The following is a 60,948-nucleotide window of genomic DNA, read 5'->3' as shown; positions in this document are numbered from 1 at the left end:
CACATTAAATGCAGTTTGATTGTCACAGGCTGTTTTATTAGTTTTAATAACAATTTGAAAGGTCAAACAGCATCAAGTTCAGTCCTGTTTAAATGACTAATGTTGATTTGCAAAACACAAACATGCTTTTTGTACTTAGAAGGTGCAGCTCAGTCCACCTGCAGCTCAAACTCAACTTATATTTAGCGTCTAGTAGTGTCCTGCTAGACGAGTGCACAAATATTACCCCACATCTGTGAATGCGGAAACAGCTTCGGTATGTTGATGGGCTACCTGTGGCTTCATCCAAACCTGGATGAAGTAGGTGAGGGCTGGAGGAGTGTGTGTGTGTGTGTGTGTGTGTGTGTGTGTGTGTGTGTGTGTGTGTGTGTGTGTGTGTGTGTGTGTGTGTGTGTGTGTGTGTGTGTGTGTGTGTGGAGGGGGGGGGAGCTCCGTCGGAAACACAAGTGACCGCTAGCTTCGTAGCTTCATGTGAGCCGCACACACGGTCCTGAAGCAGCCGGAGCGGAAACCTCTCAGAGGGACAGAGAGTGAGGGGGGGGGCTGCTGGATATTTCATTTCTTCGCGTTTGGGTCGGTCGGACCATTACAGCGATTTATCTGTTTGGATATCCGCTGTGGGAAGGTTAACTGTTAGCCAGCCACCGCCATCTCTTCTCAGCCGGAGCGACCGCCGTGTCTTCCGCACCATGGGGAACGCTGCCACCGCCAAAAAGGGCAACGAGCTGGAGAGCGGTGAGTACTCGGCCTCGGCGGTGGTTTCGTGGTGGACTGAGACGGGGGACACTCCGCAAAGCTTCCTCAAAGTAGCTAGCTAGCCTCGGATAACACTTGAGAGTCCGTGCTTGCAGCTCGGGGGAGTGCCGTCCGTCATCCGCTGCACGGTGACCCCCCCAGCAGCGCCCTTTAGTTAGCAAAACACGACAGTGCAGGTGATAGTTCGTGTGTTTTTATTTTTGCACATAATAGGAGTTAAAGGGCTAGCTTAGGTGGCTAACAGCAGCAGCAGCAGCAGCAGCAACACCCCGTGGATGTTGTATCGTTCGTGTTGAAGGGGGGGGGGCACTGTCAGTGTTAACAGGCTGTTAATGGGAGCTTGTTATTGAGCTCAGGGTGTTTTATCGATAAGCACCACACACACTGCTAATTTGACATGTTTAAATGTTGGTTGCACGCCAGCTGGAGCACACGAAGGCTCAAGCTCGATGACCAGCTAGCCTGCTAACTTTAGCTATGTGAGTAGGGGGGGGGGGGGGGGGATTAGCCCTCAGAAGGCCCCTGTCATTTCATTGCTTCTTGGTGGTGGTAGCTGTTCAGGCCTGTGCACACACACACACACACACACACACACACACACACAGTTAGCAGTTTCCTGTCGATACTGGCTTAAAAAAAACTCCATGCTAGCATCATCTCATCATGTCTTCTGTGGTGTCACCCTCAGGTTGATAACAATCCTGATGTGTCTCTTAGATTATGTTTGTCTGCAGCCTTTTGTCATCACAGCTAACTGTATCAAGACAGAAACTTTGTGCTGTGTAGATCTTAAATCTACACCAATAAACAACAAACTCATAAGTCATTGTAATAAATAGGCAGTGAAGGCAGTGTGGGACTGCTTCTGACTGAGGCTTCACTACCATTTTTTATTCTTGGCTACATAAACAAAGCTTTCTCTCTGTACCGCACTGTGACCAAATATGGTGAAGAAATGACAAATGCCCTCTTTCCATTCATAAAACTGGGACCTACTACTGTCATCTCTGCATACGCACACACACACACACACACACACACACTCACGCAAACACACTCGAACTGTGTCACTTGTGTTTATTCGCAGCCCCCTTTTTTCCCCCCCTAATCAAACTGTGGTAAAGGTCCACCAAGGCTCACTTCTCACACTCAGCTTGTCATTGACTGGAGCAGCTTGTCATCAGACCTTCGTCAGAGGATAAGGGGTATTACAAGCTTTGAAAGGTTTGACGTAACTCGGCCTAGGCCAGTGGTACTTTGCGCTCATATACTTTGATGTGTGCAGCTGGTCATCGCTGAGCATCCCATGCAATAAATCACGAGTGTTTCCCTATCCCTGGTTGTAAACAAAAAAAGCTTTTGGTTTAAATTATTAATTTTTTTTGCAGCTAGTCAAATTTATTTGGGCAAAAATCATTTAAAGCCACTTAGGCTTTGATTTGTCAATTACTTTTACACGTTTTAAAGCTTGCAAATACTTGGACTTTTACACTGGGTCTGTGTTTATTTAAATAGTTTGTTGAAAGAAACGTCATTTTATGATGCAGTGAAAATGTTCTTCAAAGATTTATTGACCTGAGAGCGAGACAGAGCAGGCAGGCACAGTACACAGTGCCAACCAGAGACACTTCACAAGACAGAGATGATCAGATCAGTAATAGTTTCATTACTGCCAAGCATTTCTTTTGAGTGCACCTATGATCCCTAGATCCTGTGCCATGGCTAACTGTTAAACCTGTTTAAGCTGACACTTCGGCCTGAGCTGCAGATTTGTCTGGAGTGTAGCCGCTCTGACAAGACGACCTGGTTACCTACAATGCTGTTTAAATACACTAGGCTACCTGTGTTTACACCATAAAGCTGACATTAGCTGCATCATTTGGAACAGCACCAAAAGGGGGGAGATTAAACAGCTGCCATCATGACACCTATTTTATTTCACCGTGCCTTTGGATTGCGTTTCACACTGTAGTGTAACAGGACAGATCGACATAACTAAACCATGTTATGCTTGTCTGGATTTGTCAGGAAGGGTTGGCCAAGTGCGCTGCCTTTCAACTATGTATTTTTCCCCTCAGGGTACAAAGATATACTGTATTTGTCTGTATAAGTATGCCTTCTGTTTTTTTTCTGCAGTTTTACCCCTAGTTATGATCTAGATCAACAAATGTGATTAATTATTATCAATTAATCTGTAGGATATTTTCTTGATTGTTTTGTTTACAATGTGTTTGACTAGATTAATTGATCAGTCAGTCTTAAGGAAATTAATCGGTGCTTTCTGGACTCATAAATTAAGAGTAGCAAATCTTCACATTTGAGAAGCATGAACTGGGCACTTTACACTTTTTTTTCTTTTTAATTAGTGGTGCAATAGTGTTTATCATTATTTCAGATGTCAGATGTAGGTCTAGAGTTCTCAGTTTAAAGTGACAGTTTATAAAAACGCAAATGCATTGTTGTACACCTAGTACACTTTTAATATTTTACTCTAGTATGGATTTTCTTTTTAAATCTGATATAATGCAACTGTTCTACACCTGTTCTTTGAATACCAAGTAGACAGACTCTGTTTAAATTCCTCTGGTGAACTGTGTCAACTATGTTTTCGTCCTGTTGCTTTGATTCACTTCGACATATGCTTCATGTTTGTTGATGTGTAGAGCTGTTTTTTATGTACATGAACTCTGTATTTCTCTCTATCTTCTCTTCTGTATCATCCCATCCATGTGCGTGGTTGTTCCTGCCAAACCATGGTGATCAATAGAGACTTTTGGTATGCTTATTCCTCTGGAAGATGACCAGAATGGCAGAACAGCATTGGTCTCGTTGTGGAAACTTGCTAGATGTGCTTGTTTTTAACTGTGTGCTTTGATAATAAGTCAGTGTTTTGTTTATCCACATTCTCTCAATCTGGATATCTGCTGTCTGCTGTGTTTCCCATACATTGGTTTGTCTTTGCTTACCATTTTTGCTGTGTTTAATAGCCTTGCCCCAAATTGTATTAAGTGATGAACAGGATGCTCAGAGAAACCTACCCTGTAAATTTTCAGTGTTGTGGTCCCCTCCCGTTTTGAAAGGCTACTAAATAACAGAAAATATTCAGCATTTCTTGGCATGCATCATTAGTCTGCCTGTCCTGAATGTTGGTGTCTTGTGTTTCTGTTTTGTCCTAAGTTTAGAGCAGAGTCTGTGATACTTTTAATATCCTATTTAATTTATATCCAGATGAGAGTTGTCTTTGATGTTTTCTTCTCCTTCTCCTTTTCCCTTTTTTCCGTTTAATTTCTGCTTCCCACATTTTCCCCTACAGTAGTAGTACAGTAGCATTAGATTTTTCTTTTCATTTGCCAGATCAATATAAACCTGAATCTGTCTGGCTAACTGTATCTTACTGCGCTCTTTTTCTTCTTTTTAGTGAAAGAGTTTCTAGCAAAAGCCAAAGAAGATTTCTTACGCAAATGGGAATGTCCACCACAGGTCAGGCTGATGGAAAAATTTTAACATTTTCAGCAGCTTCGTTGACAGTGAAGGCTAACAGGTTATTATTTCCACAGAGCACAACGTGCCTAGATGATTTTGAAAGATTAAAGACTCTTGGTACCGGCTCATTTGGAAGAGTCATGCTGGTGAAACACAAAGGAACAGAGCAATACTTTGCCATGAAAATACTGGACAAGCAGAAGGTCAGTGGAAAAGTGCATCAGCCCTCATGGGACATTTTGCAGGGACAAAAGAAATTTGGTGACAGAAACTTAACACAATCAAAAATTTGCAGCTAATTTTCCAAAAAGTATGATCTGTTCTTGTTGCATTGCTAGGGAACGCTAAAAGCTGTCATTCCTCTCACTGCATGCTAACTCTGTTGCAATGAGACTTTCCTGACAAGGTCGTCTTATCTCTTTTTATCTGTCAGGTCGTGAAACTCAAGCAAATAGAACACACATTAAATGAAAAGAGGATATTACAGGCTGTGAGCTTCCCTTTTCTCGTCAAACTTGAGTACGCTTTTAAGGTACAGTGTGCTTGTTTTAATTTGGTAACTAAAATTCCTTTGGTCTGTTTTGAACATGTTATGGAGCATTTTGACTTTGCATTGTTTTAGGACAACTCCAATTTGTACATGGTGATGGAGTATGTTCCAGGAGGGGAGATGTTCTCACACCTAAGACGAATTGGAAGATTCAGGTGAGTAGTAGTCTGCAATACAAAGTGTCTCTGGAAAACACAAGTTTCGTGTTGTGCAACACTCTCTGATGTTATCTTTATTTACTGCCGGTTTCATATGTCTTACATACTGATGATTTTATGAGATTTCTCATAAATTAATCTCTTCTACTTCCTTTCCAGTGAACCACATGCACGATTTTATGCCGCTCAGATAGTTCTGACGTTTGAGTATCTCCATTCACTAGATCTTATATACAGAGATCTGAAACCTGAGAACCTTCTCATTGACCACCATGGCTACATTCAGGTGAGCCAAAACGCAACAAGTGCGTAAGCCATGTTGCAGTACTTTATATGTCTGCACTTAACACGTGTGTTTAACATACCCCCCTGACTTTTAGGTGACAGATTTTGGATTTGCCAAGAGGGTAAAAGGCAGGACCTGGACGTTGTGTGGGACTCCAGAGTACTTGGCACCAGAAATCATTCTCAGCAAAGTATGGATGTAGCATGCTTGTTTTTTTTTTTAATCTAACTGTGTTTTTATATTTTTATTGTGTGTCTGTGTTTGTCTTACTGGTTAATAATTGTACCTCCCAGTACAGTTCCAGTTTATGAATACAAGTTGCACTACATTGTGGTTGTAGTTAAGAAAATACTACACCAGAATTTTTGGGGGTGGAGGTGGGTCATAACAAGAAAGTAATCTTCAAAGTAAGGAGTTGCAACAGGAATTAAGTCATTTAACTTCTTTTAACCACATAAGATATTAAAATGCCACTTGAAAGGTAGCGGTAGATTTTCATACTTTGCTGATTTTTATACAAAAAGTTAAAATATATATTTAATATATTTGCCAAAGCAAAAAACGGCTCCACACATTGTGTTTTCAGTTGGTTCAGTCTGGAATGAACAAAGCGTATTAACCATGACTTTTTTTTAGGGCTATAACAAAGCCGTGGACTGGTGGGCCCTCGGTGTTCTCATCTATGAAATGGCAGCTGGCTACCCTCCATTCTTTGCAGATCAACCTATCCAGATCTATGAGAAGATTGTGTCAGGAAAGGTTAGAAGATCATTGTTGTGGAAATGTCTTCATGAAGGAAAAATTTTATTCAATATGTGTTTTGCCAGTAGTGAGTTTTAGTTGTGCATGTACAAAATTACCAAAACGTTTTTTGTTTTTTTTGTCTTCTTTAGGTACGATTCCCCTCACACTTCAGCTCTGACTTGAAAGATCTGTTGAGAAACCTTCTGCAGGTGGATCTGACCAAACGTTACGGCAATCTGAAGAATGGCGTCAACGACATCAAAGGTCACAAATGGTTTGCCACAACAGACTGGATCGCAATCTATGAGAGAAAGGTAAGACACCAAATACATTTTTTTAATGAACCATGATAGAAAAAACAAGTTAATTATATATAGATTTAGATAATAAACAGTATTATTTTATGTTGGATCATTATATGGAGTTCAAAATGGAAAAGTGCAGTAAAAAGCCTTTCTGTGAACTTCTTATAAACAAGACAAAGGAGAACTGATCCATGATGTGTCTATGGTGCAAAGTATGTTTTCATTGAATGTTAGCAGTGGTTTCACAACATGCCAATACGTATAAGTGTGTTTTTTTTTTTTCCTCTTGGAAATCATCAAGTCCACTGCTAAATGTGAGGTATCACTGCTACATGTCATTATGGAGAGAGGACCTTGATAATGAAGGGTTCCAATTTATCAAAGTAGATACTGATCACATACTTGAATCTTATTGATTTATTGATTGTCTTTAACGTCATTTCCTCCTTTTGCCTACTGGTACACAATATCGCGCTATGCTTTTGTAAACATTTAACTGGTAGCTCTTTGTTGTCAACAGCTTTTTTAAACTTCAGTCTGCCTAATTATATTTGCAATTTGTATTGTTCACTTTAGCATTTCCCCTATATACTCCCCTATACAATAGTTATTAGCTGCAAAATCACTACTGATTGAAACAAACCATAGTGACATTCTTCACAACATGCACATCACTGTGTGCATAGTCTTCTAGGCTTGTGCATCCTTGACACCATGGCAGTGGCAGGTGTAATGTTGCCTGGAAAACAGAAATTATATATATATATATATATATATATATATATATATATATATATATATATATATATATATATATATATATATATATATATATATATATATATATATATATATTTCAAAAGTACCCACAGTAAAGTTCAGTCACAGAAGAGGGGCCCATATGCTCCTTTGCTGCTAATTACTGGTTTTACATTGGTTAACACAGTAACAAAATGTTCTTGGTTCAAACCCCGTCTTCATCACAAGGTGTGTTTTTGAGCAAGACACTCTATGCTAGCTCCCTAGGCACTGCTCCCCCTGGCGGGATGTGTTAAATGATGAGGACAAATTTCATTGGAGCGTGTAAATATGACAAAATGAGACTGCTTCCACTTTTAATGTTGTTATAAATAAGATGCAGACACAAAATATTAACTGCAAAAAGTGCATCTTAATGGAAGGAGCTAAAAATGTGATTATAAAAACTATGGTAATGAACCTTCATCTCAGTCTAATATAATCCATAATATTAGGGAACATTTTTTAAGGCTGGGTTATGCTTGAGATGAACTAGTCGGTGCCAAATCTGACCTGACCATGTCTGAAGGTACTAGTGTTTATACTGGAGCTGCTCTGGATGGCAACCCTGGGGTGAAAGGTGAGATGAAAGGCCTGCTATCAAATTGAGAGAAGACCCGATTATACATTCTCTGCTCAGAGAGATATGTGGTGATGCAATTGTTTGGAAAGTGATGAAGGTAGTAGTGCGAATAATGAGAGAGAGAGAAATTCAAACACAGCATACTGTCTCACCTCTGCACATCTGATGAATTGTGGCATGAAAATCGATTGTCGATTGTTTGGGAATGTTATGAAAACCTTTTCAGTCCCGTTGTTAGAAAGGTGTTGAGGTGTGTTGACTCCATGATGTTTCTGACAGTTTCTCTGCAGGACAGGCTGCTGTTTCTCATGGAAATAATAACTTTCTACTCTGGGCTCTGACTGCCAGTGCAGAAAGACATAAATCCTGCCTGTTAAAATATGTATTTCTCTTATTTTTGCAGGTGGAAGCCCCATTCATACCAAAGTGCAGAGGCCCGGGGGACACCAGCAACTTCGATGACTACGAGGAGGAGGAAATCCGTGTTTCTTTAACAGAAAAATGTGCAAAGGAGTTTGCAGAGTTTTAGGACGCAAGAACATGGATATATCAGGGAAAAAAAGGGGATCTTTGCACTCTTCTAAAGACTTGGGATGGAGCAGAGACCATCGTTTTTCAGATCTACTACATAGTCTCTTCATTCCACAAGGCTGAACGAGGTTGCCAGGATCCGTGGGTGCCGATAACCTCTCACTGTCACATACACCTGCATATTAAAGCAGAAGCAACACCTTTTTTTTTTCTTTTTCTTTTTTTTGTATCTGTTTTGTTTTGTTTTTGTTTGTTTTTTTTTTTTACTTTCGAGCAGTTAGTTTTGGATGTTGTTATCCCCTTTTAAAATGTGTTTTCTGTTTTTTCTCTTTTCAGTTTTTGAGGAAAAACTGAGACAAAGGCCAATCATCGTCCACACGTAACTGACTTGTCACAAGTTACACACACTTGTGTAGCTTGTGGGGTATTCACTCTAGTTTTTAACAGTGTATATTTAATGGTCTGTTACAGGTCCAGAAGTTTTGGCCAGCTTTCAGAGGTAGTATTCGTCCTATGTGCATACTGTATCTGTCAGTTTTGTAAGACATTTGAAAATGTAGGATGTTCAAAGCATGACCAAATAGAAAACACTGGGTGACATAAGAAGAGAGGTCCTTTCCTTTCTTTGCTTTTTGCCTTAGAAAGCCAAGTTCTCAGACCCCCATAAAAGCTCTCACTGTCTCTTGGTGTTCTGACCCAGGCACAGCAAGCCATCACGGAAAATGACAAACCCTGTTACATTAGTAAAAAGCAAGGCCAGTTGTTTTTTGATCCTTTGGGATCTGTTAGTTACAGTTTGTCGTTTGGCGTCTTATTTTTTTTATTGTCGCTGTGTCTAACATAGTCATATTGTCCCTAGATTTCAGGTCTGCTTAGAAAGATCCTTGGTTACAAGTCCGTGGAACAATATGACTACAGTTAATGGTAAAGATTGAAGTGAGATCCTTTTCAGGATTTTAATTGAGTGTAGTGTGAAGTTGAGAAGGTTATTGTGAATAACGTTGCGGACTTGTGCCTCTACATTGTTAGTAAAACCTTCAAAACATCCAGAATTTATAACGTATTAAATTAAAGATGTTTTATGAAAAAGGATTTTAAAAAAATGGCAATTTACCATATTCTCCCTGGTAGTGCCCCTAAACAGATTTCTTTTTCATTCTTGTGAAAGAATGTAGATTTGCAAATTATGGGTATGCATATTTGAAAGCTTGATTTCAAGGTACAGTTTTCCTCACAATACACTGGCTAAAAATCATGACTGCTCCTTTGTATCACATGTAACCCTGTTATTGTTAAGCTCATTACATTACACATATATGCGTTGTTTCATATATGTTTTTATTTATACACATTAGAGATGCTAATAAATTTTATTTTTAAAAGTGTTGAAGTTGTGCAGCTCCCCTTGCATTGCCACACACATTGGACACTCAATTTAACCACATGGTTATCTAGAAAACTTTGTGAAGACTCAGGCTTTAACTCTTAAGTTACAAAGAGGTGACATTTTATTTTTTCTACTTTTTTAAATTCGGAACAAATAAATGTATATACAGGTAGCATGGTATACAGAGGTATAGGTGATAACATAAAAACACAAAGTTTTATTAACGGTTAAAACAAAAAAAAAACAAAAAAAAGAAGTGCTACACACATACAAACCAAGGGACCAAATAAAAGTTTGCTTAACCATCAGAAGTGATACTTGACAATAAAAAGTAAAACCTTTTTGAACAATATAGCAAATTAGGTTACTTAATGTGGTTATAAAGTAATTACAGGAAATGTTAAATGACATTTTATCTCGTTGTTTGATTTTAGATTAATAGGTTTAAGGGTTCAATTTAAACAGTAGCAATTAACATAAACTGTATAATAGGTGCAGTACAGTTGTTAGAAACTCCGACTGATAATGCAAAGTTTGTATTTTTGGACACTTGGCTTTGCCGTAGTCCACCCGGTCCGTGGTGGTTTATGGGTAGCGTAGTTCAGCGGCGAACACGTGGGGGGGATTGCGTCGCTCTTCGTTCGAAGTTTGCGGAAACATGGCGGGTCTGGAGCTGCTGTCGGACCAGGGTTATCGTTTAGATGGAAGGAAAGCCAGCGAGCTGCGGAAAGTCCAGGCCCGGATGGGAGTGTTTGCTCAGGCGGACGGTTCTGCGTATTTAGAGCAGGGGAACACGAAAGCTCTGGCGGTGGTGTACGGTCCACATGAAGTAAGTAACCGGGTGGATGCAGGGATGGATTAGCCAGCAGCTGATAACAACACACAGAAATAGAAAGAAGGTTTTTCAATTAGCATCACGGCTTCTGTAATGCACTGTAATTAAAATATGCTGTATATATATATATATATATATCTATATATATATATATATATATATATATATATATATCTGTGATTATTAGTATTGTGGTGGTAGGTTTGGAAGAGGGTTTATTTGGATGTGTGATTATTGTCCATGATGCAAATGTCATTCAAAAAATAAAGATCAGGTTATATTCTCGATATGTTGGATAATCTGGAAAAAAAGGAAATTAAAAACTGAGTTGGAGAATAGCAAAGATTAAAAAGTAAATCAGAATAGTCTCTAAATCTAATGAGCTCTTTTAGTATTTTATAAAGCACATTACTGCATGGGTGCAAATACTATTATACAGCTATTGTTTTACTTTGATAAATATGTCACTTTTGAGATATAAATACAATGTGTTATAAAAAAATAGCCCTTGTTGTTTTGGGTGTTTTATATGTTGTATTGGTATTATGGTTACTTGCCATCCCCAGTCCAAACATAGCGTGTCTTACTCACATGAGTTCCAATACATATACATTTATAGTAGCTTTCCTGTCTCATTTTGCTTAATTGATTATTTTTCTTGGGTTGGATCTGCACACTTTCCCCAATGTTTGCTTGGAATAGGAGCAAATCCCTTTAGCCAAGTTCCCAAATCTTGTGGAAAGCTTTCCTAGAAGAGCTGACGCTGTTACAGCCGTGTATTAGTGACCATACATGATCTATGAGTACATGTGACCACGCACTATATGGGAATATCTATTAATTATTTAAGTACAGTACATAAATAATAAAAACCCTAAGAGTTGGTTGCATTTCTCATCGCAGATACGAGGTTCGCGCAGCCGGGCTCTTCACGATCGGGCCGTTATCAACTGTCAGTACAGCATGGCCACGTTCAGCACAGCAGAGAGGAAGAGGAGACCACACGGGGACCGCAAGTCCACTGAGATGAGCCTCCACTTGAAGCAGACATTTGAAGCTGCAGTGATGACGCAGCTCTACCCGCGTTCTCAGATAGACATCTATGTCAAGGTCTGTAATGAAACTGTTGAACAGGGAGAGATACATTTAATACAGTTTATGTTTACTTGATCAGCGTGAATTGATTTTTGTCCATAACCTCTTTACTTCACAACAGATTCTGCAGTCAGATGGAGGGAACTACAGCGTGTGTGTGAATGCTGCCACTCTGGCAGTGATTGATGCCGGCATCCCCATGAGGGACTATGTGTGTGCCTGCACTGTTGGGTTTGTGGATGAGACACCCCTCGCTGATCTTTGCTATGCAGAGGAAAGTGGAGGAGTGAGCTCTCTGGCTTTAGCGCTGCTGCCCCGGGGCGGACAGATTGCTCTGCTGCAGATGGATGCCAGATTACATCAGGATCACCTAGAGACTCTGATTGAAGCTGCAATGACAGCATGTAAAGGTGTAAGCAAGGTGCTGGATGAGGTGGTGCGGCAACATCTCCAAGAAGTGTCAGTGCTCACTGGAGAGTGATGCGGGGAGGAGGGGGAACATCTGGACTGGGTTTTTCGGGAGCAACCTAAAAGTGTTTTTGCACTTTGAACAGAGAGGAATCAAGGGGACTCGTATATGTATTTTTATTCATAGCAATTACTGTTATATGTTGTCAACCTAACAATAAACATGTGGACACTGCATCTTTTCTTTGTTGTTATTTTGTTCTGTGTACCTCAGGTAGTAAGTAGCTAAGTATGTTTACTCAAGTAGTTCGAGCATCTCAATTTCTCCATTTTATTACTTAGTTTTACTCCACTTTAACACTCAGGGAACTATTTTACTTTTTACTCTAATACATTGATGTGACAACTTACTTACTGGTTACTTTTTACACATGTAGATTAGAAATGTAAAATATTACAAACTAATTTTGATGTATTGAAATCAGGTTCTCCTTTACCAGCTGTGCTTTTTTAAGTGCACATAATGTCTCTATAGTAACAATTTATCCTTATTTTTATTAATAACTATACATTTTCTTTGCCATTAGTTTTAGCTTCAGGGGTTTGTCAAAGGAATTGAGAGTTTTATTTTATTTGGTCAACAGCAAGTACAATACTTTTTAAAATATTTTTTTCTTATTTCAGTACTTTAAGTAAATTGCACACCATGTACTGGAGTAAAATGCAGATACTTTAGGCAAGTATTTGCACTAACATCAAGCATTTGAGTACTACTACCACATCTGGAGACTGAACTTAGAAATAGAAAAATCAGAACGGCCTTTGTAGTCATCAAAAATTAAGGCAATTTCTAACCAATTTTGTCAAATAAATTGGATAATAACATAAAGAAATAATTAAATTTAACAGTACAAGTTATTAGATCCGCTGTTAAAACTAAATTTTTAATGTACTGTGATGATGTTTACACCAGCACCGTTAGATTATAGTAGTGAAATCGGTAGAAACTCAAGTTCTTAATGTAAAAAAAATATATTATATATTATATATTATATATTATATATTCACCAGATGTGTGAAAAATACGGAATTAGAATTTGAATATAATGTAATGTAATGCAGCCAGTAGTTTAAAGCTGTTTTAAGCTAAGATAAAAAAATCTATTTGACACTCTTTAACTATCTTTTTATTATATTTTAAATTATTTTATCATTTTCGATTTATTTTATTTTGTTTGCGCTTTCCGGACCGGAAATGGGTCCGCAGCATTAATGTTCCCGCAGGAACAAGGAAATAGAAAACATTTACCGACGGCTACCCCATCTCTGCAGGTGGATGTGACCAGTTGTACACTGGAAAGAGGTAGGATTTATACATATTTCGGGAAATATTCATAAGTCAACCACGTAGCTATAAATTGTTCTTCACAGAGAACGGTAATGTAAAACATTGTAGCATATTACTATGTCAATTTGCTAGCTACCAGCTTTAGCTAGCAGCAAGCTAACTTCATTTGTCAATAGATGGTTTGACAATGGGTGGCAGAGAAAACATTTCTCATCTCGGATGGAGAACATTATGGAAACCCATAAAATAGCATTAGTGTAATATAGACCCTTTCATATACATCTCGTTATAATCTCGAGATTCTTGTTGCTCTCTTAAGTGATATGCTTTCATAGATTTTAGCGTTAAGTAGATAGTTGACAGTGGGATAGTCACAGTAACTGTGTGTGTGCTGCGTTCAGGGTCCAGTGTATCCAGACCTCGGGACTGTGTTTCAACAGAAAGAACATGGGACTGCTATCTGACCCAAACAGAAGACAGGCATTGATCAGCCTGCTCACTCGTCTCAATGCCCCAATTTGGTAAGTTTTTAGCATTATCTAATGACCCTGGTAGTCTATGGCCTTTATTTACTGTGAGATCGAAATGATTTTACTTACTGAAAGCTTAATGTGCCATCACTGAACTCTCAAAAGCACCATTGATTCTCGTGTCTAAACTAAAATGATTTCTATCATTTCCATCTTTTTTTGTGTTAGTATGGTCTGCTACATGGCAGGCGTGGCCTGGTTCATGGGATTAGCTTTTGAGCCATTCACATTGAGGACCTACATGTCAGAGAATGCTATGGGGTCTACCATGGTGGAGGAGCGGTTTCCAGCAGGGGAGAGGGCGCTGGCCACAGGCAGGGAGTTTGCAGCTCATAAAAAGAAGGCAGAGTAAGTAGCATGCAGCTCAAATGGAAAAAAGACTGTAAACATGCATTAGGAGGTAGCACCATAGTGAGTCATGTAGTTTTTGTTATTTTGCCTCAATTCAGTGCTGTAATATGACCAGATTTTTTTCTGTGCAGTGGGATGCCTGTGGATTGGTTAGTGAAGACCATGCAGGCTCGGGGGCTAGAAGTGTTTACTCAGAGCTTCACTCGTAAGCTGCCCTTTCCTGATGAAAACAAAGAGAGATATGTGAGTTTCTGATGAAAGACACTAAATTGTCTTAAGGCCATTTTTTAGATTATTTGATGTTATTTTTAATGAGTCTCCTGTTGCTCTTCTTTATTTCACACCAATTTCTTTCCTTTCAGTTGGTAAAAGGCACAAATGTATATGGGATTCTTCGGGCCCCTAGAGCGCCGCGGACTGAAGCCTTGGTGCTGAGTGCCCCCTGCAGCCCAGGCGATAACAACAACCAGGCTGTGGGGTTGCTGCTTGGCTTGGCACAGTACTTCAGAAGTGAGTACCGCACCCACTGCCCTCTGCTTTTCATATAATTTAACAACATCTGAATGACATGAATTTATGGGACCATCAACTACATTTTCCTCAATAGATCAGATTTTTTGGGCCAAAGACATCATCTTCCTGGTGAATGAGCATGATCTGATTGGCATGCAGGCGTGGCTGGAGGGCTACCATCACACCAATACTACAGGTGATCATCTGCTTTCAAGATCATTCTACTTACAAACCAAAGCAATTTGTCATTAAATTTTGGAGTCAACAACATTCAAGGGCTTTTTTTTTTTTGCAGTGGTTTCTCAATTCAATTTTTTCGGTTATACAAATGGTAATGGTTTGTCTAGGAATGGACTGGTCTCCGCTGCAGGGCCGTGGAGGATCAATACAGGCTGCTCTGTCCCTGGAGCTCAGCAGTGATGTGATCACCAGTTTGGACCTGGTACTGGAAGGACTCAATGGCCAGTTACCCAACTTGGATTTAGCTAACCTCTTCTATGCCTTCTGCCAGAAGATAGGAGTTCTTTGTACCATCCAGGGCAAGGTAAAGGCACATTTTCTCTTCTGCCATGTTTAGTGAACCTGAAACATACTTGAGGTTGCTGAGGATATTTATTATTTTATTTCTCTTTTCTTTCTGTAGCTGCAGAGGAATGACTGGGACAGTGTGTCAGGCTACAGCCATGCAGTCCAGACCATGATGCTGATGGTGATGAAGCAAGCCAGTGGGCGACCCTGGGGGGACCACGGCCTGTTCCTGCGCTATCACATCGAGGCTGCCACCATCAAGGGCATCAACAGCTTCCGCCAGTTCAAGACTGACACTACCACCATTGGCAGGTCAGAGCAAGTGTTCTTGCATTTTATTCTAATGGCTTTAGAGGTAGATTTGATTCTTACAGGCCGGTTCTTTCTTTTGTCTTGATCCTTTAGGCTTCTGGAAGGAATGTATCGTAAGCTGAATAACCTCCTGGAGCGTCTGCACCAGTCCTACTTCTTCTACCTCATGCCATCACTCTCTCACTTTGTTTCCATTGGCTACTACATGCCAGCCTTTGGACTGCTCGCCGTCATCCTGCTGCTTCGTGTATCCTTTCACCGTTATGTGACTTTGTTTGACTATTACTCAAACCTTTTCTGTACAGTCTCAAAATATTCCCTTTGTGCACATTTTACTGCATTGTGGAGTATCTAGCCCCCTAATTCTTAATTCAGAAGCCGCTACAGCTCTATTTTTGGATAAGTCTTTCCAACGTTCCCACACCTTGGTTTAGGCAGTTTATCCAATTCCTCCTGGCAGATCCTCTCAACATCCATCAGAAGCCTCATCAGAAACTCACTTTTTAATGTTTGTTCGTTGCTATTGCTATGTAATTGATTGTTGTAGTTTACCTTGACTATACCACAGGCCTTAGACCTTTGGGTTCAACTTGTGACTCCACCACAAAGGACAGAAGATGGAGTCGCTGATATTGAGCAGGTAAAATGCATCTTAAGAATATAGGAGCAATGTAAGTATCTAGGTTAAGTGGGTCACCCTTTGAATACAATCTGCTTCCTTCCAGCAGTCCAGTCCAGAGGTGCTGCCTGTGCTGACTCCACTGGTGATCAGTCATCTCACTGGAGTAGCTCTGTATATCCTGCCCATCCGTTTTCAGGACATGGCTGTTGAACACTTCCCAGTATCTGAGACTGAGGCTGTGGTTCTGACAGCTATAGCCATTTACACGGCAGGTTTGGCCTTACCTCATAACACACATAGGTAGGTACCAACACCTATATGTACAACATATTTCTATTTTTATACAGTATATGTTAACGTGAGCCGTATTCCAAGCTGATCGTGCACAGTGATGTGCATAGAAAACTCACTTTGGGACATTTTTCTGAGATATCACTCGATATTATGTACAAATGATCTTTTGTGAGCACTTGTCTCTTACTCAGCAAACAAAGTTTCCAAATGTGACCATATAGTACACATGCATGTATTCAAAAGCAGAAAAAAACAAGACACATCAGTGGGAAGCAGGGATGCTACCGAGTTAGCCGTTTGTCATCTTCTTACAGACTCCTGGCAGGTGAGGGGACGGAGCAGGGCTGGAAAGTGCTGAAGCTGGTTGCGGTGCTATATCTGGCCGTGCTGCTCGGCTGCACCGCCCTCATCAACTTCTCCCTGGGCTTCATCCTGGCTCTCACTCTGGTGCCTGTGGCTGCCTTCGTCACGCCCCACGTACCCAAGTAAGAACCAAACCGGTGCTTCGTCTGTTGTAGCTTGTCATATGGAGGTAATACTTAACTCTCTACTTCTTCTCTTAGAGTCCTGTCTGCCTTCATCTTGGTCATCCTCAGCCCGGCCTGCACACTCCTATTTTCTGTGTTTTTCTTCCAAGAGCTGCAGGAAATGCCTGTCAGCTTCCAAGAAGGTTGGCTGCTCTACCTGTCAGTCATCTCACAGGGCATCCTGGACCACTCCTTGTACGGCTCACTGGTTTACCCACTTATAGCCCTGCTGGTCTACCCATGTTGGCTGCTTTTTTGGAACATCCTTTTCTGGAAATAAATGCCAGTCATACAGGATCATCGAATTGTTTCAGTGGGAGAAAAACCCCCTGAGGTGTTCTCAGGTTTGTGTTTACTGCAGAAATGTGACAAGTGAAGAGGAATATTTATAGCGGACTTTGAAAGAGTACGGTTCTGTTGATATTTCAACATCAACTTCAAGTATTTCGTTCTTCAAACTCTGGAGAAGAAACTGATTCTCTTTTTAAACTAAGCAGAATTGACTTTTTACTATACATCTCATTCACAGATGGTTAAGCTGAGAGGGGACGATCTTTTCACAAGTAACTATCACGTCATGCCTTAGTTGCATTCTGTAATAAAGATTGGAATTAATGATTTTTTTGAATGTCTAATGATATTATGGCAGTTTTTTATTTTTTTTTTTTTTTCAATCTGTCAGTTAGGTAATGGTGGAGGAAGTTTAGACAGCACCAACATGGTTTGTTCTGAAGGTGAACAGTCTTAAAACCAGTTGGTTGGTTTTAAGACCTTACACCTGCTTCTGTTGAACAAGCTGTTACTACATGTAAATTTCTTTTATACTTGTTTTGAAATGTTTATTTCCTATTTATGAATGCCAAAATAAAAAGAATAGATCTGTTTGGTTTGGATATTTTAAAGCATGAATCTCTGTTGATTCAGTAATTCAAAATGTACTATTTACTACTACGCTTCATCATTTGGGTCATGGATTACAAAAGACAAAATAAGACTCCAAACAGATGTACTGTGAGCAAAAAGAGAAACAAGTCCTGCATCAAGTGACTGATACATTTAAGGTTTAAAGCTCTGCTTGAGACTCAGTGAGACTGTTTGGCACAGTGGTACTTTGGGCTCATTAAATCCTGATTATGTTAACCTCAGCTTTGTGCTAGTATAATTTGAATAAATCATCTGGAAGCTGGGAAGATATCCTGCACATCTACTGAGTGGATTAAACATTTGAGATCTGTATAAATGCTAACTTGCGTAACGAAAGAGTAAAAGTTAGATCCCCAAAGTTGTTAATTGTTGTTAAATTCAGGGTATCACAGATGTGAGATTAAATTTAACTTTAATCCAAACCTATTGTAGAATTTCATCCGTGAATCTTAGTGGATCCACAGGATAAACAAACAGGATCTATCTAGTTCCGTAATGTTTATTGAGCTAATGCAAGTTTTTACAGTATTATGTCCTGAAAACAGATCAATACGTTTCTCTCACAGCTCAGAGGAAATAGATCAACTGCTAAAATGTACATCAGTTACTCAAGGCTTATTGTTAAAAATAATACACATAATATGTTATAAAAAATAAAAGCACTTGACAACCCTGTAAACTTGACATTCCTTTTCTTTTCAGCTGTAGCTTTTTTTTTTTTTTTTGCTTTTTCCTTTTTAAAAACCTTTCAATATAATTTTGGCACCAACAGATGATACAGTTAAACTGAACAGTTTGTTGCACGAGGCTTCACTTTTCCTCTCACTTCACAGTTGGTAGAAACTGAAAGTAGAACATTCCCTCATCTTTAGCTGCAACACAGAGGACTTCACATCTCTCTCCCATAAAATAAATATTAGGTCGTCTGTTGTTTGCACCACATACACACACCCTGTAAAATAAATTAAAATAAAGAAAAAGATCAGGCCAAATTAAGATGTAGGGGATGCTTATGTCCATATCAAGGGTCAAAGCTGACGCTCTCTGTCTGCGGGTCTTTGTCTGAGCCTCTGTGTCATGCTACAGCGATTCCAACGCTCCAGTCTTCAGCTGTGAGCTGTCAGAGGACTCTCAGTGCATTTGACAGTCTTTATATGAGTATTTTGTAAATATGTAGGTGGCGGACTTGGCATCCTCACTCTCGGTGTGTGTGTGTGTGTATGTGTGTGTGAGACTGAGTGAGAAATGGCAACCGCACATTGATGATGGGCAGTCAGCTGCTGCTCAAGCCAGACTCCCCTCGGTCGTCTTTCCTTTCTTTTTCCTTTGTGAGGGATTAAAAAAAAAAAAAAAAAAAGAAACAGCAACTGTCACTGAGGGGAAATGTTAAGAGGAGTAGTACAAAGGTAGTGACTGTGGGGTGTTGAGCAGTACCTGCTGGATGTGTGTGTCAGGTCTGGCTGTAGCACAGATTTCGCAGCCTGGTCGCGACGGCTTGTTGATGAAAGTGCATGAGGGACAAGCCCACTCTGTCTGCTGAGAAGACAAGAAGTGACACAGATTTCAGCTGAACTGACACTATGAAAACAGACCAGTTATTAGGTTCTAGGTATAACAGACAAAACTTTAGGTGCTTCACAGTGTGAACTGCTGACATACCTGTGTTTTACTGGCTTTGTTGGTGTGATCATTCAGCTGCAGATTCTCAATGTCAAGGACGTCTTTGATGTCACCTGGTCTATCACTTGTTCCACCTGTGCTGCCAGAAGTTGACAAAAATAATAATAACATTCACAGGTTTTCAGTGTTTCACAAATCACACAACAAAACTCGACTTAGAAACAATACATATACTGTAATATAACAAAGGAGTCTTATCCCTTTTACTGTTAACAACTGAAGTAATCTTGTGTAACATTAGTAATATGACTGACTACAGACATCTGCTGTGGTAATGTTCTGCTGGGCCTCACATCTCGCTTGCTTCTGGGATTTTTTGCCTCTGGTCTGGCTGTCAGCGAGCTGATCACATGATCAGATGGGTTGAGGCCAGATGACTAATTTGGCCAACACAAAGCACTGCAGTGTTTGGTCTGCTTGATCTTAAAATGTTTTACTTGCTGCTCTGGCTGTATGTTTAGAGTCACTGTCCTACTGTGTTGTCTGGGGACCTATGAATAAAAAGGGCTGAGTCCTACACTCCTGAGACATTATGGATGTAAGCAGATTCAAAAAACATGTAGAACTCAAAGGCTGAACTTTTAACCTCATATTCAAAATTCACCAGAGTCAAAACCAAAATGACAAAACATCACTGTGCTAATGATGTCTGTAGAAACTGTGACATAAAGAGAACTGACCCTGGTTGTTGTGGGGCAGCCTTGAGGGCAGAGTGCTGTAACCCCTCCAATCCTGCGAGGTTGGCCCGTTGCCTGGGGGGAGAGGTGGGGCAAGGAGGGCGCTCTCTAGGTCCTGCTGGAACAGCTGCCGGGTTATGCGGGCCTGTCGCGCAGAGATCAGGTAGAGGTATGCTGTATCACCATCCTTCTGCACCCCATAGGAGGCCAAAGACCTGGGCTCAGTGCACAAACACTGACCGATCACCCAGCGCTGCACGCGAGGATGGAAACCGTACTCAAGAAACACCTGGAGAAGAACAAGAGCGGAGGGAGTCAATGGAGTTACGGCAGCTACGGTGCGATTTGTTCATTTCATTGCTGGTTAAATGACCGCTTCCTAACCTGTTGCTTGAGTGCAGCCACAGTCATGTAGGGGAACACTTTCACTGTGACACAACAGGATGATGACACATCCTCCACCACTACAGTTAAACTGCAACACAGATAGGGAACTATAAGTGACAAACACATATAATCAGACACACCAGCCATGATGACCAGGACTAAGTCTCTTCAGCCGCACACTTCTCACTTCTCACCTGATCTCTCCGTCTGCGTAGTTTTTTTCTGATGGCTGAATCGTCAGCACGGCTTTCTGTCGAGCCAGAGCGGACGCGTGCTGTGAAGCTGCTTGAGTGTCACCTGCTTCAATCGCCCTGGCAAGCTCCAAGCATACCTCTTCTAAAAAAAAAAACAAGAGTGGCAGCTATTAAGAATGACATTTTGAGAACATGTTTTGGGTAAAGAAAAAGGAAAAAACACGTCGGTAAATAGAAATACCCACCAGTGAGTGGCAGTGAGGCTGAGCTCCACTGCTCCATAGCTGCTGGCGTGTGGTTCTGTCTGCCATCTGAGTCATACGTGTTAATATTTGCAACTGTCAGGAGAGAAACACAAGTGCTTGAAATGTGGTTGTCTAACACAATCCAAAATCAACTCATCTCAGTGTTTATTCAGGCTACACTTTACTGATAAAAGCCCAAAATATGCATCAGCAACATGTTAATAGTGGGTGTATTAAGGTCACCAATCCTTTTTTTTTAACTTTAGAGACATTATAATTAAGCTAATAAAGTCTCAATGCAGTGTCTCTGTGCTCTTCTGTAATTAAATGTTTTACTGACTCTACCTTGACAGATCCTTGCAGGAGCTTTCTTACCTCGTCCAGGCAGCACACTTAATGCTGATTTTGCTCACACAGCTTTGACCTGCACCACCCATAGAAGCACCTGAAGTACTGGTTCTTTTATTTTAAACACTGGCAATAATAGTGTGTTTCTGAACTATGTACCCATTTATCAAGGTATAATGCAACAAATCTCTTTATGTCTGAGGACAACAGTATTTTATTTCTCTCAATATTACCTCAGTTTGAGGGGGAAGAAGTGGCACCTCTTGAAACCTTTCGCATATATTTTATCCCATTTATTTTAAGGCCACAGAAAGATAGACATATAAATATCAACCAATATGAATAGTCTAATCTCAAGGTATCATACTGCTATGTTGTTAGAATAAGTGACATCATCTATAAATCTATAAGATACAGCTATTTTCTGTTTGTGTTAATAACTAGTACTTTAATACATATTTGTTAACCACATTATCCAGCTTCATATCTAAAATTTGATATTTTTAATTAGAAAACAAACCAAAAACCTATGGGTCATAGTAAATGCAGCTTAAAGGAAAAAAAGGAAGTCTTGTCAAACTGACCTCTATGTGCCTCTCTTAGTGATGACATCACCACTGTGGCCCACTCCTCAGCTTCACGATCGCAGCGGAAGTTAAAGCGGATGCAGTCGTGGGGTGGAGCAGAAAGACGCATCTCATGGCAACGAGGAGACTTGACCTCATAGTGCACCGAACGCAAGTCAAACTCTGCAATAAACTGGGAGTAAAGGAAAATGTCCATATGTAGGAGGTTATAATGTGGCACGTGTCATCTTCAAATTGATTGTTTTGTGAAGTCCACAATCCAAAAAGAATTTCCACAATTACATTCCTCCAGTCCTTGGTAAATAAAGGAGGTATTAAAAATAAGCAAATACAGTGATTAGAAGATTAAATTTAGCATGATCATGAATACAGTACAATATGTTGGTGCAAAATGCAGTAAACTTTGAAAGACTTATTGTAGAGAAAGGAAATAATTTAAGTGAAATCCTAAGTCACACAGGGGAACATAAATGAGAGTGTTTGGCAGCACCAAGATTTTAAGCACGTAATTTGTCCTCAGAAATTCTCTGTGGTAATGAAGAGAACATAGACAGCAAAGAGGGATTTGCCTGCAGCAAGAGAGTACATATATATGTATATACATACAGAGTAGCAAGAACAAGTATGTGAACCTGGAACATTGAAATTTTGTTTTGGAATCCTGATCTTTCATGTCTTCATTGATAACAACCATAAAAAACTCACAGTGCAAGTGGAAACAGTATGTGAACACTTATGACCTCAAAACAACTGCCAAAAGAGAAGAATTGATGATTTACATAAAGCTGGAAAAAGGTTACAAAGTCATGTCAAAGCAAAAATGTTTTGTGGACTGATGAAACTATATTGAACTATTTGAAAAAAACACACAGCACTACATCTGGTGTAAAAAAAAAAGTCACTGTGTATCATGATGAAAACATCATCCCAGTCGTATGATGAAGGAAACATCATGATTTGGGCCTGCTTTGCTGCATCAGGGCCTGGCCAGCTTGCAGTGATTGTGGGGAAGATGAATTAAGTGTATCAAAAGATTTTTCAGGATAATATGAGAATGTTTGTACGTCAGCTGAAACTCTGTATTAGTGTGAATGTATGTGTGTGTATATATTCAAAAATTGACGAGGAAGCATGGGGTGTGTCAACAGGTCGATGGAATGCATATATTGGGTGGAGCCCTAATAAGCCTGGCAGGTGTCTGGTGCGGGTACTTCAGAGGCAAGTAACTAACTTCAACAAAACAATTCAATATTTAAATAGAGTATACGGATGAATTAATAAAAACAATAGGAGCTGAAAAACAATGTGTGTGTTCGGCTCACTACTGCTCTATTTAGTTATTTATGACACATTATAAATTAAACTAAACATGCAGTGGTTATGGGAAAGCTAAAACACAAGGGACACTGAAAACCCTTATAGTTAAAGTATACAGTATTTGGAAGTCAAATAGCTGTGAGGCTTATTAAAGCATGTAGGGTACACTGTAAGATTATAACCACTGATCTACAGATATGGTATGGAATTAGGACATCAAGAAGGAAAGACATTTTTCTAAATCTAATTACACATATGTCTTGGGTGGAGGTGCAGCCACTTGTAATCATTTAGATATGAATTAACACAGATCTAATGTGACTCTATCCTCAAATCTTAATGTTTGGAGCTGCACATCTCTGGGCGACTGCTCCATAAAATGGCGTGTACAGGCCCAGGTTGATATAAAACATCTGTATGATCCGGTAAGGTGCCTCATCACCAACATCTATGAGCGGATAACGACAGCACTTCTTATAAACACACAGGTGGATGTGTGAAGTCTCACCACACTGCGGTTTCCGCTCGTATCTCTCAGTGCCAGTCGGAACTCTCCGGCCCGGCTCGGGTCCATGCTCAGCTGAAGCCGGAGAGCCTCGCTGCCTGCTCCCGGTAGACACAGGGGCCTGATCCCGGAATGACACACCGAAACACGGACTGACATTAATACAGTACTGCAGCAAGCCGTTGGCGCAGGCCCGCCGCATGAAGCCTGTTGGGACGAGGCAGTGGCCGGGGCTGGAGGAACCCAGCCGCCCGAGCTGAGAGCCATGTCGCGGGCACCAGAGGCGGAATGAGGGTATCTGGAGCCCCGCAGCAGGTGCTACTGCTGCCCGCTGCTTCTGTGTGGTTTATACGGTCCACCGGTAAAGGAGGAGAGTGCGTTTCTTCACGAGAAGGATATGGTTTTCTACTAGCCTCGCAAATTCTTCCATATCTACCCAACCCAAGCACACACGGAACGAAAGAAAAAGAAAACAGGAAGTAGAGGGGTACGTCTCTTATTTATCTCCGTGGAGAAACATCGGACCTGATAGAAATGTCCCGAAACGCATCTCACCAACAGAAAAATCGTAGATAAATATTACATATATCTGTTTCTATTTTTTTTTAAATTGAGTTTTTTACAAAAACACAATTCTGTGGTGGGATTCGTTGCTGATATCCCTGTCAAATAGCATAAATTATATGTAAGTACCGCAGTGTATTGTAAAGGTGAAGATTTTTTTTCAAACTTTATTTATAACAACAGTTGACAAACATAACAATTGACTAAAACTACATAAAATTACTGTTTACATTTTTTGATAGTGCTAAAGAAGTATAAAAGCATTAAAAAATATGATTAACACAACATAACAGAAAAGAGTGTTTAAGGAAAACAAAAACTTTATTAGATGTTAAAATATTTCTTATGTGTTTATTGTAACATTTGGAGTGTAAAATGTCCAGTCTGCTCATCTTCAGCTCTGCAGTATTTCTTACCTCTGAGTGTTTTGATATGCTGTTTTAAAAAAGGGACAGGAGTTGGGCTGTGGTGCCTATAAATACATTTATGGGGAGAAAGGTTGTAGCCAGTTTTTCCAGGGCATGTTTATGAAACTTTTACTAATTTAATGTGTAATGTATAACATGTAAAATCATAGCTTAATAAGAAATAGAGGCCACCACATTTATGGAACACTAGTTTGGGGATAATAAACCAAGGAACTGTGTCGCCCGCCTGTAGAAGTGACTGTTTAATCCAGTTGACTTTGAACATCTGATTAAGAGTTCTGAAGTCTATAGCATTGAAACCACCCTCTGAGTAGTTTCTTACCAGCATGTCTCTTTTGACATATACTATTGTATTTTCCCCAAATAAATTTAAATAAAAGTGAATTCATTGTTTTTTTGTTAACATAAAGAGATAAAGCAGGATACACCACTGTTAAAATTCATTTTACCCGTAGCCGTATGCAGTATAATATGTAGATATTTTCATAGAACAACAAACATGTAATAGTTCTAAAATATCCTAAGACTAACAGGGAGTCAGGGTGAGGATTATTGAAGCCATGGTAGCTGGTTGTTTTTTAATAGTTCAAACTTTAGCAGGCAGCAACTGTTATTGATTTATTGACTTTGTGAAGACTTGGGGGGCGATGCACTTCAGTAGTTGATGAGGGAGACAAACGGTCAGGCCGTTTGTTTTTTCATGCCAAGGTTCCAGTTTTATCTAACTTGTCAGTAACTCCCAAATGTTTTGCCTTTATACATATAGATATATATATTACTAAACTTTTCACTAATTCAAATTCCTGTCAGGACGTGAATATAATGTTTTGTAGAACAGCGCAGACTGAGAGAAGCCATGTCATGCACCATGAGGACTAAATGTTAATGTTCAACGAAGGTGTTTATTTTTGCACTGCTGGTGTTTCATAAATACGTTGTAGAACAGGATAATGTGATACCATGCCAGTAGCACATTAACCTCACTAACATAATGGTTAATAAGGCACATATTACCACATTTCATTCATGTGTATTTTTAACTTGTAAATCCATTTCCATGCAAATATTTGAACTTGCAACATGTTTAATAGCAGACACAATTCAGCACAGGTCAGTGCAACACAGCTGCTGATCTGATTGAAAGGTAAAAAAAAAAAATACCTTGGACAGATGTCCACTCTGCAGGAGAAAGTGTGCCCACATGTGAGGAACATGAAGCAGTCAGGCTTTGGAGTTCTCTTGGGGCGAGCAAGACAAATCAAAGAAGAGCTCAAACAGGTAAAGACAAAATGCACAGTAACATTTCAATATTTGAATACTACAGTAAAACGTCCCATGGGTTTTGATATGTGGGACGTGACATGTCCACAGGGAGAAAGAAAACCATATACAGAAGTGATAGATGTCTCCTCGGGTGATCTTCACAGCGCAGGTTTAAAACCTTTGTCATTCGTCAGACAGGTGATCTAAACCCTTCAAAGATATTATACTGCACATGAAAACCTGTGATTTTCTTGCTCATCTGAGCTGGATTATATGAGTGGCTCCACTGTGTGTCTTCATTTTATGCAGGTTCTTGCAGCATGCCTTTACCCTGAGCTTATGAGCAGCAACAGACTGCCTGTGGATGTCAAGCAGAGGGCTCGGAGGTTGCTTGGGGCATGTTCTGGAGAGAGTGTAGGTAGGGGCGATTGTGATATGAAGATGAAAATGTAAAACCTAAATTATAAATAACACAGTAAATATAAATTTTCATTTTTTTTTTTTTTGGGGGGGGGGGGTTATCTCCTTCCCTGCATGTCATTTCCACACAATGGAGGTGAATGGAGTCATGTATGATGAGCTCAGAGTGGTGGAAAAATGACATTTACAGATACAATATCCCTATGTATGCCAAAGTAATATTTATATACATAATACCGAAATGTTACACATAATAGAAATAAAGAAAAAAAAAAAGAAAAGCTCAATTATAATTTTATCTGTCTGCTTTGTAAGTGTTAACCAGAATCTATCTTATATCTACAGGTTCTTACACTGCTGCTTCAGGTATACCTGATATAGTGCACAAGCTCTCTGAATTCATAACAAGACGAGATGGTGGAGTTTTATCTCATCCTCAAAACATCTATATTAGCCCAGGCTCCCAGTGGTCAATCACGGTAATGGTCAATATTGCAGGCATATTGTATAAATGTTATAATTGTTCCTCCTGCAAATCACCACATTCAAATTACCACAGTGTTTTCCTGTGTGCACTAGAACCTTCTTAAACTCTTGGTGAACAACAGCGCCTCACCCAGAACAGGTGTGCTGATTCCTGTGCCATGTCACGCCACTACCATTATGTCCTTAATGCAAGTAGGAGCAGCTATTGTTCCCTATTACCTCAATGAGGAACAGGGCTGGAAGCTGCAGGTTGAGGAGCTGCATAGAGCTCTGGAATCTGCAAAGGGGATCTGTAACCCTGTGGCTCTGTACGTCATCAACCCCGGCAACCCATCAGGTAGTGAAATCCCATTAGGATACTGTATAAGAGTGTTTTTGTATCAAAGAGTAATGTATCAAGCGGTTGTTGCTCCTTTGCCTTTAGGTCATGTTCAAAGCAGGGAGTCAATACAAGAGGTTATTCAGTTTGTTTCCGAGCAGAGGCTCTTCCTTCTGGCTGATGAGGTAGCTTTCTTAACGTTTCATCCTCTGGCCAAGCATAATGGGACTAAATGTGTAAATTGATATGTGGTTCCTTGCTGTCCTCCACAGGTCTATCAGGAATATATTTATGGGGAAAAGGAATTTTTCTCCTACAAGAGGGTTCTGGGAGAGATGGGTCCTCCTCTTTCAGATACAGTGGAGTTGGCGTCTTTCTACTCAGCATCCAAAGGCTTCTTGGGAGAGTAAGCTCTTCATCCTGATGACTTTTGAATTTTGAATTTGGCTAAAACTGGCTGGAGAGTTCTTTCTTGATTTTGGAAAGTCTCGTGGTGAAATTGTTTTACCAGATAACACTTGTAAAGAGTGAACTCTCTTTTTTTTTTTGTGGTAAATTTATTTGGTCAGTGTCCATAAGTGACTGCAAGCTTTTGTGTCTCCCATGAGGTGTGGTCTGCGAGGTGGATATGTAGAACTGGTAAATCTGGACCCTGCTGTTATGAAGCATGTCTACACACTGTTTTCCAAAGACAGCTGTGCACCTGTCTTGGCTCAGATTGCCCTGGATTTGATGGTGGACCCGCCGCAACCAGGAGATCCCTCACATCCCCTTTATAATATGGTAGGAAGTGCAAATCTGCGCCCTGCGTTTCTTACTCAAGCCCAGAGTTTGATCATTTGTTGTCTTTAACTCTCTCTTCTGAAGGAGACACAGCACATTAAAACCACACTGCTTCATAATGCAAGAGCCTTTGAGGTTGTAAACAGTCTGCCAGGTTTCAGCTGCCATCCAGTGGAAGGAGGAGCATTTGTGTTTCCAAGACTGCACCTTCCACCTAAGGCCATTCAGAAAGCCAAGGTTACAGTTTAACACTGGCATCTCTGGAATTATCAGTTCAATTGTTTCATGTGAATTAAAATGTGGTCTGAATTTTACACCGGGTTTTGCTTTTGCTTATTTTTAGAAGGCAGGAATGCAGCCGGACATGTTCTACTGTAGCAGACTGCTGGAAGAGGGTGGCGTGTTAACCAAACCGGGTAGTGAGTACGGACAGAAGGAGGGCACTTATCACATCAGGTATAATTCTGCACATAATTTAACCATCATCATCATCATCATTATTAGCCTAAATACCAGACTTTACTGACAGTAGTCTGAAGTGAAGTCTAACCCTAACCTTAGTAAGTAAACAATGGTTTGATAAAGATTAAGCTTTATTTCATATTTCACAAGGACACTGGTTGTAATCATAGTCATACGGAGCTAATAGACACCTTAAATCAGTAACTCAGCTTTGTCTTTTTAGATTTTGCATCTTGCCAACTGTGGACATCATGGAGGAATTACTGAAACGCCTGACCAGCTTTCACATGCAGTTTATGAAGGATTTTTCATAAACAAAAGGAACAAAACTTTCTGCGGTTCTGTGATTTAGTGCAGTGAAAAAAACAAAAACAAAAAACAACTAATCACTTCCCTTGCACTGGCATGTAAATATTTATTACAATAAATATGACATTTACAACATGCAGTCTGTGTCATTGACCTTTACCCAGTCTTCTGTTGTCCTTACTCATTAGAGTAAAATTCAACTTCTGCTTTTCAGAAAGCAAATATTAATAAACCATCATCCGTAATCCACTGAAATCTCTTCTCTGAAACCTCTCATCACTTATCTCAAAAAGCAGTAGATAACAGTGCACTGTGGATTTGTGTTCTGTCCTGTTGGGTGCAGTGTTAAATACTCAAAATGTCAACAAAAACAGAAAAAAAGGCCCAATAATCTTTTGGGTTTGTCTGTACCACCCAGCAGCTCCAACTTGCTTATGTAAAAAATGCTCATGGTCATCAGTCCACCTCACCGTCACTGTTGAGATCCTGAGCAAAAGGGTTTGCGTCTGTATTATTGAGCAACTCCACAAGTAGGGAGATGAGTCTTCCATCTTGAGAGGAGTTGATGTCTGCGTTGTTGGGGTTACAGAGGTTTCGGTACAGCATGGTCTGAATGGAGGTGCGTAACTCCCACAGCAGCTCCCACGTTTCAACGGACAGCTCGCAGCGCACCAGAGAGCGTCCAGGAAATGACACTTGAACTCTGTCTCTATTTACTGGGATATTAGAAAAACAACGTTTTAGTGGAATTTGGAGGATTTAAGTCTAGAAATAAAGGACTATAAATAATAAAATACTATACTTAGAGATGCACCTGCAGCATTTTGTATAATCAATTATGAATTAGGCTTTCCGTTTTTAGAATTGCGTGCTACAAACAGGATTATGATTTCTTCCTTAAGAAAATCAGTGATAAAAGCCAGCATTGTACATTTACATATAATTATATGACTTAAAGAATTAGCATATAGGACCAGATAAGCCTTGATGCAGACCTCAAATGTTTAGGCAACTTAACAATAGGTCTGGTGTTGTGATCACTGATTGCTTAAAAGAGATTTATAGGGCAGGCTGTCGTATGAACAGCAGTAAACATGCTACCTGTCTCTGTGATATCACAGTCTGTGAGCAGCAGCAGTGCGAGCGGGTGGACTGCCGAAGAGTCCCGAATGAAAACATTCCCATTGGACTTGACTGCGCTGAAAAACGTCAACCAGCGACTGGGGAGATCCTGTTTTCCTCTGCAAAACAAAGGAACAAGTAGAGTTTAAACACACGATCTTAGTCAACACTTGATGTGGTTGACTGTGGAGCATGTGCAGACCTGTTCACTGTGGAGCGATGAAGCAGCACTGGTCCACTGAGGGTGCGAAAAGATATACTGTTGGGGCGAAAGCGTCCTTTGATCACAACACCTTTCTTCACCTGGGGGAAAAAAAATAAATTAGTATAATATTCCATGAAATGAAACAACTATAATAAATACTTTTCCACATAATTCTGAGATGGAGCACACCAAGAAATAGTCTAGAGAACCTTGTTCAATTTCCATTGTGAGAAGTTGCAGTGTACCTGAATAAGGTTAGGATAAAGTCCAGCGAGGAACACTGCTTTAAGCAGCTCATCCTGGTTGCTGTGTTCGTTGTAGAGAGAACTCTGACGCTGGCAATCGCTTGCTCGAGAAACCAACTCAGCTTCATGCAGGTTCTCACTGAACTGGGAGATGAGACCTGTAGCAACCACAAATGAGCAGGATGCATTTTGTGAGGCAAGTTAACAAGAAAAAAATTTAAGACAAGAACATTCTTTGCTTGAAGCCTTTACTCTTTCAGCAACCTGATAAATCCCACCTACTAACAAGAAGCTGTGCTGTACGGTGACAGATAAACAAGGGAAAGGTTTAACATAAGATAAGTAATGTCAAGTTAGAGATGAGATTATTTTACATCCAGCTTTACAAAATATAATTTAATCTAACATCTAAAAGAAAAAAAACTAAATCTAAGCAAACTGTCATGCCACAATGATGATGTGATGAAGTGATAAAGTCTGATATTAGTTCAATTTCATTTTAATTTCAGTATCATTTTTAAATTAAATTCTTTCCTACTAGAGAAAGCCAGGTAACCTAAAACAGCTCAGGACATTCTACAGATTCTCCTAAATTCTCAGACTGTTTTTAACTTACCATTGATGAATCGAAGGCTGGCCCTCGACAGAGTGTTTGTGTCCATATATTCATCCCTCTCCTCCCGGTCACCCTCCTGCTGAAGTCTCTTCCAGCCCAATATAGCTCTACTAAACACCAAGTAGTCACTGTAGCTGGAGCCACTGAGAATCTCTTTAGCCTGGACAAAATGGCCACAGATGACAGAATAAGAGTTAGTTTATTATGTCTGAAATGATAAATATTGAACGGATCAATAAACACATCTCACCTTGTTGACTAGTGTTCTGTTCTGCAGGCTGTTGTGAAAGGGGTCTCTGGTCAGACAGGCAGCTACAGACAACATGGGCAGAACACATCTGAACATGGTACCGAGGACCAGTACTTTCCCCAGCCGAGGGTCACATGACATACAGGCGACACGCTCCCCTAAAGGTGTCAGGGTTTCCGTCTTGTCAAGAACTCCTGAGGAAAAGAAAAAGTCTAAACACATCAGTTGAATCCTTCACAGAGATGAATGAACATGTAAAACCAATAAGGTCCTGAGAGTCACTCACCTATATCTTGTAGATTCCTGACAGCATCTCTCACAGCTTCTTGGTCTGGACTGTCCAACACTTGAGATAAGAAATCTTCAGCCTTAATACAAACAAACAAAGAACAAACTTAACATGTGAGGAAATATACAAAATAATGCGTAAAGAAATCTACATAAGCACTTCCATTACCTTGCAGTTAGGACTGTGGATTTTGGCTTGCATTACTAAACTCTCCAGCGGGGTGCGCAGGATCTCTGGGATGGGGAAGAGAGTCATGGAATCCAGCTGTTTTCGAGGGAAAAGGTGGTAGGACTGTCCTGGCTGACATCGTCCTGCTCTCCCTTTTCTTTGAGTGACATTTGATCGGGATATCCAAACTGTGTCCAGACAGGAGACCTGCAAAACCAACATTTTGGAGTTTTGATTTGTTTTACATAAATCCATCAAAAATTAAAGCGTAAAACGCACATTTAAACAGATTTAATGTTGATCATGCTACACCAACCTTTGTCTGTGTGTCATAATTCTGTTCTTTGTGAGTTCCCGTGTCCACCACATGAACAATGTCATCTATGGTGACGGACGTCTCAGCAATGTTGGTGGTGAGCACAATCTTCCTCTTGCCCACTGGGGGGCGCTGGAACACGGCCTGCTGGTCTGCCACTGATAAACTTGAGTGCACTGACACAAAAATGTAAGAAATAATAAATTAGTTAAATCTGGGAAAACAAATTCTTTGAAGACCAAAGTCTGGTCTACACATATATGTCTGAATTTTCTTACAGGGCAGGATCATCTGTGAGCCTGAGGAAAAGTGTGGCTTCGCCTTAAGATTCTCCTGAACTGTCTTGATGTCCTGCCATCCAGGTAGGAAACACAACACCGACCCTGAAACACAAGCAAAAACAGTTGATATGTCTTAAATATGGCTTAAAAAATAAATAAATAAATAAATAAAAAGTAATAAAAAATAAATAAATAAAATGTGGGGCAGATATTGTGTTTAAGTTACCTGGCTCTCCATGTCTGTCAATGTGCTCGATTACATCAGCTACTAAATCTAGATCTGGGGCAACATCGTCTCTTCCTCCCTTCAACAAGATAAAAAACAAATTGAGACACAGAAAAAAAAAAAAGAATGTTTATAAAACATCAGACTTGAGTCTCACTCGTGTTTCTGTCTCCATCCGCTCTTGAATTTGTCGGCGTCCCATCTCTCTCAACACATCCTCCAGGTATCTGTCCCTCACTGGATGCATGAACCCTGGCACCTTCACAATTGGGCAGCCTCCAAAGTACTTGGCCAGTCTCTGGTTGTCTCCTGTAGCGCTCATCAACACCACTCGTAGGTCAGGATTCTCCTTCAAACCTGACCGCAGTAAGGCCAGCAACAGGTCTGTGTTTATGTCCCTCTCGTGCACCTCATCCACCACCACATGGCTGATTCCCTTCAGGGTGGGATTTGACTGAAGCTTCCTTAGCAGGACACCGACTGTGAGGAAGAGCAAGGCTCCTCCGCTCTGCTCTGGAGGTCGGCTCTCAAGTCTCACCTAGGAACAGACATATTACTATATAATCTTGATCGACTTATGCACTTTGCAATCTGCATTTTAGAACATTTGAAATGTTCTCTTCCAAAAGTATACTGGGGATTTTATTAGGTCGTTTGAACAAAGTAGTATCCAGCACAACTTATTCAAAGTGTTAATGTAGTGTAAATAATGTATGCAATGTAAATAATTTTATGAAAACCAGGCAACTCAAAAATTATAAAAAAGGTTTCTGCGGTTAAAATTCAGAAAAACAGTCTATTGCCGGAAGTAATGTCTTTTAGCTTGTTTTGCCTGACAAACATTCAAAAATCCCAAGAGATATTTAGTTTATTATTACATCAGACAAAGAAAAGCAAAAAATGTTAATTACCGAGAAGCTGGAATATCTAGCACCGGTATCCCTTTTTATCCAATTATATATATATTAAAAAAAAAAGAAAAAAAAGAAAAAAAGTGTCTACCTGATATCCCACACAGTGTTTCAGAGCTCGACCCATCTCATGAGCAACACGATGGGCGACGGACACAGCGCTGATCCGGCGCGGCTGGGTCACCAGGATGTTGCACTCGGCTCCCTCCCCACCTCTCACGCTCTCCTCCAGCAGGAAGCGCGGGATACGAGTCGTTTTTCCACATCCTGTTTCTCCATCAATCACGACCACTCGTGAGGACCTCACTTGAGAGACCACTCGCTGACGGTGGGCATCAACGGGAAGCTCCACACTCAGTCCTGGATTTGCCTTCTCCCACTTCTCCTGCAGGCGGGTGTTGAGCTCCTGAGTCTCTTGTTTGGACAAAGGTCTGTATGGCCTGCCTGTGATGGCGTCAGTTACAAAGTCTTCCTCTTCTTCATCCTCCTGGTTCGTCTGCTGTCCTTTTGCTTCTTCCTCCTCCCAGAGTTTCTGTACTTCTGTTGCAACAGGATACTGTTGGACAGACCGAACATTAGTTTTGATAAAATATATATGCATATGTTGCTACTAGGCCTAAAGCAATGGTAAAGTGGACTCCAGGAAGATTAGCAACCACTACTGCAGAGGCTAATGTTGTAAAAATGTGAAATCTTACTATTACTTACTTTGTGGAATAAAAAGTCTAAAAAGGCCAAAAATATTATATATTATGTACTTTTCAAGGGTCACAGGCCAAAAATATGACGATCGACTATGTGGACATCCAAACATTAAACCGCATGATATTTTAATGGTTTTAATAAAACTATATACAGGCCATGATGACAAGTTGTCAGAAAAAGATATTGACCATTTCTAACATCTTCTAATCAATATTAATTGATAATCATTAGTTACTACTATACTAGTTGCGTTCCCTATAGAGAGTTAGTTCCCTATAGACAGAAGTGTGTCCATGTAGTTAGTATAAAATAAATTCAACCGCTCTTCACATTATCACAGGTCAGATGGGAACTGACCTGTGCAAGATACTCTCTCATATGGTTCTCCAAGTATTCTGGGATCTCCAGTGGGAAGGGGCGTCTCTCCCTCTCGCCAGCCTCCCTCACCTGCTCACGGTGGTACTTGGCATGAGTCAGCGGGTTGTTGTTTTTATCCAGCAACTCAAGTTCCTAAACCAGGTAACATACATACATACATACATACATATATACATATATACATTAGTATGTCAGCTTTGACATATATGAGTACACTATGTATCCAATGTCATTTCTACCTTCAGTTTCATGCAGGCAAGTGCTGCAGCTCTCTTCTCTGCTGTCACTCTGTTGTTTGCCGTGGCTGTGAACACCATCTCTTCGGGCCAACGCAAGGTCAGCTGACAATTCTTCAGCTTCCCTCCTGTTGTTCTGAACTGCATTAGCTCCTGTAATGACAGATATTAATTTAGAATGTGTGAGAAGCTACAAGCGAGTAGCTATTTATTTATTGTGGCAGAGGTAAAAGCTACCAACCCGGATCCTGTTGGATGATGTGGCCACCTGGACGACTCTAGTCAGGAGAGACTTCGGTTGAGGAAATAGGGAAAGAGCTTCAGAGGTGCCGGAGGGGTCTTGCGCAGGAGGCAGGTGTTGTATTTGTTCATCTGCGTTAGCTCTAGATGTGTGGTCATTATCTGTCCATGAGTTATCCTCCTTATTATGCATAGGCGTATGTAGGCCTCCTCTCTCCTGACCAGCTCTCCTCTTGGGGAGTTGATTGTTTGGACCGATCACACCCATTTCCTTTACACAAAGAGAGGGGAAGGGGAAAATAACAACATAAGACACAAGACTAATGCAGGTCCACGTTTTGCAGTATGAATTCTTACTCTGAGTTTGAGGCAAGCAGCAGCTGCAGCAAATCGCTCTGCGTCGCTCTTCCTGTTGGCATAGCCCTCCTCCTCAATCCTGCACGGCCACAGCACAGTGACAGTGGCTTTCTGCACAAACAAAGAATAAGAGACTTCAGTCATCAGCTCTCACTGACACGATGTGTCCACAAAACCATCCCATCATGACTTAAGCTCACTCACTTTGACACCCGCATGTTCTGTGCAGCTGTACTGGATCAACTGGGACACGTCGCTGACTCCCAGCGACCTGGAGACAGTGTTATTCAGGAGGCTTTTGGGCTCTGGAAACTCTTCCAGGAGATTTGGACTGATGTTACCTAAACAGTGAAAACAAAAGGTCAGACACAACAGAAGTCACGAAAGTTTTAAAGCCACTATATCATCAGGGAAACAGGAAACAAGACTGTTTATATACGATGAATGTCCTTGAGGTTTCCCGCTGCGGGCTGTCAGCTGCTAGCCAACTTAGCTAACTGTCGTTTTCACTGACCTCGTTTAGTCTGAAAATACGATGATCCCTGTTCCTGAAAACTTCGAGCCTTTGTCCTGTACCACCGCATTTCTCTGTTCCAGTTGGACGCCGTTTTTCCTCCAGCATGAAAACATTTTCCAATGTTGCACAAGGATTTCAGCCGCACGAGTAAAACACCGGGTAGCGCCATCTTTAAACTACAATTTCTTCTTCTGCGGCGGAAGAAAAACAGAGATCACAGCGACATCGTTTGGCGGAGAATGGAGAAATTATTTTTTTTAAACTAACAATAAATACAAATAAATAACATATTTAAATATATGTTGTTTTTTATCGTTGTAAACACACTATACATTCCTCTAAATTTAGAACCACCTACATACTTCTACTACTGCACAGAAATTAAAAAAGGAATTAACTTTGGGGTTATTTAAGGACTTTTTAAAAAGCAAAACCAGAACAGTTCATTTTAAAAACACCTTAATTTAAAAAGCCATCATTGAACAAATAGAGCAGATTGTCTCAATTCAAGTATTATTTTAATTTAATATGTTTTCAAAATGTATTATTTACATAACATGAAGTTCAATAGCTATTGATTAAATTAAGAGCATTTTAACTGTACTGTGTACATTTTCCTAACTTTGTTAAATGTGCTGATCAACTATTTAAAACTTTGTTAAATTTAAAAAAAAAAAAAAAAAAACCTTCCTGCACCTTTACCATCATGGTATGTAAATTAAAAAAAAAAAACATTTTGTGTTTAACGTGAAAAAGTACACATAGATGATTAAAAAAGATAAAATACACAGAATACTATTTTTGAGAGCTTTTAGATAAAATTATGTTTAAAATGTAAGACTTTAAAATGTTATGGGGGGTTTTAACTGTTCCTCTTTAATTTATGACACTAAACATAGTGATTTCAGTTACAGCTTAACTTAAAATTATAGCAATGTCATCTAGATATGATCCAGTAGTAAAAATAAAACTCAGCACCCACATAATTAGATTAGAAAAAGGGTACAGAGCTTTTTCTGTAATTCACATACCAAGTTGAATTTCTCTCTATTATTAATTGGGGCTATTTTTGCCTACAACCAGCCCAGATATGTTGGGGTCATCTCCAAGACTTAAAGCAAAATCAATTAAAAACATGCAATTATGTATTTCTTTCCTCCTAATTTACACATGATCGTGTTTTGATAAGCTTTTATTAAGTGATTCAGTCATTTCTCATAACGCTTACATTTTCTGATGTTAACTGGGTGTTTAAATGTTATACGTAATGTATAAATTACAGTTTAACCTGACTTTCAGCTGCTATCTGACTTCTTTGCTATATAGTGTGACCATATGGAGAATGGGAAGAAAATTCTCACGTTGTGACTGGTGATGTCTGGACCTCTGCCCATAAATAGCTCTAGATGATAGGTCAGTTCATTTGGATGCATAAGACATGGAACTGGCACTTGTCCTTCTCGTGACTGTTACAACTGGTGAGTTCACATAAAACATATAAAGACAAGGCAGACATTCAGAGGAGCCTCTGACTGAATTTGTTAGTTTTACTTCCATCTCTTATTGCGTTCAAGTGTCTGGGTGTGGTTTACCCAGCTACGTGCCTGACTCCAGCCGTGTGGTGAATGGTGAAGAAGCCCGCCCGTACAGCTGGCCATGGCAGGTGAGTTCATTCAAACACTTTTTTTATTTTACAACATGCCTATATGTATGTAGATAGTGAAAAGGGTTTTTTTAATTTTATTTTATTTCACTTATAGGTTTCTCTGGAATCTTTCTTCCCCACTTGTGGAGGAACACTTATTTCTCCTAACTGGGTGTTGACTGCTGCACACTGCATCACGTGAGAAAAAGTTTCTCTGTGACATTTTTTGCTAAAAACTGTCTGAAAAGTAAAATAATTGTGTGAGCTAAATGGGTTTTCTTTTCTTAAAAAAAAGTCATTAAATTTCCCAGTAAGAGATAGAATGAACCTAAGTGAAGGTTCCCACAGCACAGACTCCGCATACAGTTGTTCTTTATGTAACGGCATTTATATCTACTTGTTATTAACTAACATTACTCTTTTTATTTTCCAGATTCCACACATACAGGGTCGTTCTGGCTGAGCATGACATGAACAGGGAAGAGGGATCTGAACAGTCCATCATGGTGGACAAAATGTTCATTCATCCCAAGTGGAATGACAACTGTGTGTCTTGTGGGTAGGTTCCTTCTCAACACAATCACCCCAGTGCTTTAACATTTCCTCCAAAAATATGATTATACTGTAAGTTTCAGTTGAACGGCAGCCGAGTAAACTGTTATGTAAGCTGATTTTTATATGTTGCAGGAATGACATTGCCTTGCTTAAGCTGCAGAAGAGTGCCATCATCAATGATAAGGTTCAGCTGGCTTGTCTGCCGCAGTATGGTGCTACTCTTGTCCATAACCAGCCCTGTTATGTCACAGGCTGGGGTCGTCTCTACTGTAAGACTTGCTGTCAAGTCCGCTTATGTTGGGTGTACTGCACCCTGTGTAAATGAAATATTTCAGCTGACACTTTTCGATATAGACCCATGTTCTTCAACCTCTCAGCTATTATTATTCCAATTTGTGTCATTTTCCCTTCAGCTGGTGGTCCCCAGGCAACCACCCTACAGCAGGCTCTACTTCCTGTGGTAGGTCACAGTGTCTGTACTCAGAGTGACTGGTGGGGAAGCTCAGCAAAGACCACAATGGTCTGTGCAGGAGGAGAGAGCAAGTCAGCATGCCATGTAAGGACCCGACTCAATGCTTAGTGTGAAATACCATATTCCAGCGTCTCGATGTCTGCTTTATTCTTCCAGGGTGACTCTGGGGGCCCTCTGAACTGTAAAGGCAGTGATGGCAGATGGTATGTAGAAGGAGTGACCAGTTTTGTGGATGGACGTGCTTGTAATACTCCACGGAAGCCCACAGTCTTTACCCGTGTGGCCTCTTTTGTTCCCTGGATCAGCGAGGTGAGGGGAAACCACATAAATGACAACAAATGCAAAAACAGCCAGAAGCCAAAATGGTGACATGTCTAAACTTTATGCCGTGTCTTTTTTGCTTTTAGACAATGGCCCAAAACTGAAAAAGGTGTTCACACTGTAATTGAAGAGGCAACAATAAAGTGTAGAAGGACATTTCCAGATTGTACGTCTTGTACTTTATCAAAATACAGTATATACAGATAATAGGTAATATATAGTATCTTTAATATAAACATTTTAATCAGTTTAAACAATGTATAAACACTTTACATGAACATAGGAAGCATTTACATATCTACATACAGTATATATTGTGGACATACAAATTGTGTATAGTTTACCATTTTACAGTATTGTTTTTTGTTACTTGAATGGATTAATGACTAGATCAAGAACATATCTATAAGAAATCAAACAAAACTGTTTGTGCATCCTTTGAAATGTCAACAGACTAAACTAGAATTGTGGATATATTTGAAATGTACATATTACATTATGGTCGGCTGCTGATATTCATATTACCTTTGCAAGTCTGAATTGGGATCAGTAGTTACAAAAACTTCTATCACATTCCCAGCTAATGATCATCATAATTATTTTAATTTGATGTTTTACACAAAAAAAAGAGACACTCATGATTCTGAGGGCGTCCAGGTGAAGAAGTCAATGCCCTGCAGCTCATCAGGCAAGTACTCCTGCTCTACTGTGCCGCTGAAGTTTGGGTTGTACTTGTAGCCTTTAGCGTAGCCCAGTTGTTTCATCAACTTGGTTGGAGCATTGCGGAGGTGCAAAGGGACAGGAGGCAGTGGGCCACGGTGATTCCTCAAACAGGCCTTCACATTATTATAGGCCTTGTAGATCTCCACAGACTTGGGTGCTCGTGCCAGATACACCACACACTGAGCCAAGATCACCTATTGAGCAGGGGGTGAACAGAAGGAGTGCAATGTGGTGGTAAAGAGTTTGGAATTAAGACCATTGTAAGAATGAATAATTGCCTGATTAGTCAGGTGAGCCTACCTCACATTCAGGCATCCCAATGAAATGACAGGCCTGGAAGGCAGACACAGCTTGCGGAAGAGCAGAGGGATCTGCCATACCTAAGAGAGACAAGAGACAGAGGCCATCTATTCAGATGCAATAGAAAAAATATATTTTTCTTGCTGAACATCATTAACCATTTTCACATTGTGTTGACATTTAGCAACAAATAAAAGGCACATGTCAGTGATGTAACCATGAACAAGGCCATGTAGGCCTAATCAAACCTTAGACAAAACCATAATCAGTGTCTGAGATGATGTGATTTGATTTCACATACCAACGTCCTCACTGGCAAATCGGACCAGTCTGCGGGCTACGTAGAGGGGATCCTCGCCGCCCTCCAGCATGCGGCCCAGCCAGTAGAGGGAAGCATTCTCATGTGAGCCTCTCATAGACTTGTGCAATGCTGAGATACAGTTGTAATGCTCCTCACCTTTGAGTAACCCAGATATACACACACATACAGTGCATGAGTAAAGCAGGAAAGAAAGACAGATCGCTCTGTCAGATTTTCTGAGCTTTCACCCTGGTCCGAACAGAATATAATATGCACATTATTTTATAAACTCACGCTGCTCTAATATAATATACAGGGGAAACAATAAATGGAGAACAGATGAAAGAAAATCAAAATGAGGGGAGGAGTACTTTTCCCATTAAGGTATTCAGTCGAGCTGAAGGACACTTCCATTATCCTGTGAAGACCAGAACAGTAAATCTCAATCTGATCTTTTACGACCAGCTGATGAGTTACGTAAGTGGACAGCTGCTGTCAAATAAGGAGAGTTCTTCAGTGATCCTCAAGGAGAGGCTAGGGTTGTAGGCAGGTATGAATGATTGAAGTGGCGTCTGTGATCTTCAAAACTCAACCTACTCAACTACTTTTAAGCCATAATTAGTTTCATTATTTCAAACAGGAGCTTACCAGCTTTATCATACAGAATATGGGATCTCTGAAGACCCTCCTTGATGTGCTCCTCCTTCACCAGGATCTCTGGAGAACCGTCTTCTAATAACTGGCTGGGTTGGGTTGAGCTCACCTGAGCCTGAACAGCTAATTGCAAACTATTGAGCCCTGTCCTTGCATCTCCATCGCAGAGATAGGCTATGGTGTCCAGAGCTTTCTGCTCAATGTAAATCTTTGGCCTAGGAAAATGAGGAAATGCACCAGTGTCCATAATTTTCACACTACTGTTTTTCTTTGTAATAAAATCTGAATTAATAATGAGAAATACTGCAACAATAAAAACAACTATAATTCTAACTAATCCCAGTTACCAAGTAGAAGAGCACTTACCCATCTCCGTCTGTTTGATCTCTGGGATTTGCTGGATCACGTCCCAGGACTCTGATCCCCAGTGCGGCCACAGCTCTGTTCAGGATGGAGCCCATTGCCACCACAGAGAGCTTCTCTAGAACCAGCACCCTGCACCTGCTCAGCAAGGCAGCATTCACCTGGAAGGACGGATTTTCTGTGGTCGCCCCGATCAGCGTTACCGTCCCGCACTCGACGTGGGGAAGGAAAGTGTCCTACAGAAACACACACAAATTGTGTGAAGACAAAGACAACAGTAAGAAAATCTTTGAGAGTGAGATTTTAAAACTAAGCATTTGTTTTACTAAAAAACAATTTGAAATTAATGGAAGCAGGCAAAACATTAATAATAACTTGATATCAAAGCAATTTGGCAGAAGCATATGTGCCTTATATTGTTTAGCATGACTTTACAAACAACTGAAACTACAGTGAGGCACATTTAAATGATACTGAAGATAACAATTTAAAGCCAATTGATTAGTTGTCCACGTTTGGTTTCAGAAGCAAACTCACATAATGTATTCTCTAGACTCAAACAGTATTGTTTGACAGGGGATAAAGTTTATTTTGAGCACATTCTCATAATGGTGCTGTTAACCTGAAACTAAACACAAACACTGGAACACCCTTATCTAGTAAATACAGAAATGGGGGTGGGGGGAATACAAACAGAGCAGTGGTTGGAGAACATTTTTCTGGCTTGATACTCCACCTGTTGGGATTTGTTGAAGCGGTGAATTTCGTCAATGAACAGGATCGTCTTCCTCTTGCACAGTCGGAGCTCATTCTGCGCCTGCTTGATCACCTCTCTGACTTCATTGGTGGAAGTGCTGGTGGCGGACAGGGTGACAAAACGGGCCGTGCCATTCCTTTTGCTGGCGCTGGCAATTATGTGAGCTAGTGTGGTCTGAAAAAAACAAACGACACATATGCAACATCTTATGGAATCTAAACAGGAATGTATCTGTTTAATATTATAGAGAGCCTGTAAATCCCAAGTCCTCATAACCAGCTCCTAAAATATCCATCCAATTGTGAAACACGCTGTGAGACAGCTGACAGAGGCACTTGAAGAGGTGACGTGTTCATGCATGGTGGTAGCTTGGCATAGGTAAGAAGTCGTCAACGTGCTTTATTCATGGCTGACAAAGCGAACAGTTCCAAACTCTGATCTGACAGCCACAGATCAAATAATCCCCTCCTTCAACATGCTGTAAACCTTTCACCTTTTTTTTTTTTTAAAATCTACTTCTCTCTTTATCAAGTATAACACAGATAAGAGCTACACAGCATACACAGAGATGGTCTGGTTGTTCAAAATGGTTAAAAACAAAGTACAGCTTTGTAGGTACTTTTGCTCATAACAAAAAAAAAAAAAAAGCCTTTGTTTGATTTTTACCATTTTTCATTTTCGTTTTAAACTGACATATGTTTCTAACAAGCTATTTAAGATGTCATTTTGGCCTGTGGGACACAGCGACTGGAACTTTTCTGCTACATTTTCCATTTGTAAAATATTTTGAAGTATTATAAAGTAATATGACATTTCTTTTATTTGAGTTTCATGCTGCTGACAATATGAGGAGGATGCAATAATGACTAATAATATGGATTTTTGCTGTTGTTTTAAATATCAAACAATAATAATAACAACAATAACAATAATAATAAATACATTGATAAGTGATAATAGAATCCCTTTAGTTAATGGTGTTGAGTATTTTGGGGGAAAACATCAGTGATGTCTTATCACTGATATAAACAGTGAGGAGGCTGCATCCTGACCTTTCCGCATCCCGGTGGTCCCCACAGGATCAGAGACGGGATTTCCTGGGAGTCCAGAAGAGACCGGAGCAGTGTTTGCTGCCCCACAACTTTACTTTGACCAAAATACTCCTCCAGCGTGTTTGGCCTCAGTATTTCCGCCAGAGGTTTGTTTAACGTGAGCAGCTTCCGCGGTGACAGCTCATCTGATGCCTTCAGGGTCTGTCCGGAGGTGGACACACGTGTGCGGCTCTTCAGAGTCTCTGGACCCGCTGGTCCAGATTCAGCCCCAGTCTCCAAACCACGTTTCAGCCCCTTGTTTACAGCACTTGTTAACGAGCCACTCCGTTCGCTTTGTACCGAAACTTTACTCTTGTTGGTCTGAAACATGGAAAACACCGCGGACGGCTGAGTCCCAGACATGGAGCCGGAGGAACCGGGGCTGAGCGGGGCTGCCTGGGCGCCAATGCGAGATTTCTTTACCGGAGGTCCGCTGTCGTCGTCGTCGTCGTTCGTGGACGGACTGGTGTCGGTAACGTTTCCCAGCAGACACACGTCGAGGTGTCCGTTTATCGTCGCAGGCTTGAAGCCTTTAAAACACACGGGACACTGCACCAGGTCTGACGGCGTCATCTCGCTCGCCATGTTGTTTCCCGCGAAACATTTGACCTTTGATCACATGACCAAACAAAGTTTAGAGAAATGGAAACGTGCATGTTTCTCTGAACTCTACATAAATGTGTGAGTTTCCCCCTTCAGCTACTCGGAATGTAGTTTATTGGATGATAATTTGACATTTTAGCGGATCTACTCTGATTGTATTACTGCCCGTGTGCGTTCATGTGCCGATGGGATGGTCGGACACCAGGACTTTTTTTAAGTCTACCGTATGTTTTTCTTTCCAGCACAAACCTTATGCATACTGAAAAGCGTTTTTAAATTGGATTTGGGTTTTATTTCCAAATTTTATTGAAAAATTTCCTCTTCAACATGACTGTAGCCTCTTTCTTAAAACGTAATTTGCGTTAACGCACACTTTTCCCACAGGCTGTGGTACATGAATGCAGCACGCACCTTCCTCAGCAGCACAGTGGATGTCCTGGTTGTTACCTCTATTTATAAAACATTCATTAACTAATATTTAGCCTACATTAAAAATAAAAGTGGTAATTGATAAAAGTCTTCACAAATTAATAAGCCATACTACCAATAGGTAAATTATTAACTCAATTAATTAAGTCATTTGTAATTTTCAGTGCTGGGTTACCAACCAGGTGGTTGTGCAGTATTATGGTATTAGGATTTACAATTTAAATGAAAGAAAACAGCTACTACAAATATCTGAAATCATTAATTGCTACTGTTTTCTTTTTTTATATTTAAAAACTACTTTGATGCCTGCTTTCTTTGTCTTTCTTTGCTTTTCAGACAAAAGATCCAACTTAGAGAAACACACCAGTGCGGTTAACCAAGCTGGGAAAGAAACCATCAGGCTTCCAAGTGTCTCCCTTAGGGAGAATGGCCAAGCTAAAGTTAGTTTATCAGTGTGCCAGCAACCGAAACATGACCAAGCTGGCGTTATTCCCCCACTTCCAGAAAGTGAAAACCATGCGCTGCTCCTAGTAGATGTATGTCCGACCAGATGTATCCATGCCGTTCATGAATTCCTTATAGATAACACTTAGACAGAATATGTTTGTTATATATTTTGATTTTCAGAACAATTGTCATCACCGGCAACAGATTATGGACTCCTAGTAGATGTATGTATTGAAAGTGTTGATACCTCACAATCTATGCATCCATCCACGGGTGAGAAGCAGGGTGGCACAGGGAGAACATGCAATTCTCACGCTGGCAGGTTGGTGGATTGAAACCCACGTCCTTTTAGCTGTGAGGCGATCCACTCATTAAAAAACTATTTACCTTGGAATTTAATTAAAAGTCTTAGCTTGAATTACTCCTGTGTTTACACTGGATGCAAACAGTAAAAGCTGATATAAAAAAGCTGTGACCACTGAGTGTAAGCCACCTTGTGATAGTGGTTGTGACATTTGCAGCAGTAATCCGATAGCACAGGCTATTTATTTACACCACATCCAAGTGTCTGTGTTCTCAGGGAGACTAGATCCCTTGGTCTCCATTCTCTTAGTTTTCAATGTCAGCACTGTGCTGAAGATTAATCTTGTTTTTAATGGACTGTGGGTTCACAAAAATGATTGACATGGGATTCTGAATGATGAGCGAGGGAGAGAAGGACAATACACAATACACAAGAGGGGATGTTAGAGAGTGAAAGTATGTATCCCAGACACCCTTCGCTGGCACCTGTCACTCTTTTGTCATGAGGACAAACTGCCTGTCCTTTAGCTCTAAGTGCTGATAGCAGTGGGGAGTTGACTGAATTAACAGACGCTGCAGTGAAGGATGTATAGTATTCATGTTTAAGCGCTCTTCAACCTAAGAAGGAGCTGTCATCTCTTCCTACACTTGAGACTCTTCAGCCTAGGCTCCAAAAGTCCTTAGTAGTTTATGATAGGGAATACGAGGATCTAGAAGAAGGATGAAAGGTAAAGTGAAAGCTGTGAAGAACTTTGCAGCAGCCTGGGACATATGGTTAATCAGCAGCATGTGTCTGGTTGCTTCCTATCTGTGGCTCATGCTGTTTGATGTACTCTGCTACAAGAGGAGGCGCAGAGCATCCACTCCACCTTCCACCCAGGTATAATCAAGGATGTTTGACTTGGTAAATAGTGCTCCAGTAATAGCCCACTAACTCAGGAGCACTGACATATATTTTGTCATATGTGAAACGCAGCAACAATATTAACCTATTCACAGCTGAGCGTGTTGATTTAGTAAAACATTTCGGTATTTTACTTTTTTTATTTCAAATGGCTTATTGACAGATAATTCACCAAACAATCTATATTATTAGTGGTGTTGTTTTTACAGTATGTTAATACTAGTATGTGGCCTTTTCTACCTTCAAGTACAATTAAGTGGCATCCTGAGTTGCTAACACCTGCATATGTTTCCTTTAGGAAACCATATAGAAGCCATATTTCCACTAACATAGCAATATTTTATGTACCTACAGGGAAACTATAGTATATATCAAATAAAATTATTGTAAATAGAGCTTAATTCAATGTTTTTGAAGGAAGGAATTTGTGCAATTTCATTCTACTGTAAACATGGTGATTTACTAACCCATAGATCCTCTGAACAATTTATGACTATGTTAAGTATTGAAGGTTATTAGATGTTGATGCTTCACTGCAGCTGCTGGAGCATCAACATTTAATACCTTTACTTACCTGATAATCCCACTGTCCTTGTAGGAATGAGCAGGAAGAAATTGTTATTTCATATCATTAACTGGCACATTACAGCTGTAGCTTTTGTTTCTTGTTCTTCTGCGTTTTGGGCAGAACATAACTTTCATTGTTTTCGTAGCTTTATTCATGCGTTGCGACATGCATCTGGCAGCACAAGTTGTAAAATTACCAGTTTGCAGAACAGGTAACAGCAAATCATGTGTCAGGTTCAGTGGAGGAGGAATAAGTATGATGTTATTAAATAGATGCGCTACTCATTTAGTTTGTTGGTTCGTATTGCTCTTATTTTTAGGTACAAAGCTATGATACAACAGTGTTGTTGAATTGTGTTGAGCATATCCAGCTGACAAGATCTATTAAACACAACATACGAGCTGCCAGCATGGTGCTGTTGTGATTGCATCAGGTTTCCTGTAGAGTGGGGTCTCAGCCACCTCTTATTACAGAGACAATTATGGCAGTTAAAGGAAATGGGTTTCCTCTTCAATCATAGTGAGATAATTATGTTGGGCTCTGACAACAAATGATGCTTTAATATCAGTACATTGCTGTACTCAAATTGGCATGTCTATGGTATGCTATTATGTATTTCTAAGTAAAAAAAAAAAAGGTGTACTCTAGTACTATGTGTGGTCTTTAAAGTACATTTGATTTGTGCAATTAAGTGTTTACGTTATTCGCTCACTTTTCCTCCAGTGAAATGTCACCTCTAATTTAATTAGCAGCACATGTTGGATTGACTGGTCAGCAGTAATGTGATTCTCACCATGTAAGTGAAAGTCAAGACAGATAATAATGTATGTTTTGCTATGTTATGGATAGCAGCAGGAAGGGTAAAACACGAGCTAAGGGTTAGGTGGTGTTTATGAGTGCAGAGTTTAGAGAAGGCTCAGTGTGAGAGCATGATAAGCACACTGCAGTTTAGAAAGGTAATATAACAGTCTGAGAATCATCAGCTTTGAGTATATACACTTCATTACAGTATTGTAACACAAACACATTCTGTAGTTCTCTCTATGTTTGACAGTATTCCTCAGAGACAACTGAAGCAATAGCACTGTCTCCTGTTTCCATTCCTCTCTCGGCATTTAAGGGATCCACACTGACATTTACTGTAGATGCTTCCCGAGTGTCTGAGTAAAGGTTCTTTGCATTCAGTTACTAACCTTTAATACCCTTTATGACATCCTTACCGTAAAGTGGTCCTTTTCTATAACAGTGCTTCGAGGAATATTGTAAAGGGGTTAAACTCATAATGCACATACAACAGGTCCTCTAAATTTACTTAGCTGTAGCACTTAGCTGCATAAGAATCAGTGTGTCATCCTTACTTAAACAATTTAATAAGAATATTTGTCAGAGTCAATGATGAACTATAGATCTAAAACAATTAGACAATTATTCAGTGAGGTGAAAAATAATAGCAAATTTTATTCATTTATAATGACAATGATATATATATAAAATAACTGTTCTGAACTGGCCTAAGAAGTCCACATGTATTAATATGTTAACTTTTTTGTAGTTGTTTTGGGTACTTATCAACCACTCAATTGAATCACTAATGAAAATTATCTGTAGTAAAACCGATTCCACAAAAATGTTATACTGCTTCTACAACATTATCATTTTCTGCTCGCTCACAAAGACTTTGGTTGGTAAACATAACTGTGCACCTACCTCTGCTCAGGAGAATTTGTTCTGTGTTATCTTTCTGTGTCATTCTGCGGAACTAGTGTGAGCTGTTTCCTCTGAAGTTTTCTTACTATTCAAACCTCTAGTCTCACTGTTCATCCTGTATGCAGACGAACAATGCCACCTGCTGTACGAAATAAAAACCTTACTTAGCAGTGATGGAAGACATGGTCAGATCCTTCACTTTAGTAAGTGGCTTTCTTATTTTAGGTATTTCAACTCACATGTGCTGATTTGTTCATTTATCACTTTTTGTACTTTTATGGGTGTCTGTATTGATTTAGCATAATGTAACCTAGTGCAATTCTGTAACCTATATGTAAACAAAACAAAAACTCTGTCAAAGGGCAGCAGTAAAATGTGTATGCATGCCAGGAGAAAGCCTGACTTGAACACAAGATATGTCTCAGACATTAGCACAAGGAGTAAAGTTTCATGTCTGCCACACAGTTAAGTTTCCAAGAGAAAGCAAAGCCAGAACTGGCACGCTGTTCACTGAGTGACAGGAGACGGGTGAGTTGACTGGACAGTAGCCACGGCACACAGACCCAGCGCTTCAGAGGACATTGTGTTCTCTGTAAGAGAGGTTGTACCCAGTGTTTAATGGTTTGCCTTGTTCTAAATGCCAAATAAATAGCCTGACAGAGAGGGCCATTGATGGTTCAAAACAGGAGATTCATCAAAAAACTATAAGGATTGGTGCTGTTATCATATCATATAATATCATATAATAATGATAATGAATCAGACATTTAGTCTATCATAGTACATAGGGCTTTTTACTACTTAAAGACACTAACACAAAATACATAAAAACAACATACAACAACATGAAAACTGATTATCAAATTCACCATTATGTGCACAAAGAATACGTGGCGACCTCAAAAAGTTAGTTTACTATTTAAGGGCACTGAGCCCTCTGCTGATATCAGTTTACATTTAAATGTTTTTCCGCTCTAGACGTCCTCCAGTTCAAACTACAACATCAACTAGAACTCGCACCGTTTCAGAAACACTGAATTATTCAGTGTATTTTCTGACCATGTGTTTGGTAAAGTCCCCAAACTCCCTGAATCATGCACCAGTAAACAGGTTAGTGATGTCTCAGCTGTGTGCCTGGGCTGTATGTACACAGGCAGGACATGATGCAGTTTCTTTGGAATTAGTTTCACTGTAAAGTGTAAGTGATATAAACTTGATATTTGCCTTATGTCATAAATCTCTGAGGCCTGAGGTCGGCTTGTATCTCATGCAGGGTTTCCTAACTTTAACCACCTCTTTAAGCAAGGCAAGATATGATGTGATTTTGCCTTTTGTTGTTGTATGTAATAATCTTTACTGTGCTGAGTGTTGCGTAACCCAGAATTTTCATTCTCTCGTGTAAAATTAAAAAAAATACTTTACATTATTCTTGCTGCTTGTGTGGATAAAAAATCTAGTCATAAATCTAGCCATGCATGGTATTGTGCAAGCAAATTGAACATCCAGGGCATTCAATTTTATTTTATTTTATTTGAACATGCTGCAAATGACCTACACTGTCTGTCGTCTATGGGCATCCAAGGACAGGTGTGGGTGTCCCTGTGTCTCCCCCTGAGTGATTGATGGTTGGTTTCCATCCAATCTGTTTCTGCCTCGTCAAAGCCACTTGTTCTTTCCATTGCAGCCATCTTACTTGAGTGAACACAGATGAAAATGAATATACAAGGGAATGCAGTGAGCCAATCAGCTCCCACAAGCCTCACCGACACAGGAAAATTCCACAGGTCTTTGTGCAACACATTGGTTCTTACCTAAATAGAACGAGAGCCCGGTATCATGACTTGTCACGGACCCTGCTTACACACACACAGTACTCCACTCCACTCTACCGTGTCTGCCAAGTCCACTTCCCTCCCTGTGCCTGCACCCTTGAACCCAGATCTTGGCTTGAGCCATCGGAGTGAGGCAAGTTTGGCCAGGGTCACTGCGTCTCTGTTTGCAGACTGTGTCTGTGTTGTCAAAAGTATTTCATGGTGGCTTGAGCAAAACTGGATCCCTCCTCGGCTCTGTCATCTGTGAATTTATTAGGGCTAAATGAGTTTGAGACACTTATGAAGGCACAGGGAAATGTGAAGGTTGTGTCAGGAAACAGGGTGATTAACCTACCATACTCACATTGCAACCTGTTGTTTATTTATATAATTTTAACTATAGCATCTATTTCCTGATGTAATTCAAACTTATTTGTTTGTGCTTATTGTTAAATCATGTATTTTGATTTATTGGAAACAAGGATTATAGTTATTTTACAAGACCTAAGTTAAAATATAGCTCTTACTCTGTTAGGGGAGGTTATTAGTGGATATTTTGTGAGTAAATGTTATGACACTCATCACTTCATGCAGCAGGAGGGCTACACATCATATTGTAGCTTCTCTTCCACAGGTTTCTTCGTATTTCCCCTGACATTGAGTGTAAGTTACAGGCATTCAGAAGATAAGGAAGGAATTTGCATTGCAGCGTGGTTCTCATTCGTAACTGTACACAGGCAGAACCTCATACAGCAGTGCCAAATTACAAGCAGCCAAATCCACGTGATTATTCAGCGCAATTTATTTGAATGATTTCTTTTAAACTGTGGATAAAAAAACCCACCTATGAATATTTCACTCTTTTATGGACATGTGCTACTCACTTGATTCAGACATCTGTTACAAGTGGTACTTACGATCATTTAAATGTCTTTAAATGGAAAAGAAATGTAAACACGATGAGCAATGTTCTACATGTCTTCACACGATCAAGAAGTACTGTGTACAGTAACAATTTTCACGCCCAGCAGGTGAGTGACAGTGGTGAGCTTAACACTTGAAGGGTCTTAAATGCCTCATAACGTAACCAGTGCCAAGCCCCAACCCCAAACACTTGACCCCTGCTGACGTAGGCTGTCCATTTACATTTAGGGACACCGGCTCCCTCCATTCTTAATACTATTTCTAGTGTGGAGGGAAGCAGGCACCAGGGATTTAGTGTTAAACATATAGAGAAAAATTTTAACATAATACTACTTAGAGCTCAGGATACTTTTGCTTTTTGATCTTGAATATTTTCTTTTTTATTTTTAATCAGTTTGTATACCTGTTGGGAAAACTGAGGGGAGAGCTGGCTACAGTTTTTGAAAGAGTCTTTCTGTCTGTATCACGGACGTTACTGGTCCTATTTTTGTCCCAAGTTGGTTTCTTTCGTGAAACGTGATTTCTTTTGTCACTAGAAGCCATGAGCACCTTGGTAATGAACACAGTCGAAGAAGCCAACAGCACAAGCTTTGATCTCATCCAAACGCGGATTGAGTCATTGAACAGTAAGATGGACAAGCTCATTAACATTCAACAAAAAGTCCTCAGCCGACTAGATGGGATGTCTCAGGAAATTGACGACATTGAAAATGACATGGAGACTCTGAAAGTTGACAAAGAGGAAATCCATTTGCCAACCAAAGTAGTGAACCAGACCCCGGAGACGGGGGTAGGAGTGAGGGAGATATGCCAGGAGATGACCACCATCATGTCGGTGGTGAATCAGCGATCCGAGCAGCAGGCTCAGAAGCTCGAAGGGATGGAAAAACTGGTTCTCAGCATGCAGCAAGTGATCAGCTTCATTGGCGAGACGGTGAAGAGTTCGAGGGTCATGGAGCTGATGTTCAAATGCCCTGCAGCTCAGAAGGCCTCCAAACCCAAGGACAATAAAGGAAAGCAAGCAATTAAGAGAAAATTATCTGCAGACACACTAAACAAGAAGCTTGACAAGGTGAGATTAGGAACCTAAAATAACATGGTAATAATCAAAAATATATTTGCTGTGTACCTACAGTGGAGGCATTTTGGGAAGAGGCTGCATCATGTTACTCTTGTATAAACATTAGAAATAAATTCTGTACATTTTGAAATTTGCATTTGAGATTGCACATTTTGCGGCATCTCATGACGTTGCCAGCTATGGCACCTCATCTATCACTATTAACATCCATCATCTTGTCAGTGTTGCAAAAGATGCTATATATTTCTTATGCTGACTTTGTTTTCGTAGGAACTTGCTGTTCTTGGCGTAACACGTGAAAATGATCGTAGCAGCAAAGCTGACCACTCAAACAGTTCTCTTGCCTACAAATGCTACTTGGCCTGCATGTTAAATTCTCCATTAATAAGGCAGTGGTAATAGGTACTGTCTGTTGCCAAATGCTGATTGAAGGTAAAGTAATTAGGAACACTAGTTTTACAGTGTTATGTGAGCTCCAGCAGTGCAGCTGTAAATATGTCACATGTAGCTTATATAAAGTCCACATTTAACTCAAGTTTATACTTACTGGATTTCTACCAGTGATGAGTGCAACATACCCCTTTGGCATGAGGCTCACTGTGGGAGCCCCCAGCAAGGCACGAGAGGGCCGCTGTGAAGTCAGGGGTGAAATGTGAGTGGCCCAGTTTAGAAATGCTGTTTTTGGATCGGTGCTGCAGTGTTTGTGTTCTGGAAGGGCTTTAACCCCTTCAGCTCTCCAGGAGTCAAGTGTCAACCAATTGTGATGAGTCAGTCGTCCTCCACTTTGCTCCTAACTGCTTTTTGCTCACACTGACTCAAGCTGCAGTACGTACACTACGTGGTTTTGCTTCTGTCAGTTTCCATTTGGTGCCAGTTGTTTGTCATGTTCCACCTCACTACCTTTCAGTAGATACCTCTCAGTTGTAAAGTGGATATTGTAAACTGTGATGGGATTCATTGCAGCACTTCCTGTAGTGCAATATTTGATTGGGGAGTTATAATGCTGTCCCTTTGATTTAGAGATGCCACTGAAGGATTATAATTAATACTACATCTATGTCTATTTAAGACTTGCTAACATTTCTTGTGACAAAGTTGTCTCAAATAAAAAAAACACAAGAGATTTTGTTTTGCCTTTAATGATGATCCAATCACAGCACAGATTGTGACACCATAAAGGTCACTAAGTGCTGCTTGGTATCAAAGGCATGGGTTGCACTCAAAGACATCACCACACTCATACCATTTGAGCATTTGCAAAGAACAAATTTGCCTGAGTGGCTGTTACGTCATGTGATAACATTATCACATACTTATGTCACAGTGCACAGTGTTGAAGAGGTGCAACAGTCCAAACCCTTTTTAGCATTCATATTGGAGTCAAACTGAAACCAAGACAATCAAAGGTTCAGATCTCAAATTTATGGCTAGATTCTGCTAGGTAAGGCTAGATGGTAATTCATGGTCACAAATTAATCTGACGGCTTCAGCAGGACTCACATTTCACAGATTTTCTGCCACCAGAGCATTTGTCAAGTGGTTGCTCCATCTTCCTCCACCTTCAGAGGTGCGAGATACCTTGCACATATTTTCAAACGCTCTCTCTCAATCAGAGTTTGCGACTTCGTAAAACACTGCTGTCACTGGGGAAAGTCTACACTAGACATATCTCCTATGCTGTTTACCTCACGACAGCAGTCAGAGAACAAATGTGAGACACCCAGGGGTGGGGGTGTGCAAGACAGTTTTTCCATGTTAACCTGATCAGAGAGTGTTTAGTGAGTTTCCTCAGCAGAGAAATTTGAACAACAGCCTACCGTGGCTTGTAATATTTTCCACTCAGGGTGAGCATTGCATTCCATCGCTGAATGTGACAAGTGATAAGCTATAAATTCACTACCCTGCTGCTGTCTACCCATCTGTTGTGTGCATTACGTGTGACTCTTGCGTCATCATATCAACCTATTTTTTTAATCCGATCTTTGGTTTTCATTTGACACTATAAAGCTTATTACTACAAAACTACATCTAATAAAGCCAATAAAGAAAATTAATAGACTCCTGAAAATGAACACAGCACTTTTTTCTCACAAGAAAAAACTCCATGGACCAAAGCATTTCCTTGTCTTTTGCAAATATGGAAATTTTGTAACTTTATTCTGCTTTTTATTTCTATTTCACAGTTGAAAGACCACAAAAACAAAGATGGAGCAGAGAAACCATGTTTGAGCCGTAAGGCTCTGAAAGTCCAAAAGAAGATGAAACCTCCAGACACAGCAGGTGGGTATGGAAAACACCAAATTAATAAAACTGAACAAATACTGTTGGTGATTAAAACTTTCTTTGCATGTCAACGGAATTGGTCAGACACAACAGCAGCTACACCTTCAATGATAGAGACATCTTACTTTGACAGAGTGATATTCTAGTACATGAGAAATAACCTGACATGACTGCACTATTTGACCTTTTGTTTTCAATCAACATCAAAAAGTTGGTAAAAATGTCTTTTTTGCAGACACCATCTCTTTGAAGAAACAAACTTTGCTATTTGAAGAGGTGCAAAAACTCAACAAGCAAAATGCAGAGAAATCAGCTGGTGAACTGGATCTGGAGGCTGGAGTGTTGCCTGCCGTTCAACAACCTGTTGCTCCTGCTTGCAACTTAGTGGGTTACCTGCGCGAAGACTCCAAAGTAGCTGAGAAAAATGAAGCTGTAGAGGAGGTTAGTGAGGAGGAACTTGGAGAAGCTGTGCCTGAGGGAGAGACAGGCACAACTGAAGTGAAAGAGAAGGAGGAAGAAAAGCTTGAAGTCACTGAGGAAAACACAGAAGAAGAAGCTTCTACTGTCAAAGAGACTGCTGAAGACAAAAAAGAGCCAAATTCTACACGGTATAGTTTATGTTTTACCCCATAAAAACTCTAATAATGATACAATTTGATAAAGTGAATGACAGAAATTTTATTTTCAACCATTATAACGATTATATCGCTATTTCTTCCAGCACTGTTGAGCCCAAAGATGCCTCTGTGTGTCCAGAGGCAGAGGAGGACCGACCATCAGATGGCAACAGCCCAAGCATCATGTCTTTTGTGACTGAGGAACACTTTATAGTGGAGGAATACACTCAGAGCATTGTGGTGGTGGAGCAGAAAGAGATCGAGGAGAAGCAAGAGGACAATGAAGAGGCTGAGCAGAAGCTTGGGTCTGAGGGCTGGGCCATCTTCAGGGCAGATGAAGTTGAAATCCAGTTAAACCTACAACAAAGGGTGGAGAAGGAAAGAAAGGAAAATGCAGAACAAAATGATCCTGATGATGCTGATGATGCTGAAGCTGAGCAGTTCTTTATTGGTAAGTCCACACTCCATGGTAGGCGGAAGGTTGAGTTGAGTTGTCTTAATATCTATCTTTAATCCAGTTTCTTGGTGGTTCAGAAAAGAGAGACTTTAAGGCATCATCACTACAACAACTAAATATAGGAGCTTGGTCATGTTACATCTGTGTTCATACTGTGCCGGTAAACCTGTTGGTGTAGTATGTCAGCTGCCAAGTAACAGAAGTTATAGTACGGAACTGCTGAACAGTAATTAAGATACAGTGACTCCATTCCCACAGGACTGCAATGACAAGTTCATTTTTCAATTGTAAAATGTCCCACTAGGTGTGCATGTTGGTCGCAGTTACAAAAACACAAAAGGAAACTGTAAACAATAACAAAATTGTTAAATGTTCATATAAATTTTATTACAATCAAACAGTATATGAAAGTGATTATTAAACTCCTAGATGTCAATACTGGCCCCAAATACCCAGCAGAAGTTGCTTTGTGCTAAATCATGCCTACTTATCTGTAATATCTAATTAACAACTATTTCTGTCTTCTTATTCTTAATTAAAAAGCAATGTGCTAATTTGATTATGACAGCCCTGTACACTTTCACAAGCTTCACTGTAGCTGATGAACAATGAAGCATGTGTGTTCTCACATTCTTTCTAATCTATTAAAACAGATGATATCTTTTCTCTTGCCTCCCACTCTACTCTAGACACCACTCCTCCTCCAGCAGCTCCTTTTGGTCATCGCATTGTATCGGCAAAGCCAAACCAGATCAGCAACTTCTACACCATCAATTGGCAGGAGGTCCTAGGCGGGTGAGCGCTGCACTTTTAAATCTCTGTATCATATAAAAAAAAGGAAACTATTAAGGGCTAGTTAAGCTATAATAGTTTAAAGACAATGCAGAGATAAAATCTCAATTCTTATAAAGCCTAATTGTGTAACTCTCCACTGTCTCGTCTCCTGTCCTCTCCCCCGGGTTCATAACTTCAGAGTCACGGTAGTTATTTTTACTTTAGTACTGTGTGGTATGTGAAACTGTATCCTCTGTGCCAGCTGGTAGCTAATCACTAAGTGTTAATCCTGGTCTTCAAAGAGGAGACACAGCCCAGCTCAGGTTTAATGAAATAACAGATTAAACACGGTGCTCTCCTAAAACATCCCCGTTTGAAGCAGGATCAGTTTTTGCTTTGTCATGGGAAAAGACATAAAACACTATCTTCACTATGTCTGTCTGTTTGAGTACTGTACAATTGCACATCACAAAGTTGTTAACCAAAGAAATATGTTTTTCTGTCTTGCTGTCTCTCTTTTTATAGGGGTCGTTTCGGCCAGGTGCACAAATGTGTTGAAAACTCCTCTGGTCTCACTTTGGCAGCGAAGGTCATCAAAGCCAGGAGCCAGAAAGAAAAGGTACAGCCCCTTCTAAAGTGTGTACACTGTGTCATCATAATGAAGAGGTAGTCTTAGTATCGACACTGACAGACACACGACATGATATAAAAAGCAGAAGAGGGGCCCAGTTACACTTTTATTACACCACAAGGCCGCACTTGGAACAGAAGCAGAGGGATTACTTCTCACCTAGGTGACAAATATTTGACCTTGAACAGAAGATTCATTGTCTCATATCAGAGAACAGCTGACACCTCTCATCGTGCCCGTATATGTGTCCTCGCTTGTCTGCGTATCTCTGTGTGCGTGTTTGTCCCCATCTGTCTGTCTGCACCCGTGTTTTTGGTAGGAGGTGGTGAAGAATGAGATCCAGGTCATGAATAATCTGGACCATGCCAGTCTGATTCAGCTCTACGCAGCTTATGAGTCAAGGAATGACATCATCCTTGTACTTGAATAGTATGATCCTTCTTTTATATTTTCAGCACGTGTTTGTTTATTTAAAAAACACCTTACTGATCATCATAGCTGACTTAAAACTAGAGTTACTTCAATAAAGCCCTTCAAATTCTCTTAAGTTTACGTGTCAAATTAATTCTTAAGACAGAACGTTTAATAAAAAAGTATACTTTAAAATACTACATATATATACATGCCTGATTGGAGTTTTTTATACGTTTGTTTTCAATCTCAGTGTTGGGGGAGGAGAACTGTTTGACAGGATCATTGATGAAAACTACACTTTAATGGAGCTGGATGCTGTTGTGTTCATCAGGCAGATCTGTGAAGGCCTGCAGTACATGCACAAAATGTACATCCTACATCTGGACTTAAAGGTAACATAGTCACCCAAATTGTCAGAACTGTTTTTTTTTTTCTGCACATTTTTTTGTAAATATCAGTAAGTTACTTACATTTTTAATTTGTTTTGACACAAATTTCAGCCAGAAAACATTCTCTGTGTGAGCAGAGTCACAAATAAGGTCAAAATCATCGACTTTGGCCTTGCCAGGATGTAAGTACTGGTATTTCCCTTTATTTAATTGACACTTACATTGACTGATGTAATCACATAAAATGTAATACATATCAGAATAAGAACATTTTAACTAAATCCCCTCATAGATATAAACCAAGGGAGAAGCTACGGGTGAATTTTGGCACTCCAGAGTTTCTGGCTCCTGAAGTCATCAACTACGACTTTGTGTCGTTCAACACAGACATGTGGAGCCTCGGCGTCATCACCTACATGCTGTAAGCAAATGCACAAACAGGCGCACATTTATCGAAAGCCTTCTGTTATTGAGTATTCATACTTGTATATCTCTTCCTTTTAGTCTGAGCGGGCTCTGTCCCTTCCTCGGTGACGACGACAGTCAGACTCTGAACAACATCTTGTCCTGTCAGTGGAACTTTGAGGAACAAGAGTTTGTGGACACATCTAAAGAAGCCAAAGAATTCATCTCCAGACTTCTCGTTGTTAATAAAAGGTGTCGCTCTCATCTATGCTTATGTCACATTTTGAATGTTACATCTGGTGACATGCAGCATTACAATAAAGTCTCCACTTTGAATGATCTTTTGTTTCTCATCAGTTGGAGGATGAGTGCATCTGAGGCCTTGAGACATCCGTGGCTGTCTGATCCTGTGCTTCATCATTGCCTTCATACAAAGGTACAACATTAAAATTAAAGTTATTTGTTTGTTTAATTTAGTTTTAAGACTTATTCATATTTTTAGTTAATAAGTTAAATAATTTATTGATATATCATTAACCATTAATTTATTTACAGAAAACTATGTGCAGATCACGACGATCATCGTGTGTTCCCGCGACTGATAGTTGAGGTTGGTCTGCGTTTTGTTTTTCGACCAGTTTATGTTTTTATGAGATGAAAACATCACGTTCAACCCATCGCAGGAATCCTTTCCAAACATCCACAAGGGGGAAGCATGTCTCAAATTTTGTGCATGGTAGTTCAATGGAAACAAAAGACTCAGCACCCGCCTGCTACATATATAATAATGGTCATCTGAGAATGAACTGTCTGACTCTGTCTTTTTTTTTTAAAGGACTCAACAATAACGTGATGGCTCCAGCTGTGGCCGCTCGGACCAACCCTCCTGTCCATGTCAATCAACTAAACTGTAGTCTGAAATTCTGGTTTCTCCATAAACCTTTTCCATGTGATCCACTTACGTTGTGCAAATGTGACTAATGTACTAAAGCAACATGCAATGTGTTTGTAGCTTAATTCATTTGGGATTTAATCCCACCGAGCATTATGCTCTGCTACCTTTGCTTTGAAGAATCAAAACTGGAATGCTGAAAATGAAAAGATAAAGAAATACATACAGTAAGAATCAGCCACCACACAATAAGAGCTTCATAGACATGTCTGAGTAGCTTACAACGTTCAATAATTGTTATATCACATTACTTTGTAGTAAGTAAGTGTAGTAGTGTTTGTGTTTTTGTCATCCTGTTGTAGATGGTGTTTCAAAAATGGTGCTAAAACCAGAATCTGACTGAGCTGAGCACTGTATAATCTACTGTACCTTCAGTGATTCCCCCCCTTTACTCACAAGTACCAAAATACGCTGTGCTGTCAATGTTTGCTGCCAGATCAAAACACATATATTGAGAAAGTACCTTAACTGCTACTGTATGAAGGCTACAGCAGGAGTCGAAATATGTGCATATAATATTCTGCATTGCTCTTTTTCTTGTGCTGCAAATAGGCCTAGATGTTGAGCTGTAGATTCAAGTTCAGTTTTATCTCATATACTATGTGGTTGACTCTACAAAAATGTGCACTGCATGTGTGAAGAATGGAATTTGTGTGTCACAAACTGTAGTATGTGCACTTTATGATATTATTTTTAAACATACTGTTACGCACAAAGCTGCCATGGTTCCGTTATGAAACGTCTGTGGTCGGACCTCGTCATGTCTTCTAGTCAAAACACATTTTCACTTTATAACAAACAGTTGTTATGTCTTATTGGTAAGTGTATTGTTGTAATTCTTTGCTGCATGTCTTTATGTGTTTCTGCTTAATCAGTCATTAAAGCTTAAACTTGACACACAGAGCAGCAAGGTTTTTAAACATTTTCCTAGTACTGTACGCTCGAGCTGTTGTACTGTTCTAGTGCTGCATAGTCATGTTGCTGTAGATGCTTTTTCTGCGTGACGTTTTCTTTGAAATACCTTCTGTGAAGGTTTACTAACTATAAGCAATACACTACCTACCTAACCTTATCTAGGATGAAGAAATGTTATATAAACTATATTTATAAGCCTTTAATTTAACTCCATAATAAATGTTACATTGATTGTTGTTGAACACATAGTGTTAGTAAAAGATGTCTTCACGGAGTGTGAACTGTTTCAAACACAGCATGACTTGTTGAAGTGTGTGCACATCCATTAAACTGTCTTAAATCAGAGTGTCTTTGCTTTTATTCCTTTTTTAATTTAAGGTTTAGTTTAACAACAGCCAAGAGGACCCAAAAATATACAGTTGACAAGAAAATGACACAAACCAGTGTGAAATTAAATAAATAAACAACAGTTTAGAAAATGTGCATTATCTGTTACCATTATAACAAATTATTTTTAACTGCAACCATTGATTCTGACCTTTAGGATCAGTAAGGAGTGAAATCACAAGATCTTACTACAATCTTTACCTCTTTAATATTCAGAGCTACAATATAAAAGGCATGCTAAAGGTCCTGTCAGACACCTGAAGACTTTTCCAACAGTCTGTCAACAAGGTCTGTTTTATAATAGTAGAGATGAAAACACAATGCTGTGTACAAACAGTATGTTGCCTGTCAATAGGTTGTGATTTCCACTAAAAGTACTTCTAAATCAAATATTTGCAGCATGATTCTCAGCTCCCATAAAATAAATCATTTTCACATCCTTAAATTCTTACTGGGTTATTGACAACATTCTCTGTCTTTCATTTTTATGTGTCTGTGACAATATGATAAGCTATTTCTGGTGAGCATTTTACTATCTCAGCCCAGCTCTATTTAAACCTCAAACACACAAACACACACTCTTACTCAAGATGAAAATACAGCTGATTCCAGGAGTCTAATAAAGAGCATCTGAGGGAGCCAGTGTGTGCAATACTGTTTGTTCACCTGAGAAAATAAACTTTATAAATAAGCTTTCACTCAGATATACAGGTGAAAAAAAAAAGGATTTTTACAGAGGTGAAACTGAAAATAAAGTGAAGCAGAATATTAGTAAGGAAACAGCAATTTGAAGAGCATGTGTACATATCCAGCTACTTTCCCACAAAGTATACCTTAACATTCAGCTTACTCTATCCCTTA

At 40.0% G+C, this 60,948-nt stretch overlaps 9 protein-coding genes across 13 annotated transcripts; 6 read left to right on the top strand and 3 right to left on the bottom strand.

The window, feature by feature from the left end:
- Positions 1–397: 397 nt before the first annotated feature.
- On the top strand, positions 398–8,212 carry prkacbb (protein kinase, cAMP-dependent, catalytic, beta b). Of its 2 annotated transcripts, none has more exons than XM_026374557.2 (10): positions 398–735; positions 4,175–4,236; positions 4,314–4,442; positions 4,673–4,771; positions 4,862–4,944; positions 5,107–5,233; positions 5,328–5,423; positions 5,870–5,992; positions 6,127–6,291; positions 8,067–8,212. In XM_026374557.2, the coding sequence occupies exons 1-10, from the start codon at positions 690–692 to the stop codon at positions 8,190–8,192; spliced, it is 1,056 nt and encodes a 351-aa protein (XP_026230342.1). In that variant the 5' UTR covers positions 398–689; the 3' UTR covers positions 8,193–8,212. The 2 variants fall into 2 exon arrangements, with proteins under 2 accessions (XP_026230342.1, XP_026230343.1); XM_026374558.1 differs by lacking the exon at positions 398–735 and adding an exon at positions 1,069–3,532.
- Positions 8,213–10,191: 1,979 nt separating this feature from the next.
- On the top strand, positions 10,192–12,149 carry exosc4 (exosome component 4). The gene is made up of 3 exons (XM_026374627.1): positions 10,192–10,410; positions 11,320–11,526; positions 11,633–12,149. Exons 1-3 carry the CDS (start codon positions 10,240–10,242, stop codon positions 11,990–11,992), a joined length of 738 nt encoding a protein of 245 aa, XP_026230412.1. The 5' UTR covers positions 10,192–10,239; the 3' UTR covers positions 11,993–12,149.
- Positions 12,150–13,209: 1,060 nt separating this feature from the next.
- Positions 13,210–19,100, top strand: gpaa1 (glycosylphosphatidylinositol anchor attachment 1). 2 transcript variants are annotated; one of them, XM_026374540.1, is made up of 13 exons: positions 13,210–13,282; positions 13,669–13,788; positions 13,966–14,145; positions 14,280–14,391; positions 14,511–14,658; positions 14,756–14,857; positions 15,009–15,205; positions 15,305–15,501; positions 15,595–15,748; positions 16,070–16,141; positions 16,230–16,423; positions 16,732–16,902; positions 16,981–19,100. In XM_026374540.1, the coding sequence occupies exons 2-13, from the start codon at positions 13,715–13,717 to the stop codon at positions 17,222–17,224; spliced, it is 1,845 nt and encodes a 614-aa protein (XP_026230325.1). In that variant the 5' UTR covers positions 13,210–13,282; positions 13,669–13,714; the 3' UTR covers positions 17,225–19,100. The 2 variants fall into 2 exon arrangements, with proteins under 2 accessions (XP_026230325.1, XP_026230324.1); XM_026374539.1 differs by having other exon boundaries at positions 16,227–16,423.
- LOC113171815 (SHANK-associated RH domain interacting protein) lies at positions 18,578–24,288 on the bottom strand. 2 transcript variants are annotated; one of them, XM_026374541.1, is made up of 9 exons: positions 23,812–24,288; positions 21,984–22,158; positions 21,052–21,144; positions 20,807–20,948; positions 20,610–20,700; positions 20,229–20,514; positions 19,528–19,622; positions 19,303–19,404; positions 18,578–19,192 (listed from the first exon to the last, which is right to left on the bottom strand). In XM_026374541.1, the coding sequence occupies exons 1-9, from the start codon at positions 24,073–24,075 to the stop codon at positions 19,142–19,144; spliced, it is 1,299 nt and encodes a 432-aa protein (XP_026230326.1). In that variant the 5' UTR covers positions 24,076–24,288; the 3' UTR covers positions 18,578–19,141. The 2 variants fall into 2 exon arrangements, with proteins under 2 accessions (XP_026230326.1, XP_026230327.1); XM_026374542.1 differs by having other exon boundaries at positions 19,303–19,401.
- A 1,589-nt stretch (positions 24,289–25,877) lies between these two features.
- LOC113172111 (alanine aminotransferase 2-like) lies at positions 25,878–28,981 on the top strand. The gene is made up of 11 exons (XM_026374938.2): positions 25,878–26,078; positions 26,172–26,261; positions 26,373–26,481; positions 26,829–26,962; positions 27,063–27,306; positions 27,394–27,473; positions 27,561–27,694; positions 27,897–28,071; positions 28,156–28,308; positions 28,415–28,527; positions 28,757–28,981. The coding sequence occupies exons 1-11, from the start codon at positions 25,971–25,973 to the stop codon at positions 28,845–28,847; spliced, it is 1,431 nt and encodes a 476-aa protein (XP_026230723.1). The 5' UTR covers positions 25,878–25,970; the 3' UTR covers positions 28,848–28,981.
- A 128-nt stretch (positions 28,982–29,109) lies between these two features.
- On the bottom strand, positions 29,110–36,073 carry dhx30 (DEAH (Asp-Glu-Ala-His) box helicase 30). Its single transcript, XM_026374937.2, has 19 exons — positions 35,902–36,073; positions 35,592–35,728; positions 35,388–35,498; positions 35,032–35,301; positions 34,794–34,943; positions 34,534–34,686; positions 33,563–34,027; positions 32,718–33,098; positions 32,561–32,639; positions 32,332–32,436; positions 32,054–32,229; positions 31,738–31,944; positions 31,567–31,648; positions 31,281–31,474; positions 31,031–31,190; positions 30,415–30,572; positions 30,167–30,267; positions 29,944–30,083; positions 29,110–29,558 (listed from the first exon to the last, which is right to left on the bottom strand). Exons 1-19 carry the CDS (start codon positions 36,071–36,073, stop codon positions 29,299–29,301), a joined length of 3,501 nt encoding a protein of 1,166 aa, XP_026230722.1. The 3' UTR covers positions 29,110–29,298.
- A 1,269-nt stretch (positions 36,074–37,342) lies between these two features.
- LOC113172379 (chymotrypsin-like elastase family member 3B) lies at positions 37,343–39,011 on the top strand. Its single transcript, XM_026375320.2, has 8 exons — positions 37,343–37,382; positions 37,479–37,567; positions 37,665–37,747; positions 37,983–38,108; positions 38,237–38,373; positions 38,518–38,660; positions 38,733–38,885; positions 38,984–39,011. The coding sequence occupies exons 1-8, from the start codon at positions 37,343–37,345 to the stop codon at positions 38,999–39,001; spliced, it is 789 nt and encodes a 262-aa protein (XP_026231105.1). The 3' UTR covers positions 39,002–39,011.
- Positions 39,012–39,141: 130 nt separating this feature from the next.
- wrnip1 (WRN helicase interacting protein 1) lies at positions 39,142–44,073 on the bottom strand. Its single transcript, XM_026375319.2, has 7 exons — positions 43,048–44,073; positions 41,975–42,169; positions 41,242–41,474; positions 40,870–41,090; positions 40,222–40,377; positions 39,921–40,000; positions 39,142–39,814 (listed from the first exon to the last, which is right to left on the bottom strand). The coding sequence occupies exons 1-7, from the start codon at positions 43,669–43,671 to the stop codon at positions 39,533–39,535; spliced, it is 1,791 nt and encodes a 596-aa protein (XP_026231104.1). The 5' UTR covers positions 43,672–44,073; the 3' UTR covers positions 39,142–39,532.
- A 750-nt stretch (positions 44,074–44,823) lies between these two features.
- Positions 44,824–60,031, top strand: mylk4a (myosin light chain kinase family, member 4a). 2 transcript variants are annotated; one of them, XM_026373747.1, is made up of 14 exons: positions 44,824–45,748; positions 54,047–54,143; positions 54,382–54,754; positions 54,868–55,214; positions 55,910–56,015; positions 56,520–56,613; positions 56,945–57,054; positions 57,290–57,431; positions 57,540–57,610; positions 57,721–57,849; positions 57,933–58,085; positions 58,191–58,269; positions 58,389–58,443; positions 58,669–60,031. In XM_026373747.1, exons 1-13 carry the CDS (start codon positions 45,590–45,592, stop codon positions 58,440–58,442), a joined length of 1,914 nt encoding a protein of 637 aa, XP_026229532.1. In that variant the 5' UTR covers positions 44,824–45,589; the 3' UTR covers position 58,443; positions 58,669–60,031. The 2 variants fall into 2 exon arrangements, with proteins under 2 accessions (XP_026229532.1, XP_026229531.1); XM_026373746.1 differs by lacking the exon at positions 44,824–45,748 and adding an exon at positions 51,060–51,854.
- The last annotated feature ends 917 nt before the right edge of the window (positions 60,032–60,948 follow it).

The sequence above is a fragment of the Anabas testudineus genome, chromosome 17 (genome assembly GCF_900324465.2).
Source record: "Anabas testudineus chromosome 17, fAnaTes1.2, whole genome shotgun sequence".
Taxonomy (NCBI): domain Eukaryota; kingdom Metazoa; phylum Chordata; class Actinopteri; order Anabantiformes; family Anabantidae; genus Anabas; species Anabas testudineus.
Note: the sequence above shows the minus strand (reverse complement) of the source record. Positions and strands in the feature narration are given on the sequence as shown.

Bases quoted from the DNA above. Each gene is read 5' to 3' on its own strand.
- prkacbb (XM_026374557.2), top strand. From the start codon at position 690: ATGGGGAACGCTGCCACCGCCAAAAAGGGCAACGAGCTGGAGAGCG. The intron at 4,772-4,861 runs GTACAGTGTGCT...GCATTGTTTTAG, and splicing joins AACTTGAGTACGCTTTTAAG to GACAACTCCAATTTGTACAT. The intron at 5,424-5,869 runs GTATGGATGTAG...ACTTTTTTTTAG, and splicing joins CAGAAATCATTCTCAGCAAA to GGCTATAACAAAGCCGTGGA.
- exosc4 (XM_026374627.1), top strand. From the start codon at position 10,240: ATGGCGGGTCTGGAGCTGCTGTCGGACCAGGGTTATCGTTTAGATGGA. The intron at 10,411-11,319 runs GTAAGTAACCGG...TTCTCATCGCAG, and splicing joins TGGTGTACGGTCCACATGAA to ATACGAGGTTCGCGCAGCCG. The intron at 11,527-11,632 runs GTCTGTAATGAA...ACTTCACAACAG, and splicing joins AGATAGACATCTATGTCAAG to ATTCTGCAGTCAGATGGAGG.
- gpaa1 (XM_026374539.1), top strand. From the start codon at position 13,715: ATGGGACTGCTATCTGACCCAAACAGAAGACAGGCATTGATCAGCCTG. The intron at 14,146-14,279 runs GTAAGTAGCATG...TTTTCTGTGCAG, and splicing joins GCTCATAAAAAGAAGGCAGA to TGGGATGCCTGTGGATTGGT. The intron at 14,659-14,755 runs GTGAGTACCGCA...TTTCCTCAATAG, and splicing joins CTTGGCACAGTACTTCAGAA to ATCAGATTTTTTGGGCCAAA.
- LOC113171815 (XM_026374541.1), bottom strand. From the start codon at position 24,075: ATGGCTCTCAGCTCGGGCGGCTGGGTTCCTCCAGCCCCGGCCACTGCC. The intron at 20,949-21,051 runs GTGGGTATTTCT...TTTTTTTTTTAG, and splicing joins AGCCTCACTGCCACTCACTG to AAGAGGTATGCTTGGAGCTT. The intron at 19,405-19,527 runs GTATGTCAGCAG...TTGTCTTCTCAG, and splicing joins ACAAAGCCAGTAAAACACAG to CAGACAGAGTGGGCTTGTCC.
- LOC113172111 (XM_026374938.2), top strand. From the start codon at position 25,971: ATGTCCACTCTGCAGGAGAAAGTGTGCCCACATGTGAGGAACATGAAG. The intron at 26,079-26,171 runs GTAAAGACAAAA...ACATGTCCACAG, and splicing joins TCAAAGAAGAGCTCAAACAG to GGAGAAAGAAAACCATATAC. The intron at 27,307-27,393 runs GTAGTGAAATCC...CTTTGCCTTTAG, and splicing joins CAACCCCGGCAACCCATCAG to GTCATGTTCAAAGCAGGGAG.
- dhx30 (XM_026374937.2), bottom strand. From the start codon at position 36,073: ATGGCGCTACCCGGTGTTTTACTCGTGCGGCTGAAATCCTTGTGCAAC. The intron at 35,499-35,591 runs GTGAGTGAGCTT...TTGTTTGTGCAG, and splicing joins CAGAACATGCGGGTGTCAAA to AAAGCCACTGTCACTGTGCT. The intron at 34,944-35,031 runs GTTGGTAGCTTT...CTGTCATTACAG, and splicing joins CATCATCCAACAGGATCCGG to GAGCTAATGCAGTTCAGAAC.
- LOC113172379 (XM_026375320.2), top strand. From the start codon at position 37,343: ATGGAACTGGCACTTGTCCTTCTCGTGACTGTTACAACTG. The intron at 37,383-37,478 runs GTGAGTTCACAT...ATTGCGTTCAAG, and splicing joins TCTCGTGACTGTTACAACTG to TGTCTGGGTGTGGTTTACCC. The intron at 37,568-37,664 runs GTGAGTTCATTC...TTTCACTTATAG, and splicing joins CGTACAGCTGGCCATGGCAG to GTTTCTCTGGAATCTTTCTT.
- wrnip1 (XM_026375319.2), bottom strand. From the start codon at position 43,671: ATGGCGAGCGAGATGACGCCGTCAGACCTGGTGCAGTGTCCCGTGTGT. The intron at 40,001-40,221 runs GTATGTGAAATC...TGTCTCTCTTAG, and splicing joins ATTTGCCAGTGAGGACGTTG to GTATGGCAGATCCCTCTGCT. The intron at 39,815-39,920 runs GTAGGCTCACCT...CCTGCTCAATAG, and splicing joins TTGGGATGCCTGAATGTGAG to GTGATCTTGGCTCAGTGTGT.
- mylk4a (XM_026373746.1), top strand. From the start codon at position 51,324: ATGAGCACCTTGGTAATGAACACAGTCGAAGAAGCCAACAGCACAAGC. The intron at 54,755-54,867 runs GTATAGTTTATG...TATTTCTTCCAG, and splicing joins AAAGAGCCAAATTCTACACG to CACTGTTGAGCCCAAAGATG. The intron at 57,611-57,720 runs GTAAGTACTGGT...ATCCCCTCATAG, and splicing joins GACTTTGGCCTTGCCAGGAT to ATATAAACCAAGGGAGAAGC.